The 72089-nt window shown below is 39.3% G+C and overlaps 3 protein-coding genes across 3 annotated transcripts; all 3 read right to left on the reverse strand.

Annotated features, from left to right (window-relative positions):
- Positions 1 to 9067: 9067 nt before the first annotated feature.
- Positions 9068 to 10129, reverse strand: LOC110694925. Its single transcript, XM_021872122.1, has one exon. It carries the CDS (start codon positions 10127 to 10129, stop codon positions 9068 to 9070), a length of 1062 nt encoding a protein of 353 aa, XP_021727814.1.
- Positions 10130 to 14613: 4484 nt separating this feature from the next.
- On the reverse strand, positions 14614 to 16263 carry LOC110694926. The gene is made up of 4 exons (XM_021872123.1): positions 16075 to 16263; positions 15114 to 15971; positions 14754 to 14981; positions 14614 to 14664 (listed from the first exon to the last, which is right to left on the reverse strand). Exons 1-4 carry the CDS (start codon positions 16261 to 16263, stop codon positions 14614 to 14616), a joined length of 1326 nt encoding a protein of 441 aa, XP_021727815.1.
- A 14934-nt stretch (positions 16264 to 31197) lies between these two features.
- Positions 31198 to 35483, reverse strand: LOC110694928. The gene is made up of 5 exons (XM_021872124.1): positions 34828 to 35483; positions 34470 to 34734; positions 31954 to 32633; positions 31591 to 31851; positions 31198 to 31417 (listed from the first exon to the last, which is right to left on the reverse strand). The coding sequence occupies exons 1-5, from the start codon at positions 35481 to 35483 to the stop codon at positions 31198 to 31200; spliced, it is 2082 nt and encodes a 693-aa protein (XP_021727816.1).
- Positions 35484 to 72089: the final 36606 nt, after the last annotated feature.

The following is a 72089-nucleotide window of genomic DNA, read 5'->3' on the forward strand; positions in this document are numbered from 1 at the left end:
TTGACTTTCATTTGATTCAAATAGCTTTGTTTGAATGTGTTTCACTTTCATTTGATTCAATTAGCTTTGTACAATGTATTTGACTTTCATTTGATTAAAATAGCTTTGTTTGAATGTGCTTGACTTTCATTTGACTCAAATAACTTTGTTTGAATGTGGTTGACTTTCATTTGATTCAATTAGCTTTGTAGAATGTATTTGACTTTCATTTTATTCAAATAGCTTTGTTTGAATGTGTTTGACTTTCATTTGATTTAATTAGCTTTGTAGAATGTATTCGCCTTTCATTCGACTAAAATAGCTTTGTTTAAATGTGTTTGACTTTTATTTGATTCAATTAGCTTTGTTTGAAAGTGTTTGACTTTCATTTGATTCAATTAGCTTTGTTGAATGTATTTGACTGTCATTTGATTCAATTAGCTTTGTTTGAATGTGTTTGACTTTCATTTGATTCAATTAGCTTTGTAGAATGTATTTGACTTTTATTTGATTTAAGTAGCTTTATTTGAATGTATTTGACTGTTATTTGATTAAATAGCTTTGTTTGAATGTGTTTCACTTTCATTTGATTCAATTAGCTTTGTAGAATGCATTTCACTTTCATTTGATTTAAATAACTTTGTTTGAATGTGTTTGACTTTCATTTGATTCAAATAGCTTTATTTGAATGTGTTTGACTTTCATTTGATACAATTAGCGTTGTAGAACGTATTTGACTTTCATTTGAATCAAATAGCTTTGTTTGAATATGTTTGACTTTCATTTGATTCAATTAGCTTTGTAGAATGTATTTGACTTTCATTTTATTCAAATAGCTTTGTATGAATGTGTTTGACTTTCATTTGATTCCATTTGCTTTGTTTGAATGTGTTTGACTTTCATTTAATATAATTAGCTTTATTGAATGTATTTAACTTCCATTTGATTTAATTAGCTTTGTTTGAATGTGTTTGACTTTTATATGATTCAAATAGCTTTGTAGAATGTATTTGACTTTTATTTGATTTAATTTGCTTTGTCTGAATGTGTTTGACTCTCATTTGATTCAAATAGCTTTGTTTGAATGTGTTTGACTTTCATTTGATTCAGTTAGCTTTGTAGAATGTATTTTACTTTCATTTGATTCAAATAGCTTTGATTGAATGTATTTGATCATTTGATTCAATCAACTTTGTTTGAATGTGTTTGACTTTCATTTGATTCAATTAGCTTTGTTTGAATGTGTTTGATTTTCATTTGATTCAATTAGCTTTGTAGAATGTATTTGACTTTCATTTGATTCAAATAGCTTTGATTGAAGGTGTTTGATCATTTGATTCAATTAGCTTTGTTTGAATGTTTTTGACTTTCATTTGATTCAATTAGCTTTGTAGAATGTATTTGACTTTCATTTTATTCAAATAGCTTTGTTTAATTGTGTTTGACTTTCATTTGATTCAATTAGCTATGTAGAATGTATTTGAGTTTCATTTGTTTCAATTAGCTTTGTTTGAATGTGTTTGACTTTGTTTGATTCAATTAGCTTTGTAGAATGTATTTGACTTTTATTTGATTTAATTAGCTTTGTTTGAATGTATTTGACTCTCATTTGATTCAAATAGCTTTGTTTGAATGTGTTTGACTTTCATTTGATTCAATTAGCTTTGTAGAATGTATTTGACTTTCATTTGATTCAAATAGCTTTGTTTTGAATGTGTTTGACTTTCATTTGATTCAAGTAGCTTTGTAGAATGTATTTGAGTTTCATTTGATTCAATTAGCTTTGTTTGAATGTGTTTGACTTTGTTTGATTCACTTAGCTTTGTAGAATGTATTTGACTTTTATTTGATTTAATTAGCTTTATTTGAATGTATTTGACTCTCATTTGATTCAAATAGCTTTGTTTAAATGTGTTTGAATTTCATTTGACTCAATTTGCTTTGTAGAATGCATTTCACTTTCATTTGATTTATATAGCTTTGTTTGAATGTGTTTGACTTTCATTTAAATTAAAAAGCTTTTTTTGAATGTGTTTGACTTTCATTTGATTTAAAATTTTTTGTTTGAATGTGTTTGACTTTCATTTGATTCAATTTGCTTTGTAGAATGTATTTGACTTTCTTTTGATTAAAATAGCTATGTTTGAATGTGCTTGACTTTCATTTGACTCAAATAACTTTGTTTGAATGTGTTTGACTTTCATTTGATTGAATTAGCTTTGTAGAATGTATTTGACTTTCATTTTATTCAAATAGCTTTGTTTGAATGTGTTTGACTTTCATTTGATTCAATTAGCTTTGTAGAATGTATTCGACTTTCATTCGACTAAAATAGCTTTGTTTGAATGTGTTTGACTTTCATTTGATTCAATTAGCTTTGTTTGAAAGTGTTTGACTTTCATTTGATTCAATTAGCTTTGTTGAATGTATTTGACTTTCATTTGATTCAATTAGCTTTGTTTGAATGTGTTTGACTTTCATTTGATTCAATTAGCTTTGTAGAATGTATTTGACTTTTATTTGATTTAATTAGCTTTATTTGAATGTATTTGACTCTTATTTGATTCAAATAGCTTTGTTTGAATGTGTTTCACTTTCATTTGATTCAATTAGCTTTGTAGAATGCATTTCACTTTCATTTGATTTAAATAACTTTGTTTGAATGTGTTTGACTTTCATTTGATTCAAATAGCTTTATTTGAATGTGTTTGACTTTCATTTGATATAATTAGCTTTGTAGAACGTATTTGACTTTCATTTGATTCAAATAGCTTTGTTTGAATATGTTTGACTTTCATTTGATTCAATTAGCTTTGTAGAATGTATTTGACTTTCATTTGATTTAAATAGCTTTGTATGAATGTGTTTGACTTTCATTTGATTCCATTTGCTTTGTTTCAATGTGTTTGACTTTCATTTAACTCAATTATCTTTATTTGAATGTATTTGACCCTTATTTGATTCAAATAGCTTTGTTTGAATGTGTTGCACTTTCATTTGATTCAATTAGCTTTGTAGAATGCATTTCACTTTCATTTGATTTAAACAACTTTGTTTGAATGTGTTTGACTTTCATTTGATTCAAATAGCTTTATTTGAATGTGTTTGACTTTCATTTGATACAATTAGCTTTGTAGAACGTATTTGACTTTCATTTGATTCAAATAGCTTTGTTTGAATATGTTTGACTTTCATTTGACTCAATTAGCTTTGTAGAATGTATTTGACTTTCATTTGATTTAAATAGCTTTGTTTGAATGTGTTTGACTTTCATTTGATTCAATTAGCTTTGTAGAATGTATTTGAGTTTCATTTGTTTCAATTAGCTTTGTTTGAATGTGTTTGACTTTTTTTGATTCAATTTGCTTTGTAGAATGTATTTGACTTTTATTTGATTTAATTAGCTTTGTTTGAATGTATTTGACTCTCATTTGATTCAAATAGCTTTGTTTGAATGTGTTTGACTTTCATTTGATTCAATTAGCTTTGTAGAATGTATTTGACTTTCATTTGATTCAAATAGCTTTGTTTTGAATGTGTTTGACTTTCATTTGATTCAATTAGCTTTGTAGAATGTATTTGAGTTTCATTTGATTCAATTAGCTTTGTTTGAATGTGTTTGACTTTGTTTGATTCACTTAGCTTTGTAGAATGTATTTGACTTTTATTTGATTTAATTAGCTTTGTTTGAATGTATTTCACTCTCATTTGATTCAAATAGCTTTGTTTGAATGTGTTTGAATTTCATTTGATTCAATTTGCTTTGTAGAATGCATTTCACTTTCATTTGTTTTATATAGCTTTGTTTGAATGTGTTTGACTTTCATTTAAATTAAAAAGCTTTTTTTGAATGTGTTTTACTTTCATTTGAGTTAAAATTTTTTGTTTGAATGTGTTTGACTTTCATTTGATTCAATTTGCTTTGTAGAATGTATTTTACTTTTATTTGATTTAATTAGCTTTGTTTGAATGTATTTGACTCTCATTTGATTCGTATAGCTTTGTTTGAATGTGTTTGACTTTCATTTGATTCAATTAGCTTTGTAGAATGTATTTGACTTTCATTTTATTCAAATAGCTTTGTTTGAATGTGTTTGACTTTCATTTGATTCAATTAGCTTCGTAGAATGTATTTGACTTTCATATTATTCGAAAGCTTTGTTTGAATGTGTTTGACTTTCATTTGATTCAATTAGCTTTGTAGAATGCATTTCACGTTCATTTAATTTAAATAACTTTTGTTTAGGGGTTATTTATGTGTCCTACGGGAGAGTTACAATTTCCTAGTATGCTCCTTCCTTCGCTTGTACCTGCACAAATAACGGAATACTCCAGCTAGGGCTGGGGTGTTCCGCCTCCGAAGATTAAGTTAGTCTCTGTCTAAATGATGAAATAAGACAATAAATGCTTCTCGATTTGAGAGCGTTTGCAAGGGGATTTGTGTTTTGTTGGTTTGTGAGAAAATGATTCCATCCCCATTAACGAGGTATGCCCTTACTATTTATAGTAGGGGAGAGCTGTACCTCAATTAGGGTACAATGACACGTGTCGCAAAGGGATTGGGCCTTTGCTGACCGTTGCAAGCTTGACACCTGGCAGGCCTTTATTGGGCCACGTGTCTTAGGGTATTTTTACCCTAAACATCTGCCCCTCACAGGTGTGACGTGGAATGTCCACGTGTCACCTGTGATAAGTGTCAGACGCATGGGAGGAGAAGGTTCGTCTTCTTCCCTCCTTTTTTCAAATTTCAAGTTTTTAGGGCAGAAGGCATCGTTTCGCCTTCTGCTCCTTCTATAAATACAAGGCTCCCTCTCTCTCCTCCGCACTTTGCATATTTTTCAAAAATTTTCCGAGAGAGCGCTCTCAAGTCTCTAAGGTACCGGCTGCCCTTTTCTGTTTACTTTCGCTTTTGACGATTTTGAACGTTTCACCCCATCCGGGTTGCATGCCGCCTGGGGGGCCTTTAACCCATATCCCATTGTTGAATCTTCTCCCTCAGTCGGCATAGCCCCGTCTGAGGGGTCTTCAACTTTTAAGCATTATGCATTCTAAACACTCCTATCCGGTTTTAGCACCGTCTGAGGGGTCTTTGAACCTTCCTCCAATAGACTTATCCTTTAACACCACCTGGGGTATTTATGAGTTTTTATCAAAAAATGATTTCAAAAACCCCAACCGGATTGAAGTCGGTTGGGTCATCATCCTTGTCTCTTTTTGGATTTTTCAAAGAAATTTTTAAGATGCGCTCAATGCACCCTCATCCGGCATTTAGCCGTTTGAGTCCTTTTTGAGCGATCTATTTTATTACTCAAACAAGGTACAAACATCCCTCGTCTGGTGTTTTTCCGCATGGGGGTTATTTGAGCAGCCTTGGCTTTTTCTCAAACAACATTCAAATAGCCCCCATCCGGCATCTAACCATATGGGGGTTGTTTGAGCAGCCTTTGCTTTTTCTCAGACAACATTCAAATAGCCCCCATCCGGCATCTAACCGTATGGGGGTTGTTTGAGCAGCCTTTGCTTTTTCTCAAACATATAAATAGCCCCCATCCGACATCAAACCGTATGGGGGTTGTTTGAGCAGTCTTGGCTTTTTCTCAAATATCATTCAAATAGCCCCCATCTGGCATCTAACCGTATGGGGGTTGTTTGAGCAGTCTTGGCTTTTTCTCAAACATCATTCAAATAGCCCCCATTCGACATCTAACCGTATGGGGGTTGTTTGAGCAGCCTTGGCTTTTTCTCAAATATCATTCAAATAGCCCCCATCCGGCATCTAACCGTATGGGGGTTGTTTGAGCAGCCTTGGCTTGTTCTCAAACATCATTCAAATAGCCCCCATCCGGCATCTAACCGTATGGGGGTTGTTTGAGAAGCCTTTGCTTTTTCTCAAACATACAAATAGCCCCCATCCGGTATTTAACCGTATGGGGGTCGTTTGAGCAGCCTTTAGCTTTTTCTCAAACATTCAAATTGTCCCCATCCGGCATCTTACCGTATGGGGGTTGTTTGAGCAGCCTTTAGCTTTTTCTCAAACATCATTCAAATAGCCCCATCCGACATTTAGCCGTTTGGGGTACCTTTGATCAATTTTTAGCTCATCCAGGAATCCACCGCTTGGGGGGCTTTTGAATGAGTTTCCATTAAATATATCTGATCTATTTTTTTTATTTCAGCTTCAAACACATTCGGAGACTTCCGCATGTGGAGGTTTCAAGCCACCATCTCAACAAATCTCAATCTTCTAAGGTACCGCCTGCATCCTATACTTCACTTTCTTTTATTTCCGGTTGCATAGCATTAGGATATGGACTCCACCATTGCACACACGACACAGCCTACGACTGTGGTCAGCCGGTCACCAGGAACGGCTGAGTCTAGGACTGGGATTGCCGTCTAGGGGTGCTTGGAACAACCTTCACCTACATCGAATCCGACCGTCTCTGTTCATGTGCAGGATAGAATGGCTCGGATCAGAGTGACATCAATCGACCCTGACTATCTGTCCGATGATGCAGCCGCTGACGCGGCTGACCCTATAAATCAAGAACAAGCTGAGGAACCGGCTAAGGTGGGTCCTAATGAGGAAGTTCCGCAAAATTCTCCGAGTACACCTAGCACCTCGGGTGACAGTATCTTGGATAGCTCTGGTTCCAACGCTGAGGAATCCGGAGAGGAAACCGGAGAGGGATTCGTAGAGGTATCTGGAGAGGGGTCAGCCGGTAATGAATCTGGAGAGGAATCAGCCGGTAATGAGGAGTCTGGCCCTGATGAAGAGTCTCCTGGGACGGCTGACCCTATAGACGAAGAAGCTTATAAGTCGCCGGCTGCTGGCGACCCTACCGACATGACCATGTCTGCCAGAGATGTGGTTACTCTAAATGCCACGCTCCCTGCTTTCTGGGAAGTGGTTGTCCCGCCTGTTGAGGCAAGCGTCGTTTGGACTGACGAAGTGGACAATGCCGACAACTATTTCGGCAGCTATGAGGCGGCATTCACAGCCGGCCTCCGTTTCCCCCTTCACCACTATATTAAAGCCATATTAAGGGGGTACGATTTGGGCGTATGGCAGTTGACCCCTAACTCATGGGTCAACATACTTGGATATATTGCCGCCTGCGAGATGCAGGATGTCAAACCAAGTTGGGAAGCCTTTGCGCACATGCATTATCTCAGCAGGGCGTCGGGTGGGTGGAACACATGGTATACTCTGACCACGCACCCGGAATATATGATGACATTGGACAAACCGTCCAATTGGAGTAGCTGGAAGAGCAAATTTTATGTCGTCTCTTCTCCATTTCCTCAACTTAATCACCGGCTGCGTAGATACAATAAACACCCAGCTTTTCTTGGTAGGAAGTGTGCTCTGCCTAGAGTGCCAAGCGAGGCATGGGATTAAATCATGGACAAGGGTCTCTTCAAAAAGACAACCTCTCGCCTGGATGATGGGAGTGAGATAATAGTTCCTCAGTTCTGGGTGCCCTACCCGGACTTGTTCAAGGATAAGGCATTTCTCTCCGCCTGCAACCTTAGCACCATGTTTTCTAAGAGTAGGTTTTTACTTATCACTGGCCCTAGCCGCCTGATATTGGTATGTTGTACTGCATATTAACCATTTTGTTTCTGCAGAAGTTGCGATGAAGAAGCTACCAAAGGAAAAGACACCGGCTACCTCAGCCGCTCTTCTCCGGAGGGAGCAAATTGAGAAAAAGAAGTCGCAGCTGGCGGCTAAAGACGGCGGGGTAACATTTATTTTCTCTTTTTCACCGGTGGTAGCATCTGTATACTGTGATATTAACCGGTTGGCTTTGTATATTTGCAGGCTGGGAACAAGGGTGTTCCTCGCTCTCTGTCTAAGATGGTCAAGAGACCGGCGGGGGACATTCCGCTGCCTGCAGCTAAGGTATTAAAAATGCTGGTCCCCCCGCCGGATAAGACTATTCCCAAACCGCCTGCATGAGGCAGGCCCACCACTGGAGGCAAAAGCCTTAGTGGTATTGCTCCCACCATTGAAGTGGTGGATGAGAGTGTGAAGGAGCCGGCGACTCCGGCTGGCAAGACTCAAACGGGTACTGACTCCAACGCGGCTGTGGGTGATTCTACCCCACAGTCTGACAAAGGTATGACTTTTGCCTTTGATCCCCCTGGCCGCTTGGGCCTATGCGAGTAAAGACCCAAGCATGCCAATCCGAGGATTCTTCTGGCAGCCGTCAGAATATTGGCGAGGCGTATGCTCAGCACCTGACAGATAAATCTCTAATTGCAGATGCTACCTCCAGCCGGCCCAACTATCAACAGTATGCCAAGAGGATGATCCGGACCCTTACCCGGACCGAGAAAGAGGCTGTGCCGGCTGTGCATACAGTCAACATTGACCGGATAACTTCTCTCCTGGCTGAAGTAAGTTTTACCGGATGCACCACCTTCTTGTAATTTCTTTGTTTACCGTTTTTCAGTTGTTTGAAGAGATTCTAACATTCCTCTACCGGCTAATATCACAGGTGATGCTGAGAGTTGACGGGCTTCAGGTCCCCTTGCGCAAGAAGCAAGAGGAGGTAAGGGATGCCCAAAGACGGGCATCTGAGCTCATTGATGTTTCCCAATACAATGCCATTAGATATGACATGGAAACTAAACGGCGAGAGTTGGAACAGGAGGAATTGCTGAAGCAAACTATTGCGGCTGTTGATGCGGAAAAGGCGAGGGCGGATGAGCTAGATCTGAAGGTCAAAAATCTCCAAGCCGATCTCAAGGCTTTAGAAGGAGCTGACAAGGAAAACGCCGACCTTTGCGCTGATGTCAACCGACTCAAAACAGAACTTGCTTCTATTCAAGCGGCTCATAAAGAAGAGCTTAAAAAAGAACAGAGCCGCCTGATTGCTGAGAACGAGACTGACAATGAGGAGCGCATGAAGCTCGCCTGGGGGCTCATACACCCGGACTATGACTACGAGTTCTTCGACCTTAGGTACAAGTATGCCTTAGAGGTATACGATGGCAAGGTCCTTGGACTGGACCCGCCTGCTTCCTTCGAGGAATGGGCAGGTTTGTTTGAAGAACAAGAGGGTGAGCAGGCAGCGCAGACTCAAACGCCACCATCACCCTCCTTCAACCAATGAGTCTTTGCCTTCTGTTTCAAAAACAGAAACCTAGCTGTGTGAGCTTCATTATAAGCAATTCGTGGCTCATGCTCTTGCTGAATAAACTCGGTATTTGTAGGGTCAGCATTAAATTTCCTCTGAATCTCAGCCCAAACCTTACTAGTAGCTAGGTCAGTGCTTTCAATAGAAGAGAAATGAGTAAGGTTCAGAAGTTTAAGATCATGCTTAAGAGCTTTCAGCTTCTTTACCACCCTGTACATTGTTGTTCCCTGAATTGGTCTATCCCAAACCTTCTGAACAATATCATGGAAACAAGGAGCATCAGTCCACATGTTGAAAAATCTAAAAGGTTTTTTAGTATTCCCAGCATTTGTATCAAGATTCATACAGCAAGGAGTATGATCCATCAATCCTTTTGGCAGGAATTCAGCTGAAAAGTTAGGAAACATATTGAGCCACCCATCATTCACAATGGCTCTATCAATTTTTGTACAAACCCTATCCTCAACCCCTTGCTTATTTGTCCAGGTATAGTACAAACCTCCCACATTAAAGTCAGTGAGATTATTCATTCTCAGATAACTTCTAAACTGCTCAACCTCAGCTAGGGTACATTGAGATCCAATTCTATCCTCAAGATTTAGGATATTATTGAAATCACCACATAGGATCCAAGGATCATCTCCCGGGGGAGAAATCTTGGAAATGTGAGCCCATAGACCTTCCCTTTCTGCAACAGTGCTCAAGCCATACACCATAGTCAACCAGAACTTCTTCCTCATAGCAATATGAGTAATACAAACATGAACAAATTGAACATCAATTTTACAACTTTCCACAGAGAAAATGCTAGGCAACCAAACTATCAAGACCCTAACTTTATCACTAACAGAATGATTGGTGATAACAGACCAATCCCTACCAAAATTTCCAAAGACTCTCCGAAAATTCTTACCTCTTACCTTAGTTTCTAAGAGGCCAAACAAACCCATGTTGTGGTGTCTCATAAAGCATAAAACATCACACAGTTTCCCAGGCTTGTTCATTCCTCTCACATTCCAGAACCCTAACTTATCCATTAATGGAAATTGAGCACTGCCCCCCTTCCATTCTGCTATACAACACCTGTCCACTAAAAATTACAGCTTTATCTTGTCCAGCACTACTCCATGTCTCCTTCCCAAACCTGCCCTGTTCAATATCCTCCTCTGTATCTTCCTTCTCAAGGCTACTAAATCTGTTCCTTATAAAAACAGTAGCCTGCATCAACTTACCAGAATCCTCCCTTCTATCTCTCATAGCATTAGGGGAACCCTGATCATCTCTAGCTTCCTGATTTCTTTTGACAGGCCTCCAAACTTTCTCCACCCTATGTCCTGTATACCCATTCCTTGCCCCTCTTCGATAATCCTGTGTTTAAAGATTAGGGCATTCTTCCCCTAAGTGTCACACACCTGTGCAAATAGTACACTTAATCGGTGTCCATTCATACACAATCTTTTGAGTATTACTTCACCTTTTTCATCAAGAAATTCAATTTCCTACTTTAAATCATCCTTCATGTTCATTTCCACCATAACTCGAGCATATCTTATTAACTCTTTTGTTGCAGTAGCCTTATCAGTTTTGAATGGTTTACCCAGGATACCATCAATCTTCATCAGCGGAGACTTCCCACAAAATTTTAAGTCCAGACCAGGCAATCAAACCCAAATAGGCACCTCATGTATGTCTTCTTCCTTTAGATTTAGTCCAGGTTCCCATTTCTTTGCAACTAATGGTTTCCTGTCGAAAACATGGGTCCCGCCATTAGAGCCTTATCCCTGCCTTCAACATTCCTAAATCGAACCAAGAAAACCCCATTCTCCATTACTAAAATTTTATCAATTCCAAACCTACCCCAACATCTTCGCACAAAACCATTCAAGATTCGTAGAGGTAAATTTGATCCAAGAACATAGCAAACCATAGTAGAATTCCAGAAATTAATTTCCGGTTCAACATCATCCATGGTTATTCTATACCCTGTTATCACCATGCATCTTCTTTAAGCCATTCATCAATCCACTTTTATTAGACAAATCCAGACCCTCATCCTTATTATTCTTAAACATATCACTCCATTTACCCCCAATATTTCCACCAAGACCCAAAGAATTTGGGGTTTCAAGAACAGAGTCACCCCTAATTGGACTTAAGACATCAATGAAATTCAAATTTCCATTGTAAGAATCATTTCCAATCGGATTCTTGGAGTTTTCAATCATCAAAAGAGGGGTAGGATTAACATACCTCGAAGAATTTACCGACAATTCACCCTCCTCTGGCTCTACACCAGCACTTATTAATGGCGTCCCTTGAACAATCACATTAAGCCACTGATCAAACTGGCTTTTATGGAGCAACCTCTCTTCCTCAGAAATTTGATTCTCCATCCTTTTATCCAAATCTTCATCGATCAGCCAACTAACTTTTGAACTTGTCTCTGCCTTCGAACCCAGATTTTGCAATTTCACATTCATCCTTGTATTCGGCTTTGAATTAAACTTTCCATTAGATTTAGAATTGGAGGATTTCTTCCCCTTACCCTTTTTCCCCTTCGCCATTTTTTATCAAAAAGCTTGATAAAAAAAGCGGGAAAGATGAAAAAATAGGTTTCATTTAATTAGCATTGTTGAATGCATTTGACTTTAATTTGATTCAAAAGCTTTATTTGAATGTGTTAGACTTTCATTTGATTCAATTAGCTTTGTTAAATGTATTTGACTTTCATTTGATTCAATAATATTTGTTTGAATATGTTTGACTTTCATTTGATTCAATTACCTTTGTAGAATGCATTTGACTTTGATTTGATTCAAATAGCTTTGTTTAAAAGTGTTTGACTCTCATTTGATTCAAAAATCTTTGTTTGAATGTGTTTGAATTTCATTTGATACAATTAGCTTTGTATATTATACTTCACTTTCATTAGATTTAATTAGCTTTGTTTGAATGTGTTTGACTTTCATTTCATTCAAAAAGCTTTGTTTGAATGTGTTTGACTTTCATTTGATTCATTTAGCTTTGTAGATTGCATTTCACTTTCATTTGATTTAAATAGCTTTGTTTGAATTTGTTTGACTTTCATTTGATTCAAAAAGCTATGTTTGAATGTGTTTGACTTTCATTTCATTCAATTAGCTTTGTTGAATGTGTTTCGGGTGTTTTTGGTCCCTCGGGAGAGTTACAATACGGAGTATGCTGCCTGACTTCTGTACCTGCAAAACCACAAAACTCTAGTTAGTATAATTCCGGATGAGAAAGCGTGTGGAAAGTAGAATGAATGTTTCTCTTGTAGGGTTTCGTAGTGACCAAACACTACGCGGAAGGAAACCCCCTAAGACCCGCCCCTTAATTAAAATAATTAACAAGTATACTAAACTTAATCAAACAAGATAAAGAACAAGAATAATACCTTTGTTGCGTGCTTTGCTCCCGAACAGCTCTTACTTCAAAATCCCGAAACTACGAGATCTCCGATGGATCGTACCCTCGACCCGACCCGAGCGTCCCATGTCTTGAAGGTTAGTCAAGACCCAGAAAAATAAAACTATGAGTTTTGTGAATCAAAGGTTTACTCTAATTATAAGAGTTGCCTTTTTAATTCCACTCATGGTTGTGAATTTCCCAATACCATGCCTTTGGAATTTATAGGGAAATGCACCCTTGATTTCCAATCTCCCATCAATGTGGGAGAGTTGGTCAAAATAAACAATTTATTTAATTCTAAATTAAATAAATAACCAACTCAGTCACATTACGACAAGTGGCACAATCACATGCTTGAGTGATGGCCACGGCTAGGAGGGGGGGGGACCATTTGCCTTGCTCCCCAAGGCCTTGATTCGGTCCTCACATCCATGCACAAAACCAGGTCAAGGAGGATTAGCTGGCTGCCAGCTAGCACTGCCTTGCTGCCCAGCACCCCAGCCATCCAGTGAGTGCTGGTGCTGGGCTGTGCTGGTGATGTGTGCTGGCGCTGGTGCGTGCTAGTGCCATGCGCTGGTGCGTGCTGGTGCTATGCGCTGGTGCGTGCTGGTGCTAGGCGCTGGTGCGTGCTGGTGCTGGCCCTAGCACTCCAACGCACTACCTCGAACACTCACCCACTCCCACGCTAGGCGCACCCACGCATCTAGCCCCATGCTCGCAATGCCTAACATGCGTGCTGCTAGCGAGCCACGCATGCTGGGCTTGACTCTTCTTGATAGCTATTCCTCGCATACACTCGCACAACCACACGCACCAGCCTTGGCCATGCACCACACACTATGCATGCATCAGTCTCGGCCATGCACCATGCACTATGCATGCATCAGCCTCGACTATGCACCACGCACCACACACTATGCATGCATCAGCCTCGGCCTAGCACTAGCTGTGATTGGTGCGTGTGGTCCTGCCATGCGCGCCTAGCGTTTTTCTAGGGCAGCGACGGCACCTAGCCATCCTAGGGCACGCATGGTGCGCCTAGAGATGCTGCCTAGGATGCGATGGTGCCCAGCCACCCTAGGGCACGCATGCTACGCGTAGCGATGCTATATGGGCTGCGATGGGTTGTGATAAGCTGCGATGGTGCGCTTAGCACACCTAGTGTGCTTAGGCTTCCGCCTAGCCATGCTAGGTGCATGCTAGCTTGAACTAGGCTAGCATCCACATGGCTAGGCCAGTGTGGTGCTAGGGCTATGTTCATACTTGTTGCTTTGTGATTTTGCGATGCTCGGTCTCGACGCCCTAGGCTCGATTTCCGACATCTGTATTCGTAAAACTCTGTCGACTCATTAAATCCTTTCAGATTAATTCGTCGTCTCGGAGGTGATTCGATTGGGTTCGACCCGAAGGGTTCAGTTAAGATTAAGGTGTAATATCAATTGTACCTCGATATTACTGATCGGAAGCGGCCTCCACCTAGGCATTCCGATCACTTGATCTTACTGAAGAATTAACTCTGTAATAATTCTGAACCCTCTATCGGAAGAATACACTTGTTGGAAGGACACCATTCCTTTCATCTCTCTGATTCAGGGAGATTCCGCAATTAAGATTGCTCGAGTTTTGTGTATGTATGAATGAATTGGTCATAAATGAGAATTTTTCCCCTATTTATAGTGGGGGAGGCATGTTCCCTGATTAGGGTTTTGATGCCACGTGTCAGCATCTGATTGGATCCCGTTGGGCCTCTAGTGGGCTGCCACGTGTCATCATATTACTTGTCCACGTGGCATAGGGTATTTTTACCCTAAACAGAATGCATTTGACTTTATTGTATTCAAAAAGCTTTATTTTAAGGTGTTTGACTTTTTTTTTGGTAAATAGAAAATTTATTACCAAGAATTGGAACTAACAGACCGCCCAAACTACAAAGACCACAAGACCAAACAACCACCAAAATTAATTCAAGGCTCATGGTTAACCACCTTCTAGGAAGGGTGCTAACCGGAGACAAGAACAAACCTGGATCCTAGCTACTGTTCACCTTCTAGGAAGGGTACTAGGAGCACGGACCAGGCACAAATAGCCTACTAGAACTCAGAAAACAAGCCTGAACAAGGAAGGCAAGCAAAACAGCCCAAATAGCCCAAAACAGCAAGGCATTTACAATAAAAACAAACACGAAACTAAAATGAAAACCTGTCTGCCCCAAGACCAGATAAGCTTCCTTCTATCAGTCTCATTGCTTCTGCAAGCAACTCTATACACCAGCTTCCTGAAAACAGTCTCAGCAGGTTCACAAGAGCCTTTAAACAGGACACTATTCCTCTGAATCCAAACATAGTGAACTGCTTCAGCCAAGAACATCAAATGTAATCTACTAGTGTGATCAGTTCGTCTTCTTTTCTTGATAGCCCATTCTGTTTCCTAATGAAAACCCTGGACTGGTTTTTGACACTTAAAAAGCTGCAAGACTCTTGACCAAATCCTGGCAAAGTACTTACACAGGAAGAACAGGTGTTGTACACTTTCATTCTCTTCCTAACAAAGATAACAGACAGGGTCACAATGCTGATTCCATAGAAGGATCCTGTCCTTAATCAACATTCGATTCCAGCTTGCAAGCCATAGCAGGAGCACACTTCTTAGGAATGCATTGTTATTATATACAAGTCTTTTCCAAGACACTCTAGTAGCCTGTTGCCTCAACTTGTCATAGATTTTTTTAATTTTAATCCCATTGCTACTAGCTACTGAAATCCAGCCTCCAATTTTATCAATTAAGCTTCTTTGCTTCATAACCTTTCTGAGAACCCAAGAGCTCTTCTGTGGGATGTTAACAGTCCAGGGATCCCTATCCTTGAAGTAATATACATGAAGCCATTTGACCCAAAGAGTATCAGCTTTGTGAGTAATATCCCACAAAATCTTGTAAATTGCAGCTGTATTCCACTCTTGAAGAGCAATGACATTCCAGCCTCCAGAAGATTTAGGAAGACAAATGGTCTTCCAGGCTATAAGAGCTTTCCTTGTGGGGTTAGCTGTTCCAGTCCACAAGAAAGCCCTAAACCTACCTTCAATCTCTCTCATAATCTTTTTAGGATGGATAAAAATTTGTACCCAATAGGTTTGAATACCAAAGAGCACACTCTTGATCAATTGAAGTCTACCTGCATAAGAAAGAAATCTGATAGCCCAATTTCCAATTCTACCAGTTACCTTATTCACCAAGGGCTTGCATTGATGGATTGTAAGCTTCTTTAAGGATAAAGGAACCCCAAGGTATTTAAAAGGAATAGAGCCATTAGTCATACCCAGCCTTCTGAGAATAAGATCCCGTTCATCCTGAGTAATCCCCCCACAATACACTTCACTCTTGCTGAGATTAGCTGTCAAACTAGAAGCTCTCGAAAACTTCTAAAAAGCACTGAGCAAGAGCTGGACAGAACAGTCATCAGCCCTTGCAAATAATAAGAGGTCATCAGCAAACATTAAATGAGTGATGGAAAGCTTTTCACACCTTGGATGAAAATTTGAAATTAGGCACTTTACCAAGCTCATGCATACATCGAGAAAGATACTCCATGCCAATAGCAAAGAGAAAAGGAGACATAGGATCTCCTTGCCTCAATCCTTTTTTTGCAATAAAGGGAGTGGTGGGGGTTCCATTAATAAGAACAGAAAAAGAAACAGAGGTAATACACCCCATTACCCACTTAATAAACTTAGTAGGGAATCCAAGCTAACTCATGACAGCCTTGAGAAAGCTCCATTCAACTGAATCATAGGCTTTTTTTAAATCTACTTTAATCATGCATCTAGGGGTGATATGCCTGTGGTTGTACCCTTTTATAAGGTCAGTAGCTAAAAGGATATTATCCCAAATGTGCTTCCCTGGGATAAACCCAGCTTGAGCCTCATCAACAACCTCCCCAATAATCTGAGCCAATCTAGTAGTGATAATCTTAGAAATAATCTTGTAAAGCACAGTACAACAAGCAATGGGTCTATAATCACTGGCATAAGAGGGAGTTTGAACCTTGGGAACTAAAGTCAAAGTAGTAAGATTCCACTGAGAATTCACAACCCCAGTTTCAAAGCAACTATGAATAGCTTCATAAATGTCAAGCTTGATAATCTCCCAAGTAGATTTGAAAAAACCAGCATTGTAACCATCAATCCCTGGAGCTTTCACACTAGATATACCCTGAATAGCAGAATCTATCTCAGAATTAGTGATAGGAGTAATGAGCATGGCCTGAGCTTCCTTAGAGAGCTGTTTTCCTGATCTCATGGTTACCAGATCAATAGCATCAAGAGAAGGAGAACTAGAGCCCATAAGCTTCTTGTAAAACCCAATAACTTCTTTCTCAACATCAGTTGGTGCTTTTAACAGGAGTTGATGATCTATCAGAATAGTATTAATCCTGTTCCGGGATTGTCATTGTTTCATCATGGAGAAAAAGTACTTGGTATTAGAATCACCAAGCTTAATCCAATCTGATTAGGGGATTTTTATCCACCAATCAGCATCCGACACGTGGGCCAGCCAGGTTTCGCCACGTGTCCTTCATCTAGGCCAATAGGAGCCTGCCACGTGTCATCAAGAGATTCGTCCTCCTTGGACCAATTGGAATGTTACACGTGTCCACCCATTCCAAATGGGAAAATCGGCCAACAAGGCCAAATCATTGTGGGAGGCCCAGTCAGCCTTAGGTTTAACCTAAACCTAGTACTGGCACGCATCCCAAGGCATATAAATATGCCCATTAATCCTCATTAAGGGGGATTACGCACATTTAACACTTTCACCTAGAGAGACCCAATTACTTTTATTTTCGCATTAATTACTCCTTAATCAAGTACTAACTTTACCGTCGGAGGCGGATCTCCAATCGTCCGGAGCATCCGTTTGTTTTGCAGGTACAGGCGTCCGGTTCCTGTCTCAGAATTGTAACTCTCCCGCAGGACATCAGAAAACCCCGAAACATTTTGGCGCCGTCTGTGGGGAGAGTACTTCTGAGATGGCATCCACGTCTGTATCGACTCCTGAAGAGAGGCGTCCCCTAGACGACCCTCAAGTTCAGTCGGACCATGATACTGAGGAAGAATTTGAAGTTGAAGCTCACACAGCTTCAGACGGGACCCTTAGGGCCCGACGCACCCGTCATACCGAAAGGAGAGAACGGGAAGATCTTCAAACTGGACTTAGTGATCCAGCCGGCGCACTGCCTGTTCAGCAGCAGCCGGCTGATGGGTCTGCTCCCATTACAACAAACGAACTCATGACCTTCATGAGGGGCTTCAAGGGAGAGATTCAAGAGTTGCTCAACAAGAAGCCGCCTGCTTTGGCCAAGGAGCAGTCGGCTAAGAAACCTTCCTCTTCAGGGAAGAGGAAGCCTGTTCAAGGGCGAGAGGCGACCCCACATCTTAACTCTAGGAAGTGGGAACCGCCTGTCCTTGATTTCACAAAGTACCGCTTTCCTACTCCAGGAAAGAGGAAACCTGTTCGTCATATTCAGGCGGACGGGTCGAAGAAAACATACACAGATGGCTATTGCTAGAGCAGAAGAAGAATGGCCGATTGTAAGAGTCGGCCTCCCGTCAGTCCGGCTTTTATAGTGTCCAGGCGGTACCAAACTTACCATTTGTACCGAAACAACAATATTTTTTACGGCCACCTCTGTTTGGAGGGCATGCAGCAAAGAATGTCCAACCTATGGACTGGCAGCTACGGTTGCTTAGACTTGGGGAACAGCCGTCGGCCTTCTTCAAGGAAATTACTGAAGCCGCTCAGGCTGCCAAAGTGAAAAATGTATTAGTAGGCGCCTATGACGGCACTACTAACCCAGAAGACCATTTGATGGCATTCACCAACCTGATGTACCTTTAAGGGTTGGATGATCCCACTTGGTGCAAGTGTTTTCCAGCGACTCTCAAAGGAATTGCACAACAATGGTTTAGAAACCTGCCGACTGGTTGTGTGAATAACTTCAGGACGCTTGCTAACTTATTCACCTCCAACTTTGCCATGAACAAACCTGCGAAGAAGACGACCCTTGATTTAGGAACGATTCAGCAGGGCGAGAAGGAGGGGCTTCGTTCTTACATCAGGCGGTTTCCCCTGATGAGAATACAGATTCAAGGGTTACCGGATGAGGTAGCCTATACTGACTTTTTCAGAGGCCTCAAAGACGGGTCGACATTCAAATTTGATTTGGTTCGAAAGAGGGTGGCGACTCTTCAAGAGGCCTTGATTGAAGCGGAAGCCTATATACAGGCGACTGATCTTTGTAGTACGGGAAAACAGTCGGACGGGAAAAGGTTCGACAAAAGAGAAGGACGACAAAAACAGTCGTCGAACAAAGATGAGAAGAAGAGAAAAGAGGTCTGAGCGGCTGATTCCTCTAAACAGCCGGCCCAGAAGAAGAGGAAAGAATTCAAACCATACTCCCCAAAGTATGCGTTTAACAAGGATAGCTAAGCTATCCTTAAGGTAATCAAGGGACGGATCTCAATTGACAAGCCGGCCCCCATGAAGGGTTCTGCGAGCAACCGGAACCAAGAAAAATTCTGTGATTATCATGAAGATGTTGGTCATCACACCAAAGAATGCATCAGTCTCATGCGGTATCTGGACCGCCTGGCTGAGCAAGGCGATCTTGACTCTTATGTCAAGAAATCTACGGGGAACACTTCCTTGAAAAAGCAGTCGGCCAAAAAGAGTCAACAGGCCGACAACTCTGATACAGATGATGCAGTCGTCTACACCATTGCAGGCGGCTTCTTAGGAGGCGGCCCCACTATTAGGGGCAACAAAGACAATATCAGGCGGCTAGACGTAAATTCCGTTCACCAAGAACGGCCCTCCAAATATTCATTTCCTGATATTGTCATCACTGAAGAAGATCTAGGAGGGGTAAGGGGGCCGCATGACGACCCTATCGTTATTGAATGTAAAGTGGCCAACCAGAGAGTTGGCTGAATCCTTATAGATACCGGAAGCTCCTCAGATCTTATCAGTAGAAAATGTCTGTCAAAACTCAAATATCAGACTGATTGCATACATCCGGCATCCCACCCTTTAGTAGGATTTGGAGGAGGAGTCGTCCACCTAGTGGGACGAGTGGATTTACCCATCCGCCTGGGTGAAAAAGGGGAAGGACGACACATGGTAGTCCGGTTCCTGGTAGTAGAAGAACTCTCGGCCTACAACATGATTCTGGGACGACCAACCCTGAATAATTCCAAGGCTGTTATAATCCCATCTCTTATGTTGCTCAAGTTTGAGAGGGATGATGGAACAGTCGGGTCCCTAAGGGGAGATTAGAGGATGGCCCGAGAGTGCTATCTCTCGGATATCAAGCCCACTGTTATGGCCACTATGTCAAGTGGTGGAAAAACAGACCTTGACAATGTCACAGCGAGTGCGCCTGTTCAAGAAGCAGGCGGCAAGAAGAGAAAGGCAGCCCAGACGGGGACCGCAAGAAAAGACAGAAAATAGAAATCATTGGCAGAGGAGCGGTCGGATGAATTCCGCCCTCAGCCGGCTGGTGAGCATACGGACCTGATCTTAGACGACTCGCGTCCTGACCGAACAGTCAAAGTTGGGACGACTGCTCTGAGAGTCCTGGGTGACAACTTTAAGAAACTATTGAAAGAATACAAGGACATCTTTGCATTTGAAGTCCACGAAATGCCAGGCATTAGTCCTGACCTGGCGGTACATAAACTGGCTGTGGATCCGAAAAAGAAGCCGGTAAGGCAGAAGAAGCGGAACCATGGCGAAGAAAGAAGTCAGGCGACAGCCGCCGAAGTTAAAAAATTACTTGATGCAGGGTTCATTTGGCAATGTTACTTCCCAGACTGGGTTGCAAATGTGGTGCTTGTTAAAAAGCCGAATGGCACCTGGCGAATGTGTGTAGACTACACAGACTTAAACAAGGCGTGCCCAAAGACTGTTACCCTCTGCCTAAAATTGATAACCTGGTCGACTCAACAGCCGGCCATGCTTTGATGAGCTTTATGGACGCCTACTCTGGTTTCCATCAAATTCCTTTATGGAAGAAAGATCAAGAGAAGACGACCTTCGTCACTGATCAAGGGTTATACTGTTACACGGTCATGCCGTTTGGTCTTAAGAATGCCCCAGCCACCTTCCAGCGAATGATAAACACTGTGTTCTTTGATCAGATTGGGAGAAACGTCGAGGCATACATTGATGATATGATTGTCAAGTCTAAGCTTCAGATAGATCATATGTCGGACCTCCGAGAAACTTTCGCCACACTCAAGCGGCACCATGTCATGCTCAATCCCAAGAAATGTGTATTTGGAGTTGAGTCTGGGAAATTTCTCGGATTCCTTATCAATTAGAGAGGAATAGAGGCGAACCCTGAGAAGGTGCAGGCAGTCATCGACATGCAGTCGCCTCGTACCGTCCGAGAGGTTCAGAAGTTAACAAGTTGTCTGGCGGCCTTGGGAAGATTTCTAAGCCGATCAGGCGATAAATGCTTATACTTCTTCCAGGCCAATTAACAAGGCAAGGTTTGAATAAGGGCCGGATGCTGAGGCGGCCTTCCAGAAATTGAAAGTTCACTTGCATTCCTTGCCGAGGCTGGTCAGCCCTTTGCCCAAAGAAGTACTCTACATGTACCTGGCCGTCTCTGATCATGCGTTAAGCGCTGTTCTTCTTGCTGAAAGAGACGGCTGTCAGCTCCCGGTCTACTTTGTCAGTCATGTACTGAAAAATGCCGAGTTGAGGTATCCCTTAGTGGAGAAATTTGGTATTGCACTCTTCATGGCTGTTAAAAAATTGAAGCCCTACTTTTTGGCACATGCAGTCGTCGTGTATACAGATCAGCCTATCAAGCGGCCACTGACCACCATGGAGTCGTTAGGCCGGATGATCAAATGGGCCATAGAAATACAGAGCCTCGAAGTTACTTTCAAGCCTAGAAAAGCAGTGAAGGGGCAAGCCTTTGCTGACTTTATTGTTTAGATGACTCGTCCCCCTGATTCTCGAGATCCAGACCAAGCCTGGAAGGTATATGTGGATGGAAGCTCTACTTCAAATGGTTGTGGAGCAGGCGTCATATGTCAGTCGCCAGAGGGCGACAGGTACGAGTATGCTCTACGCTTCAGCTTTCAGGCCTCAAACAATGAGGCAGAATATGAAGCTTTACTAGCCGGAATCCGCATGTGCAAGGCGGCAGGGGCACGAAAGATAGACGCCTGTTCCGATTCACAATACGAAGCAACCCATCCGGCCATGATCAAGTATTTACAGGAGGTACGACAAGCATTCGGATCCCTTGAAGATTTTCATCTGACTCAAGTGCCGAGATCAGAAAACAACCAGGCGGATGCACTTTCAAAATTAGCATCATCCGCCACTTGTGATACTCCTCGAACTGTTTTTTGGGAAGTAATGGAGAAGAGAAGCATCGAGGAAGACCCTATTGGAATCCTAGACAGAAGCTCAACCTGGATGGATCCAATCAGGGCATATCTGACAGACGGTACCCTGCCGGATGATCATCACCAGGCGGCTGCGCTGAAAAAACGGGCAGCAAGTTTTGAAATGATAAAAGGATAACTTCACAAAAGAGGGTACCTTCAACCCTACTTAAAGTGTGTTACTCCAGAAAAGGGACGAGAGATACTAGACGATCTTCACTCTGGTTACTGCGCTTCCCATATAGGCGGTAACTCGCTTGCTCAACGGACAAGGCGGCAGGGCTACTTTTGGCCTACTTTAGAAGCAGATGCAATGGAGATGGTGAAAAAATGTGACAAGTGCCAAAGGTTTGGCAAACTAATTCACCATCCGGCTACTGACCTCACTACCATTCATAGCCCACTACCGTTTGCTAAGTGGGGCATGGATATTCTGGGTCCCTATACGCCTGCTACAGGCGGAAGGAGGTACATACTTGTTGCAGTCAACTACTTCACTAAATGGGTGGAGGCGGAGGCTGTAAAGGGAATCAAGACGAAGGATGTAATTTCATTCATCTGGAAAAATGTCATCACTCGGTTCGGGGTTCCCATGTCTATGGTTTTTGATAATGGTCCCCAATTTGAGACGCCTGTTCTCAAAAGCTGGTTGGGTGACCAAGGAATTGCACACCACTTTGCATCAGTCGGCCGTCCACAAGCAAACGGCCAAGTAGAAGCCTTTAATAAAATCATCTTTGACGGTCTCAAGAAAAAGATTGAACGAGCAGGCGGTCTATGGGCAGATGAATTACCACATGTTCTCTGGGCCATTAGGACGACTGAAAAAGGGGCGACTGGAGAAACTCCATTTCTCCTAACCTATGGTGCGGAAGCTGTTCTTCCAATTGAACACTATGAGCCGACTCTTAGAGTAATGCTATATGACGAAGAGGCAAACTGGGAAGCCATGTGCCTGGAATTAGACTCACTCCCAGAAAGGAGGGGCAATGTTGTCTTGCGCCATGAAATTTACCGCCTGAGAATGACCAGATCATACAACAAAAAAGTACACAGGCGTCCACTCAAAGTGGGGGACTTTGTACTTAGAAAAATGGAAGCAGTTGGTAGGGCTAATGAGTCTGGCAAATTAACTCCCAACTGGGAAGGACCCTATCGAATCTATGAAGAGGTCAGGGACAGTACCTACCGTCTGGAAACCCCAGACGACCAACCGTTGCCTCGAACCTGGAATGTAGATAATCTTAAGAAATATTTCTTTTGAATGATGTAAATAGTCGAGGGCTACTTAATAAAAGTTTGTTGTTTCATTCAATTTTGTACTAAGAGGGGCATGCCTACTGACAAACAGTCGGCTACTCTCCATGTTTAATTTTCATTCTTACTTAAGAGGGGCACGCCACTTGTTCCACACAACCGGCTACTCTCCCATAACACAGTTCACCAAGAACTATCAAAGGCTCATGGCTGAAATGATCAGACCAGGCGCCAAGCCAACTGATCCAAATATAAGTTTAATTCGACCTGTCCCAACATTATAGCAGGCGTCCGACGGCATCCATCCGGATGAAATTCGTCGCAGAGAGCAGCTCCCTTTTGGGTCATATATTGTTCTATAAAATCATTACACGACACCTATACGACTGTCTAACCAAGACAACCACGTAGCCGTTTCCCGGACAAGGATACCTCTCACTTAACTGACTAATCAGGTCAAACAAGTGTTCGTAGTAACCATCCGTGTCAACCAACCTACTGAACTACTTGGGATATGAACAGTCGGTATCTTATGAGTTAATAGCCAACAAACATTGGCGAATAAAGGGGAACAACCGGTACCCACCGCTTGAAACCTCTACTACTCAGTCACTCGGCGACTAGGTAACAATCATGTTTACTTGGTCACTCCTTAAAAATTTAGTATGAAACTAAAAAGGTGTTCATACAGCGCCTGTTCACACTAGATTAAATGTGGCGGGGAACAGTCGGCCTGGACCGACTAGAGTCTCTAGCCTAAAAAAAAAAAAAAAAACAAACAAGGTAGGTAGGAAACCACCTTCCTACTTGGTTGAAGGGGATCCAGTCTTTAAAGTGGCCGACTGATCGCTTAGCCTAGAAACAAGACAACTAGTCGTCCAGGGGCATAGGTGGCGTGACTAACTACCTCGTACCTGTCCGCAACTATCGGCCATGCAAAACAGTCGGTATAGTATGCAATTGGATATCAGAGTTTTGATACTTAGCAAAGTCGAAACAAATTCGAAACGAAACAAATTCGAAACATTTTGGCAAAAAGGCGACCTAAAATAATGGTCGCCTGAGTTATATTAACAGCCGGCCAGATGGACCGGCATAATATTCATACCCCCGGCCCCTTGGCCGGGTAAAAGATACAAAAAGAAGCTGGTCATTAAGACCGGAAAAATATTCAAACCACGCCCCCCTGGCCGGGTAAACAGAAACAAACGGCACGCAGGCCGTAAAAAGAAGACAAAAAGCTTAAGAAGGGGGCAGATCTTCAATAATAGCAGCTGCCGCCTGATTAGCACTATTTTTGCTGGACTCGGCTTTAGCTGCATCCTTCTTTGATGCATCCACCCCAAGCGGCACAAGCGCCACTACCGGCTCCTCCTCCTCCAACGCCTCGTCCTCAGCAGCCGCCAGGATCTCTTGATTATATCTATCAGAACACTGGCGGTACGTTTTTTCCCATGAGGAAAAGTCGGCATTGGGGAAGAGGTGGCCCCAGGTCAGGCGCTGGATCTGAGCAGAGTCTTCCATCATCTCTCGGACCAGCTCCTTCTTTTCTTGCTCGGCCTTTGCCGAGAGCTCCTGAGTAAGACTCTTCTCCTAGGTCACCAGGCGTTCCTTAACGTGTGCCAAGGATTTCTCCAAGGTGTCGTATGAGGACATTTTTTGGCGAAGAGGTCTTAGCTCGGCCTTGAGATTGTTGATGGTCGCCTCCAACTCATTATTTTTCTTCTGGGGCGCCTCCAACTGAGCCCGGATAGCAGAAGTATCCTGCGCCTGATAATAAAGAATATCAGTTGTCAAAATCTCATTTTGGGCAATTTGAAACATTGCCTTATCACAGTCAGAGGCGGCCATAGCTTTTGCAGCCTTTACCTCTTTGTTCTTCTTGTCAAGCGGCTTGCGAAGGCCGTTCACTCGGAGCAGGGCCTAAGTAAAAGGGAATTGGCGTCAGTTTTCAAACAAAAAACAGGCGTCCTGGAATTTAAATAACCAAAAATATGCTAAGTATACCTCAGCAAGGACCCCTGCAATCCCGTCTAGGTCAAGGGTGCCGACTCCCCTGACTGCCTCCCTCTCAGCCGGAGGGACGACTTTGATCATAGACTTGGCCACCTCGACCAAGTCTTGCTCCTGAGGGCCGGCTGCATCAAGTATAAACAAATGGGTTAGACCTAGTAAAGAAGGGAGCAAGTCTAAATTCACAAGGACAGCTTCATACTTCTAGGCGGCCTGATTGGAGTGGACGGCTGTTTCTCAGCCGCCGCATGTTTCCTGGCAGTACCAGGAGAGCTCGCAACAGTCGTCCTCCAGGTCTTGGAGTCCGGCTGTTGGGAAGAAGAGGTTCTTGGAGTGCCCGTATGAAAAAAAAAAAAACAAAACACACTCGGTCAGTATATGCATAAACCCAACTCCAAAAAGAGAAAGGTTTGGAGCTCACCAAGGGCGCCCCCTTGTTGGAGGAGTCGGTTGAGGATTGTTGCATAATAGAGGCTCGCAACATGGCCGCCACAGTCTTGGAAGCGGTGATCTTCATGGCGTCCGCTACAAAGACAAGATACTAAGTTAATAAAAAGATAAACAGTAACTCATTGAAAAAAAGAGTATTCGACAGGCCGGCTACCTCTTGAACACCGACTGCTAAGGCCACAGGCGGCCAGAAAGTACTCGTCATAGAGCCATTTGAAGCTCGGGACGCAGTGCAGGGGTACTTGCTCTCGTACCCCTGTAGTAGAGTCGACCCTCGACTCTACTTTAAAGAGTCCTTTATCCAGGATCTCTTTCTTGGCTTTGGGGGGAACAGGCGGCATGCTGCGGCCACCTGCAAGAAGAGGCGGATCCCTGTTCCACCTGTTGAAGCGCTTGTTCAGCTCTGTGTATTAACTTTCAATGATAAGGAAGGTGTTTCGCCAATCCTTCCACTTGTTTGCTTTACCTCTTGTCATGAGGTAGCCTCTGTGGCTCGTCAATTGATACCAGCCGGTACCGCCTGCCTTAGGGGTCCGGCTGAGGTAGTTCATGTGGGCGAAAGCCTCGAAGTTTGGCTCCACCCCGTGCAGTTCGCACCCGGCCACAGAGCCGAGAACGTTGACCCAGGAGTTTGGGGCTAACTGCCATAACCCCAACTCATACCCATCCAAGATCCGCTGAACAGCCGGATGTAGTGGGAAGCGCAGCCTAGCCCTGATGGCCGCCTCGTAGCAGCCAAAGCAGGCGCAATCATAACTAGTACCAGCCGGCCAGACGACTGTGTCTTCTGGATCCGGCACGAAAACTAAAAAGCCGGGGCCCATTGTGTGGTTCACAATAAAGCTCCCCACTTTCTCTTGCATGGCCGTGATCCGGCCCCGTGGGACAATACGGTAGTAAGGGGTATTTTGCTCTCGGTAAGAGGCGGATGGCTCCGCCCAATTGTCCCCCTTCTCTTGTAGGCGGTTGTTTTTCTCTTCCGTGTCCAGAGAAGCATGACCAGAAGAACTAGACTCGGATTCGTCCTCTGACGAGTCCGAAGAGGACGACTCCTCCCCTCTCCCGGAGGGGCCCGCCTTCTCTCCTTCAAAAAGAGTATGAGAGAATGTAGACATGTCAACTGTAAATTGGGAAGGGGTCACCTTGACCCCTCCCTCAAAAATGTCGGCTGTCAAGCCGCCTTGGTTCATTTCCAAATCTGGCGCCTGGTCAGATGTTTCACTAACCGGCACCCTGTGGAAGGAGCCGTCTGAGTTCGAGATCCTAGCAGTTCTTTTTGTTCTGGCCATCATGTTCTACATAGACAAAGAGACAGTCGGACTTTGTATAAAGGGCAAAGATGGGTCCGGAAAAGGGCAGGCGACACTCCTAGTCCTAGATTCAGCCGTCCCCGGTGACCGGCTGATCACTAACCTAGGTCGTGTCGTGTGCTTCCGTGGTGCCATTTCAAAAAAGAATAAAATAAAGAGAAAATTAAGAGTAAGAGAACCGACGGTTACCTGAACGAGTGAAGTTGACGGAGTTTTGAAAATCCTGAGTAGCCGGCTTGACAGAGCAGGCGGTAAGTAGAAAGAGTCCGGAATGTCAGAGCAAGTTCAGGGGTCCGAATGTTCTCTCTAAAAAGTTGGGTAAAGTGAGAATGCGAAGGGCCACTTCCAAGATTCAAAATTTGGGCGGGAGAATCTCTTGGCCTTTCACCGAGTGACACCTGTAGCAGGCCGTCGCTTGTCACGGTGCGACACCTGTCACAGGTAACACGTGACCAGTCACGTGCCACCTGTGAGGGGCAAATGATTAGGGGATTTTTATCCACCAATCAGCATCCGACACGTGGGCCAGCCAGGTTTCGCCACGTGTCCTTCATATAGGCCAATAGGAGCCTGCCACGTGTCATCAAGAGATTCGTCCTCCTTGGACCAATTGCAATGTGACACGTGTCCACCCATGCCAAATGGGAAAACCGGCCAACAAGGCCCAATCATTGTGGGAGGCCTAGTCAGCCTTAGGTTTAACCCAAACCTAGTACTGGCACGCATCCCAAGGCATATAAATATGCCCATTAATCCTTATTAAGGGGGATTACGCACATTTAACACTCTCACCTAGAGAGACCCAATTACTTTTATTTCCGCATTAATTACTCCTTAATCAAGTACTAACTTTACCGTCGGAGGCGGATCTCCAATCGTCCGGAGCATCCGTTAGTTTTACAAGTACAGGCGTCCGGTTCCAGTCTCAGAATTGTAACTCTCCCGCAGGACATCAGAAAACCCCGAAACACAATCAACTCTGGATTTCTGCCTATACACACTCTCCTAAACAGACCTCCAATATTTAAGGTGCTGAATTGCATTGTCTTCCTTAGCGACCAGATCAGGTTAAAAAGGAACAACAACCATTTGTTCTTGAATTTCAATAAGGCCTTGTTAAGCCAATTCCACTCTTTCTTCAATGTTACCAAAGGAGTTGAGATTAAGGGTCTTAAGCTGATTCTTCAAATTCTTCAGTTTCAACCAGACTCTACTCATAGGGTTACCCTTAACTCCAAAACTCCAAGCACCTTCAACAATGGTAAAAAAATCAGAGTGATTGACAAGATGGTTAAAGAACCTGAAAGGTCTTCCCTTCCCAGTGATAGGAGGTAAAATCTCATATAATAAGGGAGAGTGATCAGAAAGAGAAGGAGGGAGGTACATAGCTTCAACATTAGGGAATTGCACTAGCCATTCAAAATTAACAAAACCCCTATCAATTCTAGTTTGAGTTTTAGGGCCATTATGAGCTTTGTTAGACCAGGAATAGGAAGGACCCTTACTCTTGATCTCAGTGAAACTCATGTCCTCAACAAAGTTCCTCAAATCTCTGATTTCATAGTCAGTAATCTCAGTTCCATTTACCCTATCACCATCTTAAAGCATAGAGTTAAAGTCCCCTGTGCATAACCAGGGCAGGGAAACAAGCCCAAGACTCCTTATCCCTTCCTAGAGAGCTTTCCTATTATGAATGGTATGTAAACCTTAAACAAAAGTAACAATATTCTGCCTACTTTAATCATAATTGCTAATTAAGCAGTGGATAAACTGAGAGAAAACAGAAAGCACCTCAACATGAATCTTGTCACTTCTCCATCCCAACCATATTCTACCATTTCTAGAAGCATTATAGTTACATATCCAAGTAAAGCCACAGGAAATCTTATTCCGAATCCCTTTACTATTTCCTTCCTTTACCCTAGTCTCAAATAAACAAATTAAGTGAGCAGAAGTTCTGTGAAGGAGTTGTTTAACATCAACCACCTTACCCGGGTCATTTAGACCCTAACATTCCAGGCTATGACAATCATTGTTGTGGAGGGGGCCCACCCCCGCTAGGTTCAGTGAACTGAGTATTAGAATCAATAGCTCCATCAACAGATAGTACAGCAAACTTGTTTTTAGTTAGCACAGTAGAAGCAGGTTTAGCAGTTTCCTTCCCTTTTTTTTCTTCACAGCTTCCCAGTTTCCAGGGGCCTTGCTTGTTAAAGGGCCTTGTCTCCCCTTCTGAACCCAAGCCTGTTTCTGAGGCTGAGATTTGGAAGGAACTTTAGGAATGGATTTACTTTGAGCCTGAACATCATCACAATTGTGACCAGCCATATTACATTTCACACAGAAAGGGGGGGTCCATTCATACACCACAGCTAGTTCCACTACCTCCCCTTTAGGGCTCTCAACCCAAACAGTCTTACAGAGGGGCTTAGTAATATCAACTTCCACTAAAATCCTGGCAAAAGAGACTCTTAACTGCCTTGATGTGCATCCATCTGCACAAATTGGAACTCCAAGAGTACTCCCGATTCTACTTAGGGTTTCAAGACCCCAACAGTTGAGAGGGAGATTAGGTAATTTAATCCAGAGAGGAGCAGTACACAAAATTTAAGCATTAAAATCGAACTTTTCAGACCACTTTTAAACTATGACGGGTTTCCCAAAGAACATATGAGGCCCGCCACACAGTACTGAATTCATATCAAAATCTGTACATAAATTAATTATAAAATACCCTTCATCATGCCAGAAAACTTTAGGTTCACTAGTAATTCCCCATTCAGTAACAATAAATCTTTTAATAGAGGCAATAGTAGGATAATAGCCAACCACATATAAGATTATAGCATTGCTCCACTTTTTCGTACCTTCTTTAATTTCAGCAGTAGGTAGAATAGCAATAGGCTTACCATCCTTGATTTGAGGGGGATGAAATTAAGGATTATTCAATTTCCCCGTAAACTTCTGACCTCCAGCATCTTCACTTCTAATCTCCTCAGGCTCATTAACAAATGGTGAAGCTGCTACATCATCTTGCAGTCCAGAAGAAGTTGCAGCTTGATTGGTGACCAATGGAACAGTAGCCGGGGAATTCACTGTTCCATTGGATTTAGGGAAAATAGAACCAAAACTTAGAGCTAATAGCTGAGCATCCCTTCTGTTAATCGTCCCTGCAGAGGGGTGGACAAGTCTAGGAGCAGGAGTTACAAGCTCATCACCTTCATCAAAAACCTCATGGACAATTGAAATCCCATATGATGGAGGAACAAATAAGGATTCAGTAATTTCACCTGTGATCTTTGAGGGAGAAGGAGTAGCTTGCTTTTTCTTTAGAGCCATAATAGCCAGATTAGGGAAAAAAAACCTCTAAAATCAAACCACCATAGCCAGAAAACGAAGCTTTCTCTCTCTAGGGTTTTTCACTTACTCTAAAGTGTATTACTTTCATTTGATTCAATTAGCATTATTGAATGCATTTGGCCTTAATTTAATTCAAAAGCTTTATTTGAATGTGTTTGACTTTCGTTTGATTCAAATAGCTTTGTTGAATGCATTTGACTTTCATTTAATTCAAATAGCTTTGTTTAAATGTGTTTGACTTTCATTTGATTTAAAAATATTTGTTTGAATGTGTTTGACTTTCATTTGATTCAATTAGCTTTGTAGATTGCATTTCACTTTCATTTGATTTAAATAGCTTTGTTTGAATGTGTTTGACGTTCATTTGATTCAAAAAGCTTTGTTTGAACGTGTTTGATTTTCATTTGATTCTTTTTTTTTTTGGTAAATAAGAAAATTTATTACTAAAGAATGAAATAATACAACTTAGACGAAAAAAAGTTGCAAACCTCCAAAAACTACACGAGCCCGAAGGCACACAACCACCACCTACTTCCCAAATCCGTCCCCGACCACCTTCTAGGAAGGGTGCCCAACACAGGAAGAGGGAAAAACACCTACCTAGCCTCATGCGAGAAGGCACCTTCATTGAAGGAAGCTACAAGCAAGGACTAGGACAAAGGCCAACACAAAAAACAGAAACAAACAACACAAACTAGCTGAAAAACAGGAACTAAAACAGCCTGAACTAGTCACAAAACAGAAACTTCAACTATCACCAGCACGAGCAAACATCAGCCTGCAACACTTGAACTCAACTAATCAAGCCAGCATCCAAACACACGAAGGAACAGCAAAACAGCCTTCAGGACCAGACTGACTAAAGAAGAACAATAGACTACAGCAGAGAGGACACCCAGCAGACACAGAATCAAAACCTTAGATCTGAAGAAAAACGAAACAGACTGCAAGGACAAGAGCTGCACAGAACCAATCACACCGACAGACACCAACAGCCTCGCAGACAGACACAGCAGCCTTGGAAAAAGAGCAGCAGACAGCAGCCAAACCAGAAGAAAACCAACTCAACAAGTCAGAGAAAACACATCAGCTATTAGATCAGGACAGCAGCACAAAAGCATGAAGAAAATTAGGAAGGCAGGTTGCATCTCATATTTTGAAGCCACTTGCAATGATTCCGGGACCAAGACTTGTCAATCAATTGTTGTAATCTACATAGCACTTCCAAGCATATGGAATTACTCAGCTTACTAGGAATAATCACAGCTTTATCCCAAAAAACATGGTTTCGAGTAAACCAAATATAATAAACACAGGCAGAAAAAACAGCTAGAAAGATTTTCTTTTGTATCATATCTAGTCCCTGTCTATTCCAGTGTTTCCAAGACATATCCAACCTAAAATTCCTCTTATTTATTCCAAGCAAGGTTGCAATAATCTTCAAACAAGTTCTGTAGTAGAAACAATCAAAAAATAAATGATCATGGGACTCTGGAGCATTGCCACACAGAAGACACAAGGGGTCTTTGATAAACTAGTTACCACTTTCAAACCCTTGTTGCAGTTCATCTTTCACAGCACACAACCACCTCCAAAACCATCCATCACACTTCGTAGGACTATACGACCACCAATCTCGATCTTTCAAATATATACTATGCACCCATTTTACCCACAACGTATCCTCTTTCTTTGCAATTTTCCAAACATACTTCCCCAAGGCAGCTTTGTTCCATCTAATACAATCCCTCATTCCTATCCCACCATACTTTTTAGGCTTACACACCCAATCCCAAGAAATAAGAGGGGCTCCCCCTAGCACAGCAACTCCATCCCATAGAAAGGATCTACACAACTGAGTAATTCTATGCATAACCCCATTAGGCAAGAGGACACATTGAGCCCTGTAAGAATGAAGACTCATAAGAGCAGAATTTATAAGGATAGTCTTTGCAGCATAAGACAAATTCCTACTCGACCAACAAGTAATCCTAGCCAACATTTTATCAACAATGCTATCAAAATCAGAGCTTCTCATATACTTAGTATTGAGAGAGATCCCGAGATATCTAAAAGGAAAGTCACCAATAGCAAAACCATATCCACCCAGGATCTCCTCCTTCTTCACAGAATCCATGCTACCACAATACACTGCTGTTTTTTCTGAATTAGCCACTAACCCTGAGACCTTCTCAAAGGTCTTAAGAGCCCTCACAAGAAGAGAGAAAGACTTCTTATCCCCATGAGAAAAAAACATAAGATCATCAGCAAAATCAATATGAGTTTAACGCAGATGCTTACAACCTTGGTGAAATTTGTAGCCTTCCAAACTCCCCACCTTCCTAAGGAGTCTAGATAAGTATTCCATAACCAAGACGAAAATCAAGGGAGAAATGGGGTCTCCTTGTCTAATGCCTCTCTTCCCTTTGAAAAACCATGTAACCCACCATTGTGTAGGGTTTCGTAGTGACCCGACACTACGCGGAAGGAAACCCTCAAGACCCGCCCCTTAATTAAAGCAATTAAACAAGCATAATAAACTTAATCAAACAACATTAAGGACAAGAATTATACCTTTGACGCGTGCTTCGATCCCAAAGAGCTCTTACTTCAAAATCCCGAAAAGACGAGATCTCCGACGGATCGTACCCTCGACCCGACCCGAGCATCCTAAGTCTTGAAGGTTAGTCAAGACCCGGACAAAATAACTATGAGTTTTATGAATCAAAGGTTTACTCTTTTCTAGAGTTGCCTTTTTAATTCCACTCAAGGCTGTATCAAATCCCAATACCAAGCTTGGTATTTATAGGCAAATGATCCCTTGATTCTCATTCACCAACCCATGTGGGAGAATGTTTTATTTGTCAAATAATTTATTTCTAAAATAAATCAATAAACAAATGCAATCACAATTCGATAAGTGTCAAGGAGGGACAGAGTGTTAGGTGAGGACCATGGAGAGGTGGGGGGGACCAATGCCTTGCTCCCCAAGGCTTTCCCAAAGCCTTGGTCCCCACTCTCCTCATAAACCGCCTCACCCTAGCATGCTGCCCAGCTGCCAGCTAGCGTGCCAGCTGGCTGTGCCAGCTAGCCTAGCATGCTAGCACAAGCCCAGCAACATCGCTGATGCTCGCTGGTGCGTGCTGGCGCTGATGCCAGCATCCCTCGCATCCTCGCTACTCGCATGGTCCAGCATGCGTGCTGCTAGCGAGCCACGCATGCTGGCCTCTTGCCACGCACCGCACTCCCACACCATGCGCACCACGCATCTCTCTCGCATACAGTGCCTAGCCCAGGCACCACGCACCACGCATGCGCCTTGGCACTGCGCACTATGCACGCACATGCCTAGCCCAGGCACCACGCACCACGCATGCGCCAGTGCCTAGCACTAGCTATTCTTGGTGCGTATGGTCCTGTCATGCGCCCAGCACTATGCTAGGGTTGCTATGGCATCAAGCCATCCTAGGACACGCATGGTGCGCCTAGGGATGCTGCCTGGGTTGCGATGGCGCCCAGCCATCCTAGGCCACGCATGGCGCGCCTAGTGATGCGTACAGGCCCTGCAATGGGTTGTTGGCTTGCGATGGTGCCTAGCATCATGCTAGGGCTGCGACGGCACCTAGGCATCATGCTAGGGCTATGCTGGCGCACCTGGTGCTAGCGATAGCCAGCCATGGTGCCTAGCATCATGCTAGGGCTGCCATGGCGCGCCTAGTGACTATGATGAGCTAGCCTAGCCTAGTTATGGCTACGCTCATACTTGTCGATTGTGATTTTGCGACGCTAGGTCTCGACGCCCTAGGCTCGACTTCCGACGTCTGTATTCGTAAAACTCTGTCGACTCATTAAATCCTTTCGAATTAATTCGACGTCTCGGATCGGAGATTCGATTGGGTTCGACCCGAAGGGTTCAGTTAAGATTAAGCTGTAATATCAATTGTACCTTGAAATTACTGATCGAAAGCGGCCTCGACCTAGGAATTCCGATCACTTGACCTTACTGAAGAATTACCTCTGTAATAATTCTGAACCCTCTATCGGAATAATACACTTGTTGGAAGGACACCATTCCTTTCACATTGATCATCACAGAATAAGAAGGGGTAGTAACACATTCCATCACCCACCTAACAAATTGAGGAGGAAAATTCAAAGCCATCATCATATCTCTGATAAAGGACCAATGAACTGAGTCATACGCCTTCCTCAAATCAACTTTAACAGTACAACGAGGAGCCTTCCTTTTATTATTATAATTTTTCAACATATCCTGACACACCAAAATATTATCCAAAATGGATCTTCCCGCAACAAAGGCACTTTGATTCTCACTAATTTACACAGGCAATACAGTTTTTAGCCTAGAGCAAACAAGTTTAGAGATAAGCTTATACAAAACATTGCAATAAGCTATAGGCCTATACTATGACACATAAATAACATCTTCTACTTTTGGAACCATAGTGAGCAGAGTATTATTAACTTGTTTAAGCAAACACCCATGGTTAAAAAAAGACAACACCGCTTCACAAATATCACTCTTAACAATATCCCAAGAAACTTTAAAAAACTTACTCGAGAAACCATCGGGACCCGGAGCTTTATCATCTTCTATAATCCAAAGCGCAGCTTTCACATCATGCTCTGTAAAGCTTTTGCACAAATCAATTTGCTGTTCCTGAGAAAGGATTCTGCCCACCCCAATCACAGCATTGTGAGCCGTTTTCTCTGGCTCAGAGCTAGTACCGAGCAAATTTTGATAGAATTCCAGAAAAGCATTTACCACCATGCTAGGTTCTTGAATAGTCTGATCTTCATGAATAACACTGCATATCCTATTCTGAACCCTTCTCTTTTGAATGAAGGCATGAAAATAATCTGTATTCAAATCACCTTCCTTAACCCAGTGCATTTTGGACTTTTGCTTCAAATAAGAGTACCTGGCAGCATGAGCCTTCTGGAAGACAACTCTAGCCTGCTTCTCCTCATCAACCAGAACTTCATTGTGCGGATCAAAGTTCAACTTTTTCTGGACATTCATTAGGTTGACAGAAGCATCAACATCAGCAGCCTCAATCATTGATAGAGAGCTCAAGCTCCCCTCCATGCCTTTTTTACTGATTGCAATTTCTTAAGAACTCTGAACATGGCAGTACCTCTAACATCTGTACCCCAGGCCATACTCACAACATCCAAGAAACCAGGAGCACTCGTCCAATAGTTAAAGAACTTGAACGGTTTCACAGATTTTTCATTTACACCAAAAATATTGATGCAACAAGGGCTGTGGTCCATCATTCCCTCAGGAAGAAACATAGCAATAGTTTTAGGAAACCTAGTCAACCACTCACTATCAATCTTCGAACAAACACGCTTTTGCCCTTGTTGTTTGTTGTTTCACGTGTAGAACAAGCCACCAACATTAAAATCGAACAGACCATTCTTCCCCAGGCAGTCTCTGAAATCCTTGACTTCATCAAACTTACAAGGAGAACCAATTCGATCTTCAAGATTTAGAATGTTGTTGAAACCCCCCCTATAATCCACTGTAACTTATTATTACTAGCAATCTCAGTTAACTGCTTCCAGAGCTCAAGTCTTCTGTTAGGATCATTTAGTCCATAGACCATAGAAACAATAAAAACACTTCCAGAGGCTCTATGCCAAACCTCCATGTGAATTAACTGTTCCTCAATTCTTACCACATTAACCTAGAACACAGAAGCTAGCCATGATTAGGGGATTTTGCTCCCACCAATCGGAATGCGTCACGTGGGCCAATCAGGTCCTGCCAAGTGTCCCCCAGTTGGACATCTCAGGGCTTGCCACGTGGCACACGCTTATTCGTCCACCCTGGACTTATTATGTCATGACACGTGGCATACTCCATGCCTCATGGAGAAGCCGGTCACTTAGGCCCAACTTCCCAGGGAAGCCCAATCAGCCCAAGGTTAACCTAAACCAAGATTGGCACGTTTCTCGAGGTTATAAATACCTCCCTTAATCCTCATTAAGGGAGATTACGCAGATTACACACATTAAACACTCTCACCTAGAGAGACCCAATCACTTTAGTTTCCGCATTAATTACTCCTTAATCAAGTACTAACTTGACCGTCGGAGGCGGATCTCCAATCATCCGGAGCATCCGTTTGTTTTGCAGGTACAGGCGTCCGGTTCCAGTCTCGGAATTGTATCTCTCCCGCAGGACATCAGAAAACCCCGAAACATCTTGGCGCCGTCTGTGGGGAGAGTACTTCTGAGATGGCATCCACGTTTGTACCGGCTCCTGAAGAGAGACGTCCCCTAGACGACCCTCTAGTTCAGTCGGACCACGATACTGAGAACGAATTTGAAGTTGAAGCTCACACAGCTTCAGACGGGACCCTAAGGGCCCGACGTACCTGTCATACCGAAAGGAGGGAACGGGAACATCTTCAAACTGGAAGCGAGCCAGCAGGCGCACCGCTTGTTCGGCAGCAGCCGACTGATGGGTCTGCTCCCATCACAAGGAACGAACTCATGACCTTCATGAGGGACTTCAAGGGAGAAATTCAAGAGTTGATCAACAAGAAGCCGCCTGCTCTGGACAAGGAGCAGTCGGCTAAGAAACCCTCCACTTCACGGAAGAGGAAGCCAGTTCAAGGGCGAGAGGCGACCCCTCATCCTAAATCTAAGAAGTGGGAGCCACCTGCCCTTGATTTCACAAAATACCGTTTTCCTACTCCAGGAAATAGGAAACCTGTTCGTCATATTTAGGCGGACGGGTCGAGGAAAACATACACAGACGCTCGGCTACTGCTAGAGCAGAAGAAGAGTGACTGATTGTCAGAGTCGACCTCTACTTCAAACTTCCAAGACAGTCTGCGAAATACCTTGATGAGGCATACTCAGTCGTATCATGAGGGTCAGTCAGGCGGCACCTCCCGTCAGTCCGGCTTTCATAGCGACCAGGCGGTACCAAACTTACTGTTTGTACCGCAACAACAGTATTTTTTACAGCCACCTCCGTTTGGTGGATATGCAGCAAAAAATGTCCAACCTATGGACTGACAGCTACGGTTGCTTAGACTTGGTGAACAGCCGTCGGCCTTCTCCAAGGAAATTACTGAAGCCGCTCAGCCGGCCAAAGTGGAAAATGTATTAGTAGGCGCCTATGACGGCACTACTAACCTAGAAGACCATCTGATGGCATTCACAAACCTGATGTACCTTCAAGGGTTGGATGATCCCACTTGGTGCAAGTGTTTCCCAGCGACTCTCAAAGGAATCGCACAACAATGGTTCGGCAACCTGCCGACTGGTTGTGTAAATAACTTCAAGACGCTTGCTTACTTATTCACCTCCAACTTCGCCATGAACATCCCTGCAAAGAAGACGACCCTTGATTTAGAAACAATTCAGCAGGGAGAGAAGGAGGGGCTTCGTTCTTACATCAGGCGGTTTAACCTGATGAGAATACAGATTCAAGGGTTACCGAATGAAGTAGCCTATACTGACTTTTTCAGAGGTCTCAAAGACGGGTCGACCTTCAAATTTGATTTGGTCCGAAAGAGGGTGGCGACTCTTCAAGAGGCCTTGGTTGAAGCGGAAGCCTATAAACAGGCGGCTGATCTTTGTAGTACGGTAAAACAGTCAGACGGGAAAAGGTCCGACAAAAGAGAAGGACGACAGAAGCAGTCGTCAAACAAAGACGAGAAGAGAAAAAAGGTCTGAGCAACTGATTTCTTCTAAACAGCCGTCCCAGAAGAAGAAAAAAGAATTCAAACCATACTCCCCAAAGTATGTGTTTAACAAGGATAGCCAATTTATCCTATAGGAAATCAAGGGACGGATCTCAATTGAGAAGCCGGTCCCCATGAAGGGTTCTGCAAACAATCGGAACTAAGAAAAATTCTGTGATTATCATGAAGATGTTGGTCATCACACCAATGAATGCATCAGTCTCATGTTGTATCTGGACCGCCTGGCTGAGCAAGGTGATCTTGACACTTATGTCAAGAAATCTACGGGGAACACTTCCTCGAAAAAGCAGTCGACCAAAAAGAATCAACAGGCCGACAGCTCCGATACAGATGATGCAGTCGTCTACACCATTGCAGGCGGCTTCTCAGGAGGCGGCCCCACTATTAGGGGCAACAAAGACAATATCAAACGGTTAGATGTAAATTCCGTTCACCAAGAACGACCCTCCAAATATTCATTTCCTGAGATTGTCATCACTGAAGAAGATCTAGGAGGGGTAAGAGGGCCGCATGACGACCCTATCGTTATTGAATGTAAAGTGGCCAACCAGAGAGTTGGCCGAATCTTCATAGATACCGGAAGCTCCTCAGATCTCATCAGTAGCAAATATCTGTCGAAACTAAAATATCAGACTGATTGCATACATCCGGCATCCCACCCTTTAGTAGGGTTTGGAGGAGGAGTCGTCCACCCAGTGGGACGAGTGGATTTACCCATCCGCCTGGGCGAAAAAGGGGAAGGACGACACATGGTAGTCCTGTTCCTGGTAGTAGAAGAACTCTCGGCCTACAACATGATTCTGGGACGACTAACCCTGAATAATTCCAAGGCTGTTATAATCCCATCTCTTATGTTGCTCAAGTTTGAGAGGGATAATGGAACAGTCGGGTCCCTAAGGGGAGATCAGAGGATGGCCCGAGAGTGCTATCTCTCGGATGTCAAGCCCACTGTTATGGCCACTAGGTCGAGTGGTGGAAAAATAGACCTTGACAATGTCAAGGAGAGTGCGCCTGTTCAAGAAGTAGGCGGCAAGAAGAGAAAGGCATCCCAAACAGGGGCCGCAAGAAAAGACAGAAAATAGCAATCATTGGCAGAGGAGCGGTCGGATGAATTCCGCCCTCAACCAGCTGGTGAGCATACGGACCTGATGTTAGATGACTCGCGTCCTGACAGAACAATCAAGGTTGGGACGACTGCTCTAAGGGACCTGGGTGACGACTTTCACAAACTATTGAAAGAATACTAGGACATCTTTGCATTCGAAGTCCATGAAATGCCAGGCATTAGTCCTGATCTGGCGGTACATAAACTGGACGTGGATCCGAAAAAGAAGTCGGTACGGCAGAAGAAGCGGAACCATGGCGAAGAAAGAAGTCAGGCGGCAGCCGCCGAAGTTAAAAAATTACTTGATGCAGGGTTCATTCGGCAATGTTACTTCCCAGACTGGGTTGCAAATGTGGTACTTGTTAAAAAGCCGAATGGCACCTGGAGAATGTGTGTAGACTACACAGACTTAAACAAGGCGTGCCCCAAAGACAGTTACCCTCTGCCTAAAATTGATAACCTGGTCGACTCAACAGCCGGCCATGCTTTGATGAGCTTTATGGACGCCTACTCTGGTTTCCATCAAATTCCTTTATGGAAGAAAGATCAGGAGAAGACGGCCTTCGTCACTGATCAGGGGTTATACTATTACACGGTCATGCCGTTTGGTATTAAGAATGCCCCGGGAGAAAGTCGAGGCATATATTGATGATATGATTGTCAAGTCTAAACTTCAGAAAGATCATCTGTCGGACCTCCGAGAAACTTTCGCCACACTCAGGCGGCACCATGTCATGCTCAATCCCAAGAAATGTGTCTTTGGAGTTGAGTCTGGGAAATTTCTCGGATTCCTTATCAATCAGAGAGGAATAGAGGCGAACCCTGAGAAGGTGCAGGCGGTCATCGACATGCAGTCGCCTCGTACCATCCGAGAGGTTCAGAAGTTAACAGGTTGTTTGGCGGCCTTGGGAAGATTTCTAAGCCGATCAGGCGACAAATGCCTATACTTTTTCCACGCAATTAAGAAAAAGGCAAGGTTTGAATGGGGGCCGGATGCTGAGGCGGCCTTCCAGAAATTGAAAGTTCACTTGCATTCCTTGCCGAGGCTGGTCAGCCCTTTGCCCAAAGAAGTACTCTACATGTACCTGGCCGTCTCTGATCATGCGTTAAGCGCTGTTCTCCTTGCTGAAAGAGACGGCTGTCAGCTCCCGGTCTACTTTGTCAGTCATGTACTGAAAAATGCCGAGTTGAGGTATCCCTTAGTGGAGAAATTTGGTCTTGCACTCTTCATGGCTGTTAAAAAATTGAAGCCCTACTTTTTGGCACATGCAGTCGTCGTGTATAAAGACCAACCTATCAAGCGGCCACTGACCATCATGGAGTCGTCAGGCCGAATGATTAAATGGGCCATAAAAATACAGAGCCTCGAAGTTACCTTCGAGCCTAGAAAAGCAGTGAAGGGGCAAGCCATTGCTGACTTTATTGTTGAGATGACTCGTCCTCCTGACTCTCAAGTTACAGACCAAGTCTGGAAGGTATATGTGGATGGAAACTCTACTTCAAGTGGTTGTGGAGCAGGAGTCATATGTCACTCGCTAGAGGGCGACAGGTACGAGTATGCTTTACGCTTCAGTTTTCAGGCCTCAAACAATGAGGCAGAATATGAAGCTTTACTAGCCGGAATCCGCATGTGCAAGGCGGCAGGAGCAAGAAAAATAGACACCTGTTCCGATTCACAATTGATAGTGAGTCAGTTTAATGGCGAATACGAAGCAACCCATCCGGCCATGATCAAGTATTTACAGGCGGTCCGACAAGCAGTCGGCTCCCTTGAGGATTTCCATCTGACCCAAGTGCTGAGATCAGAAAACAACCAGGCGGATGCACTTTCAAAATTAGCATCATCCGCCTCCTGTGATACTCCTAGAACTGTTTTTTGGGAAGTAATGGAAAGGAGAAGCATTGAGGAAGAACCTATTGGAATCTTAGACAGAAGCTCAACCTGGATGGATCCAATCAGGGCATATCTGACAAATGGTACCCTGCAGGATGATCATCAACAGGCGGTAGCACTGAAAAAACGAGCAACCAGTTTTGAAATAATAAAGGGAGAACTTCACAAAAGGGGGTACCTTCAACCCTTCTTAAAGTGTGTTACTCCAGAAAAGGGGCGAGAGATACTGGACGATCTTCACTCTGGTTACTGTGCTTCCCATATAGGCGGTAGGACGCTTGCTCAACGGGCAAGGCGGCAGGGCTACTTTTGGCCTACTTTAGAAGCAGATGCGATGGAGATGGTGAAAAAATGTGACAAGTGCCAAAGGTTTGGCAAACTAATTCACCGTCCGGCTACTGACCTCACTACCATTCATAGCCCACTACCGTTTGCTAAGTGGGGCATGGATATTCTAGGTCCATATACGCTTGCTACAGGAGGAAGGAGGTACATACTTGTTGCCGTCGACTACTTCACTAAATGGGTAGAGGCGGAGGCTGTAAAGGGAATCAAGACGAAGGATGTAATTTCATTCATTTGGAAAAATGTCATCACTCGGTTCGGGGTTCCCATGTCTATGGTTTTTGATAATGGTCCCCAATTTGAGACGCCTGTTCTCAAAAGCTGGTTGGGTGACCAAGGAATTGCACACTACTTTGCATCTGTCGGCCGTCCACAAGCAAACGGCCAGGTAGAAGCCTTTAATAAAATCATCTCAGACGGTCTCAAGAAAAAGATTGAACGAGCAGGCGGCCTATGGGCGGATGAAGTACCACATGTTCTCTAGGCCATTAGGACGACTGAAAAAGGGGCGACCCGAGAAACTCCATTCCTCCTAACTTATGGTGCGGAAGCTGTTCTTCCAATAGAACACTACGAGCCGACTCTTCGAGTAATGCTATATGACGAAGAGGCAAACTGGGAAGCTATGCGCCTGGCATTAGACTCACTTCCTGAAAGGAGGGGCAATGCTGTCTTGCGCCATGAAATTTACTGCCTGAGAATGACTAGATCATACAACAAAAAAGCACAGGCGTCCACTCAAAGTGGGGGACTTTGTACTTAGAAAAATGGAAGCAGTTGGTAGGGCTAATGAGTCTGGCAAACTAACTCCCAACTGGGAAGGACCCTACCGAATCTGTGAAAAGGTTAGGAACGGTACCTACCGTCTGGGAACACCAGACAGACAACCGTTGCCTCGAACTTGGAATGTAGATAATCTTAAGAAATATTTCTTTTGAATGATGTAAATAGTCAAGGGCTACTTAATTAAAGTTTGCTGTTTCATTCAATTTTGTACTAAGAGGGGCACGCCTATTAACAAACAGTCGGCTACTCTCCATACTCAGTTTTCATTTTTACTTAAGAGGCGCATGCCTACTGACAAACAGTCGGCTACTATCCATGTTTAATTTTTATTTTTACTTAAGAGGGGCATGCCTACTAACAAACAGTCGGCTACTCTCCATGTTTAATTTTTATTCTTACTTAAGAGGGGCATGTCGTCTGTACCTTTACAGTCGGCTACTCTCCATTGAGTATTTTACTCTATCTTCAGAGGGGCATGCCGCCTGTACCTTTACAGTCGGCTACTCTCCATTGAATATTTTACTCTATCACCATAGGGGCATGCCGTCTGGACATACAGTCGATTCCAAGACAGACGACCACCCTCCTATACTTAGCTAAAAAATGATGGTGGCCTGGCTAACCCTGTGCCTAAGCAGGCGGCTACCCTCCTCTTACTTAGCACCTACGTTCACCAAGAACTAACCAAGGCCACAAGCCGAATGATCAGTCCAGGCGCCAAGCCAACTGATCCAATCTTTAAACTAATACGACCTGTCCCAACATCATAGCAGGCGTCCGGCGGCATCCCTCCGGATGAAATTCGTCGCAGAGAGCAGCTCCCTTTTGGGTGGAACATTGCTCTATAAACTAATTACACGGCACCTATACGACTGTCCCCAAGGGCAACCACGTAGCCGTTTTTGAGACAAGGATAACTCTATCACTAACCAAACCAGTGGTAGCAGATGACATATGAGTCAGATGACCGCCTGTATTACTTGGGATAAATGCAGGGGGTACCTCTTGAGTTACTAGCCAACAAACATTGGCGAATCAAAAGGTTCATCTTGCCTCCGCCGCCTGGTACCTTTACTACTCAAGCAGGAGTGACGGCGACTGAGTAACACAAGAGTTAACTCATAGTCACTCTCTCAAACTTAGTATGGAGCCTAAAAGGTATGAGTCGTCCGCCTGTTTTTAGCAAACAGGGGCTCTCAACCACTACTCCTGCTAGGTTAACAACCTATGAGTTAAAGGCCAACAAACATTGGCGAATAAAGGGGAACAACCGGTACCCACCGCTTGATACCTCTACTACTCAGTTACTTGACGACTAGGTAACAATCATGTTTAACGTATCACTCCTTAAAAATTTAGTATGAAACTAAATAGGTGTTCATACAGCACCTGTTCACACTAGATTAAATATGGCGGGGAACAGTCGGCCTAGACGGCCTAAATTATCTAGCCTAAAAACATGACAAGTAGGAAACCACTTTCTTACTTGGTTAATTTTACAAACGACAGGACCGCCTGCCTAAAGGGGATCCAGTCGTTAAAATGGTTCGAATACCGATTGGATAAATGGCCGACTGATCGTCTAGCCTGGAAACAGACAACCAGTCGTCCAGGGGCATAGGCGGCGTGACTAACTATCCGTACTTGTCTGCAACTATCGGCCATGTAAAACAGTCGGTATAGTGTACAATTGGATATCAGAATATTCAATACTTAAACAAATTTGAAGCAAAAAAAAAATATTCATTAAAAAGAAGCCGGTCATTAATGACCGGCAAAATATTCTGAGCCCCGGCCCCCTGGCCGGGTAAATACAAACAAACGGCACGCAGGCCGTGGAAAGAAGACATAAAGCTTAAGAAGGGGGCATATCTTCAATATTAGCAGCTGCCGCCTGGTCAGCACTCTTCTTGCTGGACTCGGCTTCAACTACATCCTTCTTTGATGCATTACCCCCAAGCGCCACAAGCGCCACTACCGGCTGCTCCTCCTCCTCTAACGCCTCTTCCTCAGCAGCCGCCAGGATCTCTTGATTATATCTATCAGAACACTGGCGGTACGTTTTTTCCCATGAGGCAAAGTCGGCATTGGGGAAGAGGCAGCCCCAAGTCATGCGCTGGATTTGAGCAGAGTCTTCCATCATCTCCCGGACCAGCTCTTTCTTTTCTTGCTCGGCCTTTTCCGAGAGCTCCTGAGTAAGACTCTTCTCCTGGGTCACCAGGCGTTCCTTTACGCTCGCCAAGGATTTCTCCAAGGTTTCGTATGAGGACATCTTTTGGCGAAGAGGTCTCAGCTCGGCCTTGAGGTTGTTGATGGTCGCCTCCAGCTCGCTATTCCTCTTCTGGGCCGCCACTAACTGAGCCTGGATAGCGGCGGTAGCCTGCGCCTGATAATAAAGAATATCAATGGTCAGAACTTCATTTTGGGCAATTTGAAACATTGCCTTATCACAGTCAGAGGCGGCCATAGCTTTTGCAGCCTTTACCTCTTTGTTCTTCCGGTCAAGCGGCTTGCGAAGGCCGTTCACTCGGAGCAGGGCCTAAGTAAAAAGGGGAACAGGCGTCAGTTTCCAAACAAAAAAGAAAACAGGCGTCCTGGAATTCAAATACTAAAAAATATGCTAAGTATACCTCAACAAGGACCCCTGCAATCCCGTCTAGGTCAAGGGTGCCGACACCCCTGACCGCCACCCTTTCAGCTGGAGGAACGACCTTGATCATAGACTTGGTCACCTCGACCAAGTCAGGCTCCTGAGGGCCGTCTGTATCAAGCATAAACAAACGGATTAGACCTAGTGGCCCAGCTGGAGTTTTAGAAGAAGTGGCCGGCTGTTTCTCAGTCGCCGCATGTTTCCTGGCAGAACCAGGAGAGCTCGCAACAGTCGTCCTCCGGGCCTTGGGGTCCGGCTGTTAGGAAGAAGAAGCTCTTGGAGCGCCCGTCTAAAAAAGAAGAAAAGAGTCAGTATATGCATAAACACAACTCCAAAAAGAGGGTGAAAGGTTCGAAGACTGTTGCATGATGGAGGCCCGCAACATGGCCGCCGCAGTCTTGGAGGCGGTAATTTTGCTCATGGCGTCCGCTGCAAAAACAAATAGCAAATTTAATAAAATTCATAACAAGAAATGCACGGAACAACAGAGTATTCGACATGCCGGCTACCTCTTGAGCACCGACTGGTGAGGTCACAGGCGGCCAAAAAGTACTCGTCGTAGAGCCATTTGAAGCTCGGGACGCAGTGCAGGGGTACTTGCTCTCGTACCCCTGAAGTACCTCTTGTTTGCTTTACCTCTTGTCATGAGGTAGCCTCTGTGGCTCGTCAATTGATACCAGCCGGTACCGCCTGCCTTAGGGGTCCGGCTGAGGTAGTTCATGTGGGCGAAAGCCTCGAAGTTCGGCTCCACCCCGTGCAGTTCGCACCCAACCACATAGCCGAGTACGTTGACCCAGGAGTTCAGGGCTAACTGCCATAACCCCAACTCATACCCATCTAAGATCCGCTAAACAGCCAGATGTAGTGGGAAGCGCAACCCAGCCTTGATGGCCGCCTCGTAGCAGCCAAAGCAGGCGCCATCATAACTGGTACCAGCCGGCCAGACGACTGTGTCTTCTGGATCCGGCACGAACACTAAAAAGTCGGGGCCCATTGTGTGGTTTGCGATAAAGCTCCCCACTTTCTCTTGCATGGCCGTGATCCGGCCTCGAGGTACCGTGCAGTAGTAGGGGATATTTTTCTCTCGGTGAGAGGCGGATGGCTCCGCCCAATCGTCCCCCTTCTCAACTGCGTGAGAAAGCCTCGCCTCTTGTAGGCGACTGTTTTTCCCTTCTGTGTCCAGAGAAGCATGGCCAGAAGAGCTAGACTCGGATTCGTCCTCTGACGAGTCCGAAGAGGACGACTCCTCCTCTCTCCCTTAGGGGCCCGCCTCTTCTCCTTTAAAAGGAGCAGGAGAGAATGTAGAATTGTCAACTGTAAAATGGGAAGGGGTCACTTTGACTCCTCCCTCAGAACTGCCGGCTTTCAAGCCGCTTTGTTTCACTTCCACATCTGGCGCCTGGTCAGATGTTTCACTAATCGGCACCCTGTGGGAGGAGCCGTCTGAGTTTGAGATCCTGGCAGTCTTTTTTGTTCTGGCCATCATGCTCTGCATAGACACAAATACAGTCGGACTTTGTATAAAGGGCAAAGATGGGTCCAGAAAAGGGCAGGCGGCACTCCTAGTCCTAGATTCAGCCGTCCCCGGTGACCGGCTGATCACTAACCTAGGTCGTGTCGTGTGCTTCCGTGGTGCCATTTCAAAAAAGAATAAAGAGAAAATTAAGAGTAAGAGAACCGACGGTTACCTGAACGAGTGACGATTGATGAAGTTCTTAAAATCCTTTGCAGTCGGCTTGTCAGAGCAGGTGGTAGGCAGAAAGGGTCCAAAATGTCAGAGCAAGTTCAGGGGTCCGAATGTTCTCTCACAAAGTTTTCAAGTCTGAAAATGACCGAAGTCAACACTCCTTTATATAGGCGAAGTGAGAAGGCGAAGGGTCACTTCCAGAATTCAAAATTTTGGAGGGAGAATCTCTCAGCCTCTCGCCGAGTGACACCTGTAGCAGGCCGTCGCCTGTTACAGGGCGATACCTGTCACAGGTAACACGTGACCAGTCACGTGCCACCTGTGAGGGGCAAATGATTAGGGGATTTTGCTCCCACCAATCGGAATGCGCCACGTGGGCCAATCAGGTCCTGCCAAGTGTCCCCCAGTTGGGCATCTCAGGGCTTGCCACGTGGCACATGCTTATTCGTCCACCCTAGACTTATTATGTCATGACACGTGGCATACTCCATGCCTCATGGAGAAGCCGGTCACCTAGGCCCAACTTCCAAGGGAAGCCCAATCAGCCCAAGGTTAACCTAAACCTAGATTGGCACGTTTCCCGAGGTTATAAATACCTCCCTTAATCCTCATTAAGGGAGATTACTGATGAGTGACATTTATGTTACCCTTAGGGGTAGTGTATTGGTCTCTTTTCTCCTGTTTTTATTAGGTTTTTCTACCTCTTTTCTCCTCTTATGGCTTCCTTTTCTTTTATGGATGAAAAGTATGCTTATTTGCGCTTGTTTTGATAATCTTTATGCATAATTTTATCATCCCCATGCTCTCGTGATCTTTGCTATCTTTTGCAGGTTCCATGACGGTCCTAAGCACGGTAGGAGGCCCCTTGGCCAAGTATGGAGGCATGGACAAAGACAAGAGGAGCAAAAGGGAAGAAGAGGAAGCAAGAAGAGGAAGTTCAAGAGGAGGTGTGGCCGAACCTCTAAGAGGTTCGGTCGAACCAAGGTGTGGTCAAACTTTTGAAAAGTTCGACCGAACCTCCAAGGCAGTTTCAACCAAGTTTTCAGCATGTTTACAGGAGGGGTCGAACCAGGAAAGTTCGACCAAACAAGGATCAGGGAGGTTCGACCGAACCTACCCTGAGTCCGACCGAACCTACCCAGAGTTCGATCGGACCTTTTCACGTTTCAGCTGACTTTTTGCGGAGCTTCCTAAGCAATTTTGTAAGGGGTATAAATAGTTTTTTTTTGCTCATTAAAGAAAAGGATTTTTCAGTTTAGAATAGTTTTTAGGTTAGTTTTAGGTTTTTAAAGAGAGAAACTCTCAAATTTTGGAGAGAGAAAGTGAGGAGCACAATGGTTTTCATGGATTTTGGATAATCAAAGGAGGAATTTGATGATTTGAAGATCTTCATTTTATATCAATGAGCATTTCTTACTCTATTCTCTCTTTAATGCTTTATTAATTGCTTTGTTAATCATGTTTGAGTAGATTTCCTTCTACTAGGTGTTAAGTGAAGCTTTGTTATGGTTAATTGAGTTATTTGAGATAAATTTGATGATAATTCTGTGATTAAATTGATTGAATTGATGATGGCATGTTGTTTGTTTTAGATTGGATTGATCTCCCAAGATAGCAAACTTAATTGCATGTTAGTTCTAGTTTGACAAGGGATTGTGAATTAGAATTTATATATTTGATTGCATTTTGGGTAAATTTCTTCTATGCACCTAGTCAGTGAGGGATCTAGGCTAGGAATTTGAGAGATTGCTCTTGGTGGTAATTAATTCCCATTTTAATTCTTTCTTTGCATGATTGATTATCAAATCGATTCCCATTAACTTGTTAATTGTTTAAAGTGGATCTTTTCCCCTAGTAGACTTTATCATACCTTGTTCTTTATATGTGTTGTAGTGTAGTTGTAGTGTCCTTTATCCGTAAACCGACTTCGGCATAGCTTAGGCATTAGATTAAGAACAACCTAGCATTACCGTTCCTTGTGGTTCGACTCCGAACTTACCACTAGACTTGTTTAGGGGTTAGTTTTAGGATTTATAAATTTATTTGATTGAGTGTGGAATGTGCGACCGTTCTAACGCCCATCAAAATGGCGCCGTTGCCGGGGAACGATGTCAATGCTTGATTGTTTTTGATTGCTTGAGTCTAGGTCTTTGTGTATACTTTTTTTTATTTGTTTATTTAATTTTTTGTTTGTTTGATTGTTTTTGTTAAAAAAAATTAAAAAAATGGCATGTTTCTCATTTCCTCAATATGATAATGAGCCTTTTTGTGATTATTTCAATAGACTTGAGGGACTTGTAGATCGTAATTGTTATAATCTTTGGGAGGCTTCTAAGATTTGTTATTTTGGTTTGAATAAGCAAACTAGGGATATTGTTGAAAGCATGTATAATGGTGAATTTAAAGCATTATCAACTGATGATGCTTGGGATTTTTATGTATGGTTTGCTAGGGATGTTTACAATAAGGGTAATCATGTTTCTAATATTGATGTGCAATGTGCCGATTCTTCTAATGTTAGCATGCTTTCCCATGATTTGTCACATGATCTCATTAGTGAACCTAGAACAAATGATTTCAACTCTATTTCCCCTATTGTTCATGATGATGAGGTGCATTCCAATGTTGATGAGCATGGTGTGTTTCATTATTCTTCATTATTTAGCATGCCTTCTTGTGATGTACCTTTTTCTCCCAATAATGAATCTTATATGCTTGATTGTGCCCCTCTCCCCGTGATGATGATTATACTCATCCTTCTAAAGTTGATGCTTACAATCTTGGTTGTGATCCTTCTCCCCTTGTTAACCCTCAATTTTCTTCATCCTGTGAGTGTCCGATTGATTATTTAGAATCCCTTATTAGGTGTGTTGAGCTTGATTCTACTTTTGGGCCAAGTAAGGAGTTGTTTTTAAATTCTATGAGAAGTCAATTGGAGATGATGAATAGGAGTGAAGAGCGTATTGAGGAGGTAATAAGGAGAAAGGAAGAGCTAGAAAGCCAATTGTCATCTTTGTTGCATGATCTTGAATCTTTCAAATCCCATGTGTGTATTGAAGATGATGATGATGATGTTTTTGTGCAATCAAAAGATTGAGAGGAAGACAACAATGAGCTTTTGAGTGAAGGAAAGAGAGTTGAGAGTGAATTAAATGATGATTTTATGAATCAAAACCCTCTTTCTTATTTTGACCAAGTGCATGTTTGTGATTCCTCTATTCATGAGTATTTGGACTCATTTGAGATTATGTCCCATTTATTTTGTGAGGTTCAAATGAAAAATAATGACATTTTGAGTGAGTTCATTGAGAATGCTTCATGGGAAAGAGATGAATTTGAGATGAATTTGCATCCATTCATGCATGGTTTTGAGATCTTAGGCTTTCATATTTCTAAGGGAAATGTTGTTTATCGTCGTGATAGGGAATTGGAAGATGAGGTTGTTTCTCTTGGAGATTGGTTGTTTGAGGGAGATGTAGATCACGAGTGTTCTTCTTTTGAGAATTCAATGATTAATTTTCATTCCCTTATTAGTGATGAGAGGCAAGGTGGTGAAAATGAGATCATTTGTGAGACCATTTCTCCTATCCCCCCACGTCATCATATTCCATTTTCAAGAAAATTTGATCATGTTCCCTCCTATCCCGTGTCACTCCCTTCTTTTCTCAAAGAGCCTATTGGGGACCCTCTTTCTATTTGTGATCTCCAAGCTCCCCACTCATCGATTATTGAGGAAAAGGGTGATTTTGCCACCAAAAAAACATTTTAAGGAGAGTTTGCCTTCCTTTTCTTTTTCTTCTTTTTCTTCTTCTTCTTTTGTTGAATTTTCTTTTGATTATTCTTCTTCTTTTTCTTGGCATCTCTCTCCTCATTTGCGTGCACAATCCTTGTTGCACATTATCTTCCCGTCATTTTCCTACCTTCTTTCTTATGAAATGTGTAGTAGTGCATTTGATAAGCTCTTACGATCCTTGCAATATTATTTACTAGAGCGGTCAAGCTTGGACCTTAAGCAAGCCTTTCTCGGGAAGTAACCCGTGTTTATTGCTTTCATTTTTTTTTATTTTTAGAATAGTTTTCGGCCTCATGGAAATGTTTGTGTGCTTGGTGCTAGGTACATAACTTAATATACTCTTATGCATTGGTTTGGATTAAGAATCAAGGAAGTTTGACTCCAGTTTTGCTAGCACATGGAAAACAAGATTCAATTTTAGAGGTAGTCGGCTTCAAGAAGGTTTAATTGGGTCATTTGCGGGTACTATACCCACCTAATATCCGGTAATATCCTTCCTTGCTCTTCCTCTAATGATTTGTGACTTGTTGGACATATGTTGGTTGGTTGGATGACTTTCTTTCTTTTCTCCTCCCATGGATTCTTTGGTTTAAAGTTTGAGCATGTTGCCTCATTCAAGCTTGGGGGAGGGTATTCTATCATGTTTGGTGGAATTTTGATTCATATATGTCATGCACATTTGTATATGCATTTCCATTTTCTTTATTTTGAAAATTCCAAAAAGATTTTGTTTCTATCAAGGCAAATTTGCAATGTGTTTTGTTTTGTTCTTACTTTTGACATAATACGCTTGGACTTGTATTCTTGAATGTCTTTATTCCTAAATTATAAAGGTATGCACGGTTTGAGAATGTGTTAGGTTGACTCTAGGATATGATATGCTAAGGTAGTTGTTAAGAACTTTGAGACCATGAAGCTTTAGTTCACTTGCTTGTGGTAAGATGGAGTTGCTCTCTATGGTGGATATGAAATCAAGAGTTAGTTATTGCTATCCCTAGTAAGGTAAATTGTTCAAGCCTTCATCATACTTTGTTGAGCGGCATATTTGGATCCTTGGCTATTGCATTCTCGTATCTAGAACTTGACTTTTAGCTCCCAAGATCGCGATCGTGCCACTTTTGAGTTTCTCTTTTTATAGGATAGATTTTCTATTTTTGAGTTTAGTTTATATTTGCCCCTCTTGCTAGCCCTTTTGAGCCATATACCTTCTTTTCTCTAGCCACAATACAAGCCTTGAAGCCTTGGTTTCACTTTCTACCTTTAGTTTTGTGAAGCAATTCAGTTTTCGAGCTTGTTTTATTGTTTATGGTGCAAGTTTAGAATTATGAGTTTATTTGCAAAGCAAGTATGTGTTGTATATAAGTTTGTGCATAAAAGCAAATGCATTTTGAGAAAAAGTCGTCCAAAGTTAAAGAGGCAAGGACTTTTAAATGAAAAAAAAAATGTCGAAAAAAAGGTAAAAGAAGAATGAAAAGCACAAAATGATTTTGTTATAGTTGTTTTTTTTTCCCTATTTTTGTTAGTTTGTTTTAAATAAGCTTGGGGGAAATTTATTTTATGAGCATAGTTGGTACCTTGTTTTGGATTCGTTTGGATCTTGTGGAAAAAGTTCCACCCGAGCTTCACATGTAGGTTTACCACCAATTTCAAAAGTTTTCCACACCTTTACTCTCCTAGCCTGTGTATTACAACCTTGAAAGTCCTTTTGATCCTAGAGGGTTAAGTCATTTAGTGGTGGCAGGAAATAGGAATCAAGCCTATAGAGCGAGTTTGCATAGCCAAGATGTTGGGTAACCTTCTCATGTTTTGAATTTCTTACTTATTTTCCGGTTCCTTCGTGGAATCATGAGAAGCTAACTTGAAAGTGGATTTGAAACTTGTAGAGAGGTTGTGGTTTGATTAGTTGGAACAAAATGTGGAATATGTTTCCGTTAGTTCTCTATGCTTAGCATATGATATGTTTCAATCAACCTTGGACATCTTAGAACGTGCATACCTTTATTTTTTTTTTAGAAAGATTGACATTCTTTAGTGCTTGTTCCATTGTAAAAATCCACTTAAGAATGCTTGTAACCTCTCTTTTACTTCAATTTATTTTATCTATTTGTTTATTGATTTGCCTTGATTTTTCTCAAGAGTTATGGGTTCAACTCTTAGGATACCCTTACGAGAGCATACTCGTCCTCTAGAGCGATCTATGGGGTTTAAAGTGCTTGATGCATGCGCTAAATGCATTCGTGATTCCTACGAAAGTGAGTTAGTGTATATTCTTTCTCTTCTAGTTTTATTTTATTTTATTGTTTTTTTTTAAAAAAAAAAATATACATCGTTTTCCGTTGTGTTTGTTTTGTTTTGCTCGAGGATGAGCAAATGTTAAGCTTGGGGGTGTTTGATGAGTGACATTTATGTTACCCTTAGGGGTAATGTATTGGTCTCTTTTCTCCTGTTTTTCTTAGGTTTTTCTACCTCTTTTCTCCTCTTATGGCTTCCTTTTCTTTTATGAATGAAACATTTGCGCTTGTTTTGATAATCTTTATGCATAATTTTAACATCCCCATGCTCTCGTGATCTTTGCTATCTTTTGCAGGTTCCATGACGGTCCTAAGCACGGTAGGAGGCCCCTTTGCCAAGTATGGAGGCATGGACAAAGACATAAGGAGAAAAAGGGAAGAAGAGGAAGTTCAAGAGGAGGTGTGGCCGAACCTCTAAGAGGTTCGGTCGAACCAAGGTGTGGTCAAACTTTTGAAAAGTTCGACCGAACCTTCAAGGCAGTTTCAACCAAGTTTTCAACATGTTTACGGGAGGGGTCGAACCAGGAAAGTTCGACCAAACAAGGATCAGGGAGGTTCGACCGAACCTACCCTGAGTTCGGCCGAACCTACCCTGAGTTCGGCCGAACCTACCCTGAGTCCGACCGAACCTACCCAGAGTTCGGTCGGACCTTTTCACGTTTCAGCTGACTTTTTGCGGAGCTTCCTAAGCAATTTTGTAAGGGGTATAAATAGTTTTTTTTTTTGCTCATTAAAGAAAAGGATTTTTCAGTTTAGAATAGTTTTTAGGGTTAGTTTTAGGTTTTTAGAGAGAGAAACTCTCAAATTTTGGAGAGAGAAAGTGAGGAGCACAATGGTTTTCATGGATTTTGGATAATCAAAGGAGGAATTTGATGATTTGAAGATCTCCATTTTATATCAATGAGCATTTCTTACTCTATTCTCTCTTTAATGCTTTATTAATTGCTTTGTTAATCATGTTTGAGTAGATTTCCTTCTACTAGGTGTTGAGTGAAGCTTTGTTATGGTTAATTGAGTTATTTGAGATAAATTTGATGATAATTGTGTGATTAAATTGATTGAATTGATGATGGCATGTTGTTTGTTTTAGATTGGATTGATCTCCCAAGATAGCAAACTTAATTGCATGTTAGTTCTAGTTTGACAAGGGATTGTGAATTAGAATTTATATATTTGATTGCATTTTGGGTAAATTTCTTCTATACACCTAGTCAATGAGGGATCTAGGCTAGGAATTTGAGAGATTGCTCTTGATGGTAATTAACTCCCATTTTAATTCTTTCTTTGCATGATTGATTATCAAATCGATTCCCATTAACTTGTTAATTGTTCAAAGTGGATCTTTTCCCCTAGTAGACTTTATCATACCTTGTTCTTTATATGTTTTTTGGTGTTGTTGTAGTGTCCTTTATCCGTAAACCGACTTCGGCATAGCTTAGGCATTAGATTAAGAACAATCTAGCATTACCGTTCCTTGTGGTTCGACTCCGAACTTACCACTAGACTTGTTTAGGGGTTAGTTTTAGGATTTATAAATTTATTTGATTGAGTGTGGAATGTGCGACCGTTCTAACGCCCATCAATTACGCATATTACACACATTAAACACTCTCACCTAGAGAGACCCAATCACTTTAGTTTCCGCATTAATTACTCCTTAATCAGGTACTAACTTGACCGTCGGAGGCGGATCTCCAATCATCCGGAGCATCCGTTTGTTTTGCAGGTACAGGCGTCCGGTTCCGGTCTCGGAATTGTAACTCTCCCGCAGGACATCAGAAAACCCCGAAACAAGCCACATTACACAAATTCTTCCTTTGTCACTCTTAGAGTAGTTTGCAACAACTGACCATTCTCTTCCAAAACTACCAAAAACGGACCCAAACCTCTTTGCCTTAACTTACGTTTCCATGAGCCCAAATAAGCCAAGGTTATGATGATTCAAAAACAAAGAAACATCGCACCTTTTATTAGGCAAATTTAGGCCTCTCACATTCCAAAAACCGACACTATCCATGAAGAGAGTAAGAACATTCTCCCTCCTCCAAATTCCCATACAGAACCCTCCCTTCCTCAATGCAACACAATCTGCAATTCCTAGTAGGACCCGTCAAGTGAGCTTCTTGTACCATTGAACCGTGCACTTCAGCCTCCTCATCACCCAAACAATCAAACCTATTTCCTGTTTCAACCTGCACTGTCACAGCTTCCTGAGTTCTCTGACTGGTATCAGCAGACCGATTGTTAACCTGAGCCTGACTACGAGCCTGGTTCTGGACAGGTCTCCATTCCCTTCTTACAGATTCTCTATTTTGAGGACCTCTTCGTCTCTTCTGCTGCCTATTCCATTTCCCATGATAGTTTTCTTCATCATGCCCCATACTAGAGCAACTCTTAAAGTGGATGGGTTTCCACTCATAGATGACTCTCTGAGTTATGTTGGAGCCAGATTCATCTAGAAATTCTATTTCCTCTGGAAACTCACCATCAATTGATACTTCTATCATCACACTTGCATACTCAAGCTTCTCCTTGTTTGTTGTCACCTTGTCAGTTTTCACCGGCTTCCCTATCAGCTGCCCTATCTTCTTAAGAGCACTCTGACCCAAGAAATTTCAGTTGAAGGCCAAGAAGCCTGACCCAAATAGGAACCTCAGAAACACCTTCCTTGTCTAGGTTGATGCCTGGTTCCCACCTTTTCATGATAATTGGCCTACTATCAAACATAACAGGGCCCCCATTCAAAACCTTCTCCATATTTTCCTTTACCCGAAATCTGACCAGGTAAACTCCATTCGAAATCAGATTAACTTTATCAATCCCAAGTCTCCCCCAAATACGTCTAACAAAACCATTCATCAAGAAATAAGGGACTCTAGCACCTAGAGAATAGCAAATAATAGAAGAACTTCAAAACTGGATTTTAGGCTCAACATCTTCAGCCATTATCTGCATCTTCCCCCCAATTGATCGATCATCACTTTTGTCATGACTACTGCAATTTTGCCCAGTTCAATCTATACCCTCATCCCATGTGTTACTGAAAAGCGCATTCTAACTTCTAGTTCCCCCAATCCCAGCACTAGCAGGAACCCTAGAATAGGGCGTTTCCCAAAATGGAGGAGTATCACGAGGGCTAGGAGTCATATTCATATTCAGACCAATCCCACACCCACTGGAGACAGAGATGTTGTCTCGAATCATCATCAATGGGGTCGGGTTAACAGAGCCCGAATGCAACCCAACAGACCTATTTACTGTTCCATTGAAATCAACTTCAGATAAAGGAGAGTTTTGATGGATAACCTGTAACCATTGATTAAATTGCACTGCATGCCGCTCCTTATCTTCCTGAGATACTCTCGTTGAAGGATCATCTTCCTGATTCCCATCAAGCTAGCTGATCTCAGATCCTATTCCTTCTTCCTGATTTTGAGCTTGTTTAATGCTTCATCGGGTTCTAGGTTTCGGACCTCTGTTTTTCTAAGACTTAGAGGAAGAACCCTTCTTCCCCTTGGCCATGGCCCAATCAGAGATTTCAAAGGAAAAAAAATGGTGGAAAAAGGATTTTCTCTCACTAGGATTTTCTTAGCTTTGTTGAATGCATTTGCGTTTCATTTTATTCAATTAGCATTGTTGAATGCATTTGACTTTAATTTGATTCAGAAACTTTATTTGAATGTGTTTGACTTTCATTTGATTCAATTAGCTTTGTTGAATGCATTAGACTTTCATTTGATTTAAAAATCTTTGTTTGAATATGTTTGACTATCATTTGATTCAATTACCTTTGTAGAACGCATTTGACTTTAATTTGATTCAAATAGCTTTGTTTAAATGTGTTTGACTCTCATTTGACTCAAAAATCTTTGTTTGAATGTGTTTGACTTTCATTTAATTCAATTAGCTTTGTATATTGCATTTCACTTTCATAAAATTACAATAGCTTTGTTTGAATGTGTTTGAATTTCATTTGATTCAATTAGCATTGTTGAATGCATTTGACTTTAATTTGATTCAAAAACTTTATTTGAATGTGTTTGACTTTCATTTGATTCAATTACCTTTGTTGAATGCATTGGACTTTCATTTGATTCAAAAATCTTTGTTTGAATATGTTTGACTTTCTTTTAATACAATTACCTTTGGAGAATGCATTTGACTTTGATTGGTTCAAATAGTTTTGTTTTAATGTGGTCGACTCTCATTTGATTCAAAAATCTTTGCTTGAATGTGTTTGACTTTAATTTGATTCAATTAGCTTTGTATATTGCATTTCACTTTCATTATATTTAATTAGCTTTGTTTGAATGTGTCTAACTTTCATTTGATTCAAAAAGTTTTGTATGAATGTGTTTGACATTCATTTGATTCAATTAGCATTGTTGAATGGATTTGACTTTAATTTGATTCAAAAGCCTTATTTGAATGTGTTTGACTTTCATTTGATTCAATTAGCTTTGAAGAGTGCATTTGACTTTCATTTGATTCAAAAATCTTTGTTTAAATGTGTCTGGCTTTTATTTTATTCAATTAGCTTTGTAGAATGCATTTGACTTTTATTTGATTCAAAAAGCTTTGTATGAATGTGTTTGACTTTCATTTGATTCAATTAGCTTTGAAGAGTGCATTTGACCTTAATTTGATTCAAAAGCTTTATTTGAATGTGTTTGACTTTCATTTGATTTAATTAGCTTTGTGGAATGCATTTGACTTTTATTTGATTCAAATAAATTTGTTTAAATGTGTTTGACTTTCATTTGATTCAAAAATCTTTATTTGAATGCGTTAGACTTTCATTTGATTAAATTAGCTTTGTAGGTTGCATTTCACTTTCATTTGATTTAAATGGCTTTGTTTAAATGTGTTTGACTTTCATTTGATTGAAAAAGCTTTGTTTGAATGTGTTTGACTTTCATTTGATTCAATTAGCATTGTTGAATGCATTTGACTTTAATTAGATTTAAAAGCTTTATTTGAATGTGTTTGACTTTCATTTGATTCTATGAGCTTTGTAGATTGCATTTCACTTTCATTTGATTTAAATAGCTTTGTTTGAATGTGTTTGACTTTCATTTGATTCAAAAAGTTATGTTTGAATGTGTTTGACTTTCATTTCATTCAATTAGCTTTGTTGAATGTGTTTCGGTTGTTTTTGCTCCCTCGGGAGAGTTAAAATACGGAGTATGCGCGCCTGACTTCTGTACCTGCAAAACCACGAAACTCCGGTTGGGTGAAGTTCCACCTCCGAAGATCAAGTTAGTATGATTTTGAATGAGAATGCGTGCGGAAAGTAGAATGAATATTTTTCTATGATTCAGGGAGATTCCGCAATTAGGATTGCTCGGGTTTTGTGTATGTATGAATGAATGGGTCATAAATGAGGATTTTTCCCTTATTTATAGTGGGGGAGGCATGGTCCCTGATTAGGGTTTTGATGCCACGTGTCAGCATCCGATTAGATCCCGTTGGTCCTCAGATGGGCTGCCACGTGTCATCATACTACTTAACCACGTGGATAGGGTATTTTTACCCTAAACAGAATGCATTTGACTTTATTGTATTAAAAAAGCTTTATTTTAAAGTGTTAGACTTTAATTTTATTCAATTAGCATTTTTGAATGCATTTTACCTTAATTTGATTTAAAAGCTTTATTTGAATGTGTTTGACTTTCATTTGATTCAATTAGCTTTGTTGAATGCATTTGACTTTCATTTGATTCAAAAATCTTTGTTTATAAATGTTTGACTTTCATTTGATTCAATTACCTTTGTAGAATGTATTTGACTTTTGATTAGATTCAAATAGCTTTGTTTAAATGTGTTTCACTCTCATTTGATTCAAAAAGCTTTGTTTGAATGTGTTAGACTTTCATTTCATTCAATTAGCATTGTTGAACGCATTTGACTTTAATTTGATTCAAAAGTTTTATTTGAATCTCTTTGACTTTCATTTGACTCAATTAGCTTTGTTGAATGCATTTAACTTTAATTTCATGCAAAATCCTTATTTGAGTGTGATTTACTTTCATTTGATTCAATTAGCTTCGAAGAGTGCATTTGACTTTTATTTGATTCAAAAATCTTTGTTTAAATGTGCCTGACTTTCATTTGATTCAATTAGCTTTGTAGAATGCATTTGACTATCATTTGATTTAAAAAGCTTTGTATGAATGTGTTTGACTTTCATTTGATTCAATTAGCTTTGAAGAGTGCATTTGACCTTAATTTGATTCAAAAGCTTTATTAGAATATATTTGACTTTCATTTTATTCAATTAGCTTTGTAGAATGTATTTGACTTTCATTTGATTCAAATAGCTTTGTTTGAATGTGATTGACTTTCATTTGATTCAAATAGCTTTGTTTAAATGTGTTTGAACTTCATTTGATTCAAAAATCTTAGTTTGAATGCGTTTGACTTTCATTTGATTAAATTAGCTTTGTTTAAATGTGTTTGACTTTCATTTCATTCAATTAGCATTGTTGAATGCATTTGACTTTAATTTGATTCAAAAGCTTTATTTGAATGTGTTTGACTTTCATTTGATTTAATTAGCTTTGTTAAATGCATTTGACTTTGATTTGATTTAAAAATCATTGTTTGGATATCTCAGACTTTCATTTGATTCAATTGCCTTTGTAGAATGCATCTAACTTTGATTTGATTAAAATAGCTTTGTTTAAATGTGTTTGACTCTCATTTGATTCAAAAAGCTTTGTTTGAATGTGTTTGACTTTCATTTCTTTCAATTTGCATAGTTGAATGCATTTCACTTTAATTTGATTCAAAAGCTTTATTTGAATGTGTTTGACTTCTATTTGATTTGATTAGCTTTGTAGAATGCATTTGACTTTCATTTGATTCAAAAAGCTTTGTTTGAATGTGTTTGACTTTCATTTGATTCAATTAGCTTTGAAGAGTGCATTTGACCATAATTTGATTCAAAAGCTTTATTTGATTGTGTTTGACTTTCATTTGATTCAATTAGCTTTGTTAAATGCATTTGACTTTGATTTGATTCAAAAATCTTTGTTTGAATATGTATGACTTTCATGTGATTCCATTATCTTTGTAGAATGCATTTCACTTTGATTTGATTTAAATAGCTTTGTTTAAATGTATTTAACTCTCATTTGATTCAAAAATTTTTGTTTGAATGTGTTTGACTTTCATTTGATTCAATTAGCGTTGTATATTGCATTTCACTTTCATTAGATTTATTAAGCTTTGTTTGAATGTGTTTGACTTTCATTTGATTAAATTAGCTTTGTTGATTGCATTTCACTTTCATTTGATTTAAATAGCTTTGTTTAAATGTGTTTGACTTTCATTTCATTCAATTACCATTGTTGAATGCATTTGACTTTAATTTGATTCAAAAGCTTTATTTGAATGTGTTTGACTTTCATTGGATTCAATTAGCTTTGTTGAATGCATTTGACTTTGATTTGATTTAAAAATCATTGTTTGGATATCTCAGACTTTCATTTGATTCAATTGCCTTTGTAGAATGCATTAAACTTCAATTTGATTAAAATAGCTTTGTTTAAATGTGTTTGACTCTCATTTGATTCAAAAAGCTTTGTTTGAATGTGTTTGACTTTCATTTCATTCAATTTGCATAGTTGAATGCATTTCACTTTAATTTGATTCAAAAGCTTTATTTGAATGTGTTTGACTTTTATTTGATTTGATTAGCTTTGTAGAATGCATTTGACTTTCATTTGATTCAAAAAACGTTGTTTGAATGTGTTTGACTTTCATTTGATTCAATTAGCTTTGAAGAGTGCAGTTGACCATAATTTGATTTAAAAGCTTTATTTGATTGTGTTTGACTTTCATTTGATTCAATTAGCTTTGTTAAATGCATTTGACTTTGATTTGATTCAAAAATCTTTGTTTGAATATGTATGACTTTCATGTGATTCCATTATCTTTGTAGAATGCATTTCACTTTGATTTGATTTAAATAGCTTTGTTTAAATGTATTTAACTCTCATTTGATTCAAAAATTTTTGTTTGAATGTGTTTGACTTTCATTTGATTCAATTAGCGTTGTATATTGCATTTCACTTTCATTAGATTTATTAAGCTTTGTTTGAATGTGTTTGACTTTCATTTGATTAAATTAGCTTTGTTGATTGCATTTCACTTTCATTTGATTTAAATAGCTTTGTTTAAATGTGTTTGACTTTCATTTCATTCAATTACCATTGTTGAATGCATTTGACTTTAATTTGATTCAAAAGCTTTATTTGAATGTGTTTGACTTTCATTGGATTCAATTAGCTTTGTTGAATGCATTTGACTTTGATTTGATTTAAAAATCATTGTTTGGATATCTCAGACTTTCATTTGATTCAATTGCCTTTGTAGAATGCATTAAACTTCGATTTGATTAAAATAGCTTTGTTTAAATGTGTTTGACTCTCATTTGATTCAAAAAGCTTTGTTTGAATGTGTTTGACTTTCATTTCATTCAATTTGCATAGTTGAATGCATTTCACTTTAATTTGATTCAAAAGCTTTATTTGAATGTGTTTGACTTTTATTTGATTTGATTAGCTTTGTAGAATGCATTTGACTTTCATTTGATTCAAAAAACGTTGTTTGAATGTGTTTGACTTTCATTTGATTCAATTAGCTTTGAAGAGTGCAGTTGACCATAATTTGATTTAAAAGCTTTATTTGATTGTGTTTGACTTTCATTTGATTCAATTAGCTTTGTTAAATGCATTTGACTTTGATTTGATTCAAAAATCTTTGTTTGAATATGTATGACTTTCATGTGATTCCATTATCTTTGTAGAATGCATTTGACTTTGATTTGATTCCAATAGCTTTGTTTAAATGTATTTAACTCTCATTTGATTCAAAAATTTTTGTTTGAATGTGTTTGACTTTCATTTGATTCAATTGGCGTTGTATATTGCATTTCATTTTCATTAGATATATTAAGCTTTGTTTAAATGTGTTTGACATTCATTTGATTAAATTAGCTTTGTAGATTGCATTTCACTTTCATTTGATTTAAATAGCTTTGTTTGAATGTGTTTGACTTTCATTTGATTCAAAAATCTATGTTTGTATGTGTTTGACTTTCATTTCATTCAATTAGCTTTGTTGAATGCATTTGACCTTATTGTATTCAAACAGCTTTGTTTGAAAGTGTTTAACTTTCATTTGATTCAATTAACATTGTTGAATGCATTTGACCTTAATTTGATTCAAAAGCTTTATTTGAATATGTTTGAATTTCATTTGATTGAATTAGCTTTGTTGAATTCATTTGACTTTCATTTGATTCTAATAGCTTTGTTTAAATGTATTTGACTTTCATTTGATTCAAAAATCTATGTTTTAATGTGTTTGACTTTCATTGGATTCAATTAGCTTTGTAGATTCATTTCACTTTCATTTGATTTAAATAGCTTTGTTTGAATGTGTTTGACTTTCATTTGATTCAAAAAGCTTTGTTTGAATGTGTTTGACTTTCATTTGATTCAATTAGCATTGTTGAATGCATTTGACTTTAATTTGATTCAAAAGCTTTATTAGAATGTGTTTGACTTTCATTTGATTCAATTAGATTTGTTGAATGCATTTGACTTTCATTTGATTCAAAAATCTTTGTTTAAATATGTTTGACTTTCATTTGATTTAATTATCTTTGTAAAATGAATTTAACTTTGATTTGATTCAAATAGCTTTGTTTAATGTGTTTGACTCTCATTTGATTCAAAAATCTTTGTTTGAATGTGTTTGACTTTCTTTGATTCAATTAGCTTTGTATATTGCATTTCACTTTCATTAGATTTAATTAGCTTTTGAATGCGTTTGACTTTCATTACATTCAAAAGCCTAATTTGAATGTGTTTGATTTTCATTTGATTCAATTAGCTTTGAAGAGTGCATTTGAGTTTCATTTGATTCAAAAATCTTTGTCCGAATGTATTTGACTATTATTTGATTTAATTAGCTTTGTAGAATGCGTTTGCTTTTCATTTGATTTAAAAAGTTTTGTTTGAATGTGTTGGACTTTAATTTGAGTTAAGAAGCTTTGTTTGAATGTGTTTGACTTTCATTTGATTCAATTAGCTTTATAGATTGCATTTCACATTCATTTGAGTTAATTAACTCTATTTGAATGTGTTTGACTTTCATTTGATTCAATTAGCTTTGTAAATTGCATTTCACTTTCATTTGATTTAAATAGCTTTGTTTAAATGTGTTTGACTTTTATTTGATTCAAAAAGATTTGTTTGAATGTGTTTGACTTTCATTTGATTCAAAAAGATTTGTTAGAATGTGTTTGACTTTTATTTGATTCAATTAGCTTTGTAGATTGCGTTTCACTTTAATTTGAGTTAAATAAATTTGTTTGAATGTGTTTGACTTTCATTTGATTCAATTAGCTTTGTAAATTACATTTCACTTTCATTTGATTTAAATAGGTTTGTTTGAATGTGTTTGACTATTTTTTGATTCAAAAAGCTATGTTTGAATGTGTTTGATTTTCATTTAATTCAATTAGCTTTGTTGAATGCATTTGACTTTATTGTATTCAAAAAGCTTTATTTGAAAGTGTTTGACTTTCATTTGATTCAATTAACATTGTTGAATGCATTTAAGCTTAATTTGATTCAAAAGCTTTATTTGAATGTGTTTTACTTTCATTTGATTCAATTAGCTTTGTTGAATGCTTTTGACTTTTTTTTTAATTCCAATAGCCTTGATTAAATGTGTTTGACTTTCATTTGATTCAATTAGCTTTGTAGATTGCATTTCACTTTCATTTTATGTAAATAGCTTTGTTTGAATGTGTTTGACTTTCATTTGATTCAAAAAGCTTTGGTAGAATGTGTTAGACTTTCATTTGATTCATAAAGCTTTGTTTGGATGTGTTGGACTTGAATTTGAGTTAAGAAGCTTTGTTTGAATCCATTTGACTTTCATTTGATTCAATTAGCTTTGTTTAATGTATTTGACTTTCATTTGATTCAAAAATCTTTGTTTAAATATGTTTGTCTTTCATTTGATTCAATTACCTTTGTAGAATGCATTTGACTTTGATTTGATTCAAATAGCTTTGTTTAATAGTGTTTGACTTTCATTTGATTCAAAAATCATTGTTTGAATGTGTTTGACTTTCATTTGATTCAATTGGCTTTGTAGATTGCATTTCACTTTCATTTGATTTAAATTGCTTTCATTGAATGTGTTTGACTTTTATTTGATTCATAAAGCTTTGTTTGAATGTGTTTGACTTTCATTTGATTCAATTAGCTTTGTAGAATGCAATTGACTTTCATTTGATTCAAAAAGCTTTGTTTGGATGTGTTGGACTTGAATTTGAGTTAAGAAGCTTTGTTTGAATGCATTTGACTTTCATTTGATTCAAAAATATTTGTTTAAATATGTTTGACTTTCATTTGTTTCAATTACCTTTGTAGAATGCATTTGACTTTGATTTGTTTCAAATAGCTTTGTTTAAATGTGTTTGACTCTCATTCGATTCAAAAATCTTTGCTTGGATATGTTTGACTTTTATTTGATTCAATTAGCTTTGTATATTTCCTTTCACTTTCATTAGATTTAATTATCTTTGTTTGAATGCGTTGGACTTTCATTTGATTCAAAAGCCTTATTTGAATGTGTTTGACTTTTATTTGATTTAATTAGCTTTGAAGAGTGCATTTGAGTTTCATTTGATTCAAAAATCTTTGTTCGAATGTATTTGACTATCATTTGATTCAATTACCTTTGTAGAATGCATTTGATTTTCATTTGATTTAAAAAGCTTTGTTTGAATGCGTTGGATTTTAATTTGAGTTAAGAAGCTTTGTTTGAATGTGTTTGACTTTCATTTGATTCAATTAGCTTTGTAGATTGCGTTTCACTTTCATTTGAGTTAAATAACTTTGTTTGAATGTGTTTGACTTTCATTTGATTCATTTAGCTTTGTAAATTACATTTCACTTTCATTTGATTTAAATGGCTTTGTTTGAATGTGTTTGACTATTATTTGATTCAAAACGCTATGTTTGAATGTGTTTGATTTTCATTTAATTTAATTAGCTTTGTTGAATGCATTTGACTTTATTGTATTCAAAAAGCTTTATTTGAAAGTGTTTGACTTTCATTTGATTCAATTAACATTGTTAAATGCATTTGAGCTTAATTCGATTCAAAAGCTTTATTTGAATGTGTTTGACTTTCATTTGATTCAATTAGCTTTGTTGAATGCTTTTGACTTTTATTTGGTTCCAATAGCCTTGATTAAATGTGTTTGACTTTCATTTGATTCAATTACCTTTGTAGATTGCATTTCACTTTCATTTGATTTAAATAGCTTTGTTTGAATGTGTTTGACTTTCATTTGATTCAAAAAGCTTTGTTAGAATGTGTTTGACTTTCATTTGATTTAATTAGCTTTGTAGATTGTGTTTCACTTTCATTTGAGTTAAATAACTTTGTTTGAATGTGTTTGACTTTCATTTGATTCAATTAGCTTTGTAGATTGCATTTCACTTTCATTTGATTTAAATAGCTTTGTTTGAATGTGTTTGACTTTCATTTGATTCAAAAAGCTTTGTTAGAATGTGTTTGACTTTCATTTGATTCAATTAGCTTTGTAGATTGCATTTCACTTTCATTTGATTTAAATAGCTTTGTTTGAATGTGTTTGACTTTCATTTGATTCAATTAGCTTTGTTGAATGTATTTGACTTTCATTTGATTCAAAAATCTTTGTTAAATATGTTTGTCTTTCATTTGATTCAATTACCCTTGTAGAATGCATTTGACTTTGATTTCATTCAAATAGCTTTGTTTAAATGTGTTTGACATTCATTTGATTCAAAAATCATTGTTTGAATGTGTTTGACTTTCATTTGATTCAATTAGTTTTGTAGATTGCGTTTCACTTTCATTTGAGTTAAATAACTTTGTTTGAATGTGTTTGACTTTCATTTGATTCAATTAGCTTTGTAAATTACATTTCACTTTCATTTGATTTAAATAGCTTTGTTTGAATGTGTTTGACTATTATTTGATTCAAAAAGCTATGTTTGAATGTGTTTGATTTTCATTTAATTCAATTAGCTTTGTTGAATGCATTTGACTTTATTGTATTCAAAAAGCTTTATTTGAAAGTGTTTGACTTTCATTTGATTCAATTAACATTGTTGAATGCATTTGAGATTAATTTGATTCAAAAGCTTTATTTGAATGTGTTTGACTTTCATTTGATTCAATTAGCTTTGTTGAATGCTTCTGACTTTTATTTGATTCCAATAGCCTTGATTAAATGTGTTTGACTTTCATTTGATTCAATTAGCTTTGTAGATTGCATTTCACTTTCATTTGATTTAAATAGCTTTATTTGAATGTGTTTGACTTTCATTTGATTCAATTAGCTTTGTTAGAATGTGTTTGATTTTCATTTGATTCTAAAAGCTTTGTTTGGATGTGTTGGACTTGAATTTGAGTTAAGAAGCTTTGTTTGAATCCATTTTACTTTCATTTTTTTTAATTAGCTTTGTTGAATGTATTTGACTTTCATTTGATTCAAAAATCTTTGTTTAAATATGTTTGTCTTTCATTTGATTCAATTATTTTTGTAGAATGCATTTAATCTTCATTTGATTCAAATAGCTTTGTTTAAATGTGTTTGACTTTCATTTGATTCAAAAATCATTGTTTGAATGTGTTTGACTTTCATTAGTTACAATTAGTTTTGTAGATTGCGTTTCACTTTCATTTGAGTTAAATAACTTTGTTTGAATGTGTTTGACTATCATTTGATTCAATTAGCTTTGTAAATTACATTTCACTTTCATTTGATTTAAATAGCTTTGTTTGAATGTGTTTGACTATTATTTGATTCAAAAAGCTATGTTTGAATATGTTTGATTTTCATTTAATTCAATTAGCTTTGTTGAATGCATTTGACTTTATTGTATTCAAAAAGCTTTTTTTGAAAGTGTTTGACTTTCATTTGATTCAATTAACATTGTTGAATGCATTGGAGATTAATTTGATTCAAAAGCTTTATTTGAATGTGTTTGGCGTTCATTTGATTCAATTAGCTTTGTTGAATGCTTTTGACTTTTATTTGATTCCAATAGCCTTGATTAAATGTGTTTGACTTTCATTTGATTCAATTAGCTTTGTAGATTGCATTTCACTTTCATTTGATTTAAATAGCTTTATTTGAATGTGTTTGACTTTCATTTGATTCAAAAAGCTTTGTTAGAATGTGTTTGACTTTCATTTGATTCAAGAAGCATTGTTGAATGCATTTGACTTTAATTTGAGTCAAAAGCTTTATTTGAATGTGTTTGACTTTCATTTGATTCAATTACCTTTGTAGAATGCATTTGACTTTGATTTGATTCAAATAGCTTTGTTTAAATGTGTTTGACTTTCATTTGATTCAAAAATCATTGTTTGAATGTGTTTGACTTTCATTTGATTCAATTAGTTTTGTAGATTGCGTTTCACTTTCATTTGAGTTAAATAACTTTGTTTGAATGTGTTTGACTAAAATTTGATTCAATTAGCTTTGTAAATTACATTTCACTTTCATTTGATTTATATAGCTTTGTTTGAATGTGTTTGACTATTATTTGATTCAAAAAGCTATGTTTGAATGTGTTTGATTTTCATTTAATTCAATTAGCTTTGTTGAATGCATTTGACTTTATTGTATTCAAAAAGCTTTATTTGAAAGTGTTTGACTTTCATTTTATTCAATTAACATTGTTGAATGCATTTGAGATTAATTTGATTCAAAAGCTTTATTTGAATGTGTTTGTCTTTCATTTGATTCAATTAGCTTTGTTGAATGCTTCTGACTTTCATTTGATTCCAATAGCCTAGATTAAATGTGTTTGACTTTCATTTGATTCAATTAGCTTTGTAGATTGCATTTCACTTTCATTTGATTTAAATAGCTTTGTTTGAATGTGTTTGACTTTCATTTGATTCAAAAAGCTTTGTTAGAATGTGTTTGACTTTCATTTGATCCAATTAGCTTTGTAGATTGCGTTTCACTTTCATTTGAGTTAAATAACTTTGTTTGAATGTGTTTGACTTTCATTTGATTCAATTAGCTTTGTAAATTACATTTCACTTTAATTTGATTTAAATAGCTTTGTTTGAATGTGGTTGACTATTATTTGATTCAAAAAGCTATGTTTGAATGTGTTTGATTTTCATTTAATTCAATTAGCTTTGTTGAATGCATTTGACTTTATTGTATTCAAAATGCTTTATTTGAAAGTGTTTGACTTTCATTTGATTCAATTAACATTGTTGAATGCATTTGAGCTTAATTTGATTCAAAAGCTTTATTTGAATGTGTTTGACTATCATTTGATTCAATTAGCTTTGTTGAATGCTTTTGACTTTTATTTGATTCCAATAGCCTTGATTAAATGTGTTTGACTTTCATTTGATTCAATTAGCTTTGTAGATTGCATTTCACTTTCATTTGATTTAAATAGCTTTGTTTGAATGTGTTTGACTTTCATTTGATTCAAAAAGCTTTGTTAGAATGTGTTTGACTTTCATTTGATTCAAAAAGCTTTGTTTGGATGTGTTGGACTTGAATTTGAGTTAAGAAGCTTTGTTTGAATCCATTTGACTTTCATTTGATTCAATTAGCTTTGTTGAATGTATTTGACTTTCATTTGATTCAAAAATCTTTGTTTAAATATGTTTGTCTTTCATTTAATTCAATTATTTTTGTAGAATGCATTTGACTTTGATTTGATTCAAAAAGCTTTGTTTGAATGTGTTTGACTTTCATTTGATTCAATTAGTTTTGTAGATTGCGTTTCACTTTCATTTGAGTTAAATAACTTTGTTTGAATGTGTTTGACTTTCATTTGATTCAATTAGCTTTGTAAATTACATTTCACTTTCATTTGATTTATATAGCTTTGTTTGAATGTGTTTGACTATTATTTGATTCAAAAAGCTATGTTTGAATGTGTTTGATTTTCATTTAATTCAATTAGCTTTATTTGAAAGTGTTTGACTTTCATTTGATTCAATTAACATTGTTGAATGCATTTGAGATTAATTTGATTCAAAAGCTTTATTTGAATGTGTTTGACTTTCATTTGATTCAATTAGCTTTGTTGAATGTATTTGACTTTCATTTGATTCAAAAATCATTGTTTAAATTTTGTTTGTCTTTCATTTGATTCAATTACCTTTGTAGAATGCATTTGACTTTGATTTGATTCAAATAGCTTTGTTTAAATGTTTTTGACTTTCATTTGATTCAAAAATCATTGTTTGAATGTGTTTGACTTTCATTTGATTCAATTAGTTTTGTAGATTGCGTTTCACTTTCATTTGAGTTAAATAACTTTGTTTGAATGTGTTTGACTTTCATTTGATTCAATTAACATTGTTGAATGCATTTGAGATTAATTTGATTCAAAAGCTTTATTTGAATGTGTTTTACTTTCTTTTGATTCAATTAGCTTTGTTGAATGCTTTTGACTTTTATTTGATTCCAATAGCCTTGATTAAATGTGTTTGACTTTCATTTGATTCAATTAGCTTTGTATATTGCATTTCACTTTCATTTGATTTAAATAGCTTTATTTGAATGTGTTTGACTTTCATTTGATTCAAAAAGCTTTGTTAGAATGTGTTTGACTTTCATTTGATTCAATTAGCATTGTTGAATGCATTTGACTTTAATTTGAGTCAAAATCTTTATTTTAATGTGTTTGACTTTCATTTGATTCAATTAGCTTTGTTGAATGTATATGACTTTCATTTGATTCAAAAATCTTTGTATAAATATGTTTGTCTTTCATTTGATTCAATTACCTTTGTAGAATGCATTTGACTTTGATTTGATTCAAATAGCTTTGTTTAAATGTGTTTGACTTTCATTTGATTCAAAAATCATTGTTTGAATGTGTTTGACTTTCATTTGATTCAATTAGTTTTGTAGATTGCGTTTCACTTTCATTTGAGTTAAATAACTTTGTTTAAATGTGTTTGACTAAAATTTGATTCAATTAGCTTTGTAAATTACATTTCACTTTCATTTGATTTATATAGCTTTGTTTGAATGTGTTTGACTATTATTTGATTCAAAAAGCTATGTTTGAATGTGTTTGATTTTCATTTAATTCAATTAGCTTTGTTGAATGCATTTGACTTTATTGTATTCAAAAAGCTTTATTTGAAAGTGTTTGACTTTCATTTTATTCAATTAACATTGTTGAATGCATTTGAGATTAATTTGATTCAAAAGCTTTATTGGAATGTGTTTGTCTTTCATTTGATTCAATTAGCTTTGTTGAATGCTTCTGACTTTCATTTGATTCCAATAGCCTAGATTAAATGTGTTTGACTTTTATTTGATTCAATTAGCTTTGTAGATTGCATTTCACTTTCATTTGATTTAAATAGCTTTGTTTGAATGTGTTTGACTTTCATTTGATTCAAAAAGCTTTGTTAGAATGTGTTTGACTTTCATTTGATCCAATTAGCTTTGTAGTTGCGTTTCACTTTCATTTGAGTTAAATAACTTTGTTTGAATGTGTTTGACTTTCATTTGATTCAATTAGCTTTGTAAATTACATTTCACTTTAATTTGATTTAAATAGCTTTGTTTGAATGTATTTGACATTCATTTGATTCAAAAATCTTTGTTTAAATATGTTTGTCTTTCATTTAATTCAATTATTTTTGTAGAATGCATTTGACTTTGATTTGATTCAAAAAGCTTTGTTTGAATGTGTTTGACTTTCATTTGATTCAATTAGTTTTGTAGATTGCGTTCCACTTTCATTTGAGTTAAATAACTTTGTTTGAATGTGTTTGACTTTCATTTGATTCAATTAGCTTTGTAAATTACATTTCACTTTCATTTGATTTATATAGCTTTGTTTGAATGTGTTTGACTATTATTTGATTCGAAAAGCTATGTTTGAATGTGTTTGATTTTCATTTAATTCAATTAGCTTTATTTGAAAGTGTTTGACTTTCATTTGATTCAATTAACATTGTTGAATGCATTTGAGATTAATTTGATTCAAAAGCTTTATTTGAATGTGTTTGAGTTTCATTTGATTCAATTAGCTTTGTTGAATGTATTTGACTTTCATTTGATTCAAAAATCATTGTTTAAATATGTTTGTCTTTCATTTGATTCAATTACCTTTGTAGAATGCATTTGACTTTGATTTGATTCAAATAGCTTTGTTTAAATGTGTTTGACTTTCATTTGATTCAAAAATCATTGTTTGAATGTGTTTGACTTTCATTTGATTCAATTAGTTTTGTAGATTGCGTTTCACTTTCATTTGAGTTAAATAACTTTGTTTGAATGTGTTTGACTTTAATTTGATTCAATTAACATTGTTGAATGCATTTGAGATTAATTTGATTTAAAAGCTTTATTTGAATGTGTTTGACTTTCATTTGATTCAATTAGCTTTGTTGAATGCTTTTGACTTTTATTTGATTCCAATAGCCTTGATTAAATGTGTTTGACTTTCATTTGATTCAATTAGCTTTGTATATTGCATTTCACTTTCATTTGATTTAAATAGCTTTATTTGAATGTGTTTGACTTTCATTTGATTCAAAAAGCTTTGTTAGAATGTGTTTGACTTTCATTTGATTCAATTAGCATTGTTGAATGCATTTGACTTTAATTTGAGTCAAAAGCTTTATTTTAATGTGTTTGACTTTCATTTGATTCAATTAGCTTTGTTGAATGTATATGACTTTCATTTGATTCAAAAATCTTTGTATAAATATGTTTGTCTTTCATTTGATTCAATTACCTTTGTAGAATGCATTTGACTTTGATTTGATTCAAATAGCTTTGTTTAAATGTGTTTGACTTTCATTTGATTCAAAAATCATTGTTTGAATGTGTTTGACTTTCATTTGATTCAATTAGTTTTGTAGATTGCGTTTCACTTTCATTTGAGTTAAATAACTTTGTTTGAATGTGTTTGACTAAAATTTGATTCAATTAGCTTTGTAAATTACATTTCACTTTCATTTGATTTATATAGCTTTGTTTGAATGTGTTTGACTATTATTTGATTCAAAAAGCTATGTTTGAATGTGTTTGATTTTCATTTAATTCAATTAGCTTTGTTGAATGCATTTGACTTTATTGTATTCAAAAAGCTTTATTTGAAAGTGTTTGACTTTCATTTTATTCAATTAACATTGTTGAATGCATTTGAGATTAATTTGATTCAAAAGCTTTATTAGAATGTGTTTGTCTTTCATTTGATTCAATTAGCTTTGTTGAATGCTTCTGACTTTAATTTGATTCCAATAGCCTAGATTAAATGTGTTTGACTTTCATTTGATTCAATTAGCTTTGTAG

Source organism: Chenopodium quinoa, unplaced genomic scaffold, assembly GCF_001683475.1.
Source record: "Chenopodium quinoa cultivar QQ74 unplaced genomic scaffold, ASM168347v1, whole genome shotgun sequence".
NCBI classification, from domain to species: Eukaryota; Viridiplantae; Streptophyta; class Magnoliopsida; order Caryophyllales; family Amaranthaceae; genus Chenopodium; species Chenopodium quinoa.

Coding starts and splice junctions, on each gene's coding strand:
- LOC110694925 (XM_021872122.1), bottom strand. CDS start 10,129: ATGAACAAGCCTGGGAAACTGTGTGATGTTTTATGCTTTATGAGACAC.
- LOC110694926 (XM_021872123.1), bottom strand. CDS start 16,263: ATGGGGTGTATTACCTCTGTTTCTTTTTCTGTTCTTATTAATGGAACC. Junction 14,982..15,113: donor GGAATCAGCATTGTGACCCT/GTCTGTTATCTT, acceptor GGTTTTCATTAG/GAAACAGAATGGGCTATCAA. Junction 14,665..14,753: donor TCTGGTCTTGGGGCAGACAG/GTTTTCATTTTA, acceptor TTCCTTGTTCAG/GCTTGTTTTCTGAGTTCTAG.
- LOC110694928 (XM_021872124.1), bottom strand. CDS start 35,483: ATGATTGAGGCTGCTGATGTTGATGCTTCTGTCAACCTAATGAATGTC. Junction 32,634..34,469: donor TGATCAATGTGAAAGGAATG/GTGTCCTTCCAA, acceptor CATGGGGATAAG/AAGTCTTTCTCTCTTCTTGT. Junction 31,852..31,953: donor AAAGATGAACTGCAACAAGG/GTTTGAAAGTGG, acceptor TTTCTACTACAG/AACTTGTTTGAAGATTATTG.